At 39.9% G+C, this 72,089-nt stretch overlaps 2 protein-coding genes across 5 annotated transcripts; both read right to left on the reverse strand.

The window, feature by feature from the left end:
• Positions 1-22,682: 22,682 nt before the first annotated feature.
• On the reverse strand, positions 22,683-30,075 carry LOC130737988 (5-methyltetrahydropteroyltriglutamate--homocysteine methyltransferase 1). 4 transcript variants are annotated; one of them, XM_057589858.1, is made up of 13 exons: positions 29,572-30,075; positions 29,017-29,478; positions 27,723-28,076; positions 27,526-27,613; positions 27,193-27,332; positions 26,711-27,102; positions 26,465-26,628; positions 24,784-24,864; positions 24,507-24,673; positions 24,317-24,422; positions 23,852-24,102; positions 23,518-23,719; positions 22,683-23,375 (listed from the first exon to the last, which is right to left on the reverse strand). In XM_057589858.1, exons 3-13 carry the CDS (start codon positions 28,070-28,072, stop codon positions 23,007-23,009), a joined length of 2,310 nt encoding a protein of 769 aa, XP_057445841.1. In that variant the 5' UTR covers positions 28,073-28,076; positions 29,017-29,478; positions 29,572-30,075; the 3' UTR covers positions 22,683-23,006. The 4 variants fall into 4 exon arrangements, with proteins under 4 accessions (XP_057445841.1, XP_057445844.1, XP_057445842.1 ...); XM_057589861.1 differs by having other exon boundaries at positions 27,193-27,320; positions 29,572-30,074; XM_057589859.1 differs by lacking the exon at positions 29,017-29,478.
• A 7,582-nt stretch (positions 30,076-37,657) lies between these two features.
• On the reverse strand, positions 37,658-40,649 carry LOC130735379 (uncharacterized). Its single transcript, XM_057587400.1, has 10 exons — positions 40,488-40,649; positions 40,219-40,314; positions 40,019-40,150; positions 39,841-39,912; positions 39,626-39,766; positions 39,454-39,540; positions 39,163-39,354; positions 38,975-39,055; positions 38,403-38,841; positions 37,658-38,323 (listed from the first exon to the last, which is right to left on the reverse strand). The coding sequence occupies exons 2-10, from the start codon at positions 40,307-40,309 to the stop codon at positions 37,822-37,824; spliced, it is 1,737 nt and encodes a 578-aa protein (XP_057443383.1). The 5' UTR covers positions 40,310-40,314; positions 40,488-40,649; the 3' UTR covers positions 37,658-37,821.
• Positions 40,650-72,089: the final 31,440 nt, after the last annotated feature.

Genomic DNA, 72,089 nt, shown 5'->3' on the forward strand with positions numbered 1-72,089 from the left:
CAGCCTGTGGCAAATGAAGTTCGGGTCTATTCCTGGCATGTCCTTGTGACTCTAAGCAAAGAGATCCAAGTTCTCGCCCAATAGCTTTGATAATCTTTGTTCTTGGGCCTCAGTCAGTCGGGTCCCTATTTTGAGTATCTTCTCGCCAAATTTCAGTTCCTTGGTCTACTCGATCGGCGTGGGCCTGTTGACTCGCCCCTTGGATCTAGGTTCTCTTCCGGCGCATCGACCTCGTTGCATCGGTGTCCCACCGAGGCGTTCCTTTTCTCGTACTGATCAACCGCGTTAAAGTAGCACTCCCTCGCAGTTTTCTGGTCCACAGCCACTCTCCCAACTCGTCCATTTGGCAAAGGATATTTAACCGCCAAGTGTGCCGTTGAAATCACAGCGCACAATCGGTTCAAGGTGTTTCTGCCAATTATCATGTTGTAAGATCCCTCCGTTCCTAGGATTAAGTATTTCACCCTCAGCGTCTTAGCGTTCTCGCTCGCCGAATGTGGTATCAAGGTCTAGGACGCCTCTCACCCATACTTGCTCGCCCGCAAACCCCACCAGAGTCCCTGCATAAGGAGTGAGATCTGCCTCATTCAAACCGAGTCGATCAAATGCCCCGCCGTAAATGATGTCCGCTGAACTCCCTTGATCCAAAAGTACTCGTTGTACATTAAGTTGGTTGACGCGAAGGAGAATTACAATCGGATCGTCTAGGTGTGGCTTTACTCCAAAGAAGTCATCGGATGAAAAGGTAATGTCTGGGTGTGAAAAGCCGAAAGGAACCTCTGTTACTGTGTTCACTGCCCTAGCGTACCGCTTTCTAGCTGCACTGGTGATTCCTCCTCCTCCAAACCCTCCGGCGATCGTGTGTCCTCCTTTGGGTATCGGAGCACTACCGCCCTGTATTCTAGTAGGTTTTCCTGCCGCTATCAGTTTTCCAACCTCACGCTGCAACGTGCGGCATTCCTCTGTGATGTGGCCCATGGCCTGGTGATAAACGCAACACTCACCTCCCGGCTCGCCGCTTATTCGCGTCGCTAACAGTTCTCGGAGGATTTCCGATTTAGACAATTTTTCCAGGCACGCCAGCTTTCCTTTTGCCGATCTTGAGTTTCTCAATTCCTTCGAGGATTTCCAATAGCTTTCCCTTTGAAATGTCCGAGGCTCCGCCGTTGTATTTGCTCCCCGGGCCTCCGTGTCTTGCTGCTCCAAACCACTACTTATGTCGCGAATCAGCCACCTCCAATCTCTGAGAGTGTCCAACGACTGAGGTGACGACGGTTTTTCTTCTGAGGGTAAACAAGGAGACTGAAGATTCCGCCTCCTTCTTGCGTCGCCTTCTATACGCGTGACGCGGACCACGCGTGTGTTTCATCTTTCGTTCGCTTCGTCGACGTTGCGCTTCCATCAAGTTCCCCCAACAAATCAAGAATTTGACTAAGAAATCAAAAACCAAAGAGGCACGAAAAATCGAAAGCTAAACCACGATCCACGTAGTCCAGGAATCGAAATCTACCGTTCCCCACAGACGGCGCCAAATGTTCCATCATGAACATTGAGATGAGGTATAGTACCTAAGGTGTAAGGAACGTGATGTGAGATTCCTGGGGAGAATGAGAGCGTAACCGCCTATTTATAGTTGGGGGAGTTGGGCTTAGCGCCTCCAAGTCATCCTAATGGGCTAGTTGGGCATCCGGGAGGAAGGCCCAAGTCCCCGGTCTCCTCATCGCCCAAGCCAGCGCTCCTGGGCGAGGGACCCTAGGGCCTCGCCCAGTCCACTACATTTCAAAGGGCTGGCGTGATTTTGTGGTAAAAAATGAGTTGGTCAAGGGGGATTGTGTTTCATTTGGCAACGATAGGCGGAATCCTACCTTGATCCACGTTAGTGTGGTGAAAAGAATGGTTAAGCCACTGCGATCCCACCCTTAATTCAACTGGTCTAGCTTTAGGTTAATTGCATATACCAAGACAATTCTAATTTTTTGGGTTAGAATCCTTCCCAGCAGGTTTTTTAATATTTTTTGTTCTAAAATCAAGTGTGGAAAGATTTATCGCCTTAGATAGATTAGGCCTTAATCAACTCTGACAGAGTCTCTTAGTTTAGTGTCATTATCACCTGGGTTTGTGCAGTTTGATGTTGTGGGGTGGTGGGGGGGTGGAATGTTGTTTTATGTTGATAATTTTTGGACAATGGTCTTAAATTGGACTTGCTTATATTTTCTTTGTCTTTCACACCATTCATTTACATGCTTCTTGCTGATGGGGGGTGGGAGGTGTGGAGAAAGATTTGATTTCACCTGTATTTGCTCATAATTCCAGCATATCAGGGCATGTTTGATTGCAGTTTTTGTTTTCAGTTTTTTTTTTAAAAATCTCAGAAACCATTTTTAAAAATAGTTTTCAGTAAAAGAAAGCAGTTTGAATGACATGTTTTCCATCATTTAGAAAAGGCTAAAAAGCACTTTTGGCCCCTGATGTTTCAAGTTTGTGCAAATTCTGCCCCTACTCTATTTTTGTCGATGTTTCTACCCCTCATGTTTTCAAACAGTGCACCGTCTACCCCTCCGTCAGTCAGACGTTAAAAAACTAACATAATGAGCTGATTTGGCTTTTTTTTAAAATATTTTTTGGACCTCCACGTGGAAATTACAAGTGAAATTGGAAAAAGGAGGCATGGGAGATTCAAACTCAAGACCTGTATGTAGCAAAACATGCATTTAACCAGTTCAGTTACATACATAATTGATATATACATCAAGCAAATTTAATTTATATCATTTCCTTTATCATCATCAACTTCATATACGGAACCTCTCATGAGAAAGCTCGACTGACGGAGGGGTAGACGGTGCACTGTTTGAAAACATGAGGGGTAGAAACGTCGACAAATATAGAGTAGGGGCAGAATTTGCACAAACTTGAAACATCAGGGGCCAAAAAAGCTTTTTAGCCTTTAGAAAACTAATAACTGAAAACTAAAAACAGAAACTGAAAACATCTTTTAGCTGAAAACTATTTTGATTTTTTAAAAACATGTTTTCAGTTTTAATAAACCAAACAGGCCCTTATTATTTGGATTTATCTTGCATTTGATGAATATTTGCTCAAAACTGATGTTGAACTTCTATTTTCACTCGTGCATTGCCTTTTCCCCTAAACTGCATGTGTTGTATATTCTGTGAAATCTAAATTTGTGCACATCATTCATCCATTGCGTTCATCAGGTGTGTGTGGTAACCATTATATTCACATTTTAGATAGAAAACAACACGGAATTCAGGCGCTTTATTCTTCAACTTCATGGAGAATTATTGGTATGTTCCCATGATTTTAGCTTGCATTTGTAAAACATTCTAGCAAATTACAATAATCGCTGTTGAAAAACGACTTTAACTAATGGATTGCTTTTTCCCCTAATCTGTATGTGTTTTTTTATCTTGTGCACATATCATTCTTCAATTGTCACATGTCAAAACATAAAAATAATTTTATATTTAAAAAAACACACAATGCAGATGCTTTCTTATTCAATGTGCATATAATCATTTGCAGAAGTTGATTGATGAACTTGCAGTTATGTGTTTACTTGTTGGTTCTCATTTTTATGTTACATTCTATTTTCTCTTTAAAAAATTGACGTTTATATAATTTCTTTTCGATACCAATTGATTTATTAAATAAAATTTGGTTTATCAACTAAGATCTACTGAGATGTTAAATCCATATTTATTTTTGAAAACCTAATTTCTTAATTTATAATAGCTATATTTTTAATTAAAACAGCTATTTGATAATGCTATTTAAATGCTACTTAAATGATATTTCTGAAGAGTCATGATTGCCCCTATGCGTTAGCTTTGAAAGTTGTGCAAACTATGTAACTATACACGCTCTTGCTGCAATCTATGCATAGTCTTCTCTCAACCACAGAAGAACTGTTGAGAGAGGAGATAAGAAAGGTCTGTTCAGAGACTCGAGAGATGTAACACCCCGATTTCGGTGGCGTCACTTTAGTAACTCAAGGATAAAATAAAGCGGAAAAGCAGGTATTTTTTTTTTCGATATTGGTTAAATAGAAAGACTTGTCGAAATGAAGACTCAACCCAATCGCGATTAACAGCGATTAATATACAATATAAGTACAGCTCTCGCTGCAACTAAAAACATCGTCGCGAGTGTCCTCAAGTGACGGAATGTAACATCGAATAACTAAAGGTATTGCCCAACGGCAAACAAGTGCGACCCATAGATAGAGTCATAAGTTTTATAAATACAGTCCTCCGAAAAGTAAGTCAGCCCAAAACGGCTTCCAAAAAGACTTCCTACGTCCGACTACTCCATGCGATCCCCATCTATGGAGAACCACACCGAAAGCAACCTGTCGGAAACTACCCGGTCCCAAAAGTACAAATGACGAATCAGAGCTATGACAGCAACAACCAGCTCAAAAGACTCTAACCACCCATAACCCACACTACTATCATCGACCCTTCCTCGATCAGGCATGAAGTCCGGGTCCTCGTCGAAGGCTTCAGTAATAGTCATTTCGCTCCGGGTCTTTCCCGCACAACGAATCATCACGAACCGGCTGACGGACGCCTGGTAGCAGGCCGACCGCCCAAACACAAACATACAAACAAAGCCAAGGTGCGAGGGTCAACTCACAGGATATAATAGATAATACAAGTAACATGTGATGAATTAAGGGGTATATATATATAGGTTGTATACATACATATAAGTTATGTATCGTCTACCCTAAGGTATATACATAACATGTTATCCGATCTCTAGTAACAACACAATATTAAATATCTCAACAATTCAACAAATAACATGACAATGTTCACCATTATCAAATCATCAAAATCTCAACATATGAGGTTAGGTGATAAGGTTATTCAAACAATGTATCGCCCTCCCAACGCACAAGTGTCTAACTAAACAACTGTTCCCTGTCGTTTGCCCTATGGTAAACGACGATGAAATCTCACGCTTCCATGAAGTCTCACGCTTCAATGGAGTCTTACGCTTTCACGAAGTCTCACGCTTTAGTGAATTTTCACGCATCACGAAGTCTCACGCTTCAGTGAATTTTCGCGCATTCACGAAGTCTCACGCTTCAGTGAGTCTGCACGCCTCTGCAAAGTCTCCCGCTTCAGCGAAGGTTCCCGTCTCCACAAGGTCTCCCGCCTTAGTGAAGTTTTTGCTTTCACGAAGTCTCACGCTTCAGTGAATTTGCACCCTTTCACGAAGTCTCACGCCTCAGTGAAGTTCCATGCTTTCATGAAGTCTCACGCCTCAGTGACGATTCCCGGCTCATCCTTTGGTTGGCTAAATAAACTGCTCAAAGAGCGAAGGAGTACCAATGTACTTGGGAACTTATTGGTTTCCCCAAACCTTGGATTCGGCGTCACTTCTCATTTTCCAAAACTAACATCCAAGCCCTAAGCTTTCATCTGACATTGTTATCATTATTTAAAGGGTTCAGATGTTGTTTAATGTATTATGAATTTTCCTTGTAAAATAGTTTCCATTTAGTTTTATCTCTAATCTTATTAGTTTAAAAGCCCATCATCCCAAGTAACTCCCAGAGAAGGTCTCGATCCACTAAAATAATAAGGGTCCGAACCTCGATTCGTCCCATCAAACTTTTCCAAAATCTCATGATAAATTTGGCATAACTGCCCGTTATCCTCTCTGACGTACAACAGATATATGTGTAATTTCATAATCAAAGTAACACAATCCAACAGTCATGGCACATATATCAACACGTCCTAGATTAACCATTTAGCACATAGCATGTGAATCAATCTCAAAAACAATTCAAGCGATAAATGATTATCAATTGTCAGCCGTAGCCTCAGAAAACATTTTTCCTAGTCAAACACAATCAAGTGCATAACAATAAATCAAGTCGAATTCCTCGACGCCTAAAATACAAATAGCTAGTAAGTAAGTTGCCCTCACCTCGAGTTGTTCCAGTCTCGCGGTGTAGGTCTCACTCACAAGCTTGTTCAGTCAATCCCAAAGTTTCCACAATCGAACCTTTGAGCAACAAAGCAATAATGAATCAAACCAAGTCGATACAGTCGAAACAATCCTAACTAATGTTCGACAAAGCTCAAGAAGCTTCAGAGTACAACATTTAGGCACGAATGGAAGGGCTTTCCCCGAATGGATGAGTTTTGACTCGATTCAAGTTTTGTACAAAAACACTTTATTCGCTAAACCGTGCATAACTCGAGCTACAGAACTCGGAATAACACGAAACCGGAGCCAAAATTTCGACAATTGAAAGAGCTACGCAATGGCTTAGGTCATAGAGACCCAAAAATTATTTTTGGACACGGTACCCAAGCAAATAGGTTTCGGCCACTCTGGAAAATAGGCTTTTCGAACTTTTTCTTCGATCTAAATCAATTCCTAGGTATTCTTAGGCGATATCTAGGCCAGGGAAACTCTCAGAAAAATTATCGGGTCGAAAACTGTCGCAGGGGTATTTTGGTCAATATTTTTAGCTCGGAAACTCAAAATCAGAATTTCGAAAAACAAATTAGATGGGGTCGATCCTAACGACATTTATAACAACTAATCCTTCTAAAGCTAAGCTCAGTCGTGAATTTTCAGCTTAAAGAACGGAACTTTACCCAGAAATGGGTTTTCCAACAGAAATTGATCCCGGCGGCATTTCGGCGACATTCAGCAGAAAACAACCGGATATTCACGCTCTAGAACACGTAGGCAATAAGTTTAGACACCAAAATCAACTTATTTGGACAGTTTTACAAAAGCTCAAAACTTTGAGCACAGAAAGACATAGAGAAAAGCGACAGAATTGACGATCAGAAGTAGGAAAAAGCATCAGTACCTCGAGGTCTACGCGTAGCAACGAACGGAACGACGATCGGTCAAGAATTGGAAAAATCACTTTTCTCCTCCTTTCCTCCAAGAAGCTCTCGGCCGTGTGTGTGAGTTTGTGATTTTTTTGTTTTTTTTTTTCATTTTTCAAACTATATATAGGAAATGGAAAATGCGGAAAAATGAGAATTTCGCGATTCCGATTTTTCCTACTGATTCCAACGTATTTTTGACACGATAATCTTCCCACTGAATCTTCTAATTCTTCAAAGAAATATCAGTATGATTTTTGGTTTTCGAGGCTTGTTTTTAATGTGTACCGACTTAAAATGCACTTTATGCACTTTATGGTCTTGACTTCGGATGCAGAAACTTCCTTCTGAAGAAAGATTTGGAACGTCGATTAGAGTGGGCATGCACGGATGAAATCTTTATTTGAAGCTCCGAATAGAAAAAGTCTTCATCGTCCGTTGATTTTAGGGTTTCTAAACTATCAGGGTTTCGGTTTCGGCAAACTTCCGAGTATTGGAATTTGTCGTTCGTACATTCCAGAGTTTCGTATCGAAACGCTCGTTTATAGACGAATAAGAGAAATTCTAACATTTCTCTGAAGATTTTTGGAATTAGTTTCCATCGTACCTTAAAGAGTAAATTAGCTATTTACTAGCGTTCTTGACCTAGGTTTAAGCGAATACTAATCGTGTTATAACTTCTATCGACTTTGATACAATCCTTAGCTTTTTCCTGAACTTTCTCCTTCACAAATCTATCCCATTCAATAAACACTTGTTCAGGTTTTCCTCCACGTTACCTCGAATTAATCGTGAAAAAGGAATTTTATTCGGTTTATTCCAAACTTAAAAACTTGGGTCTCACAAGAGAGAAGGAGAACAGCATCACGTAGGGTTTTTTTCTCTCTTTCCCCATCCCCTTCTTGTTCGTGTGTTGCACAATCACCACCCCCCTCCGAGCAAGGACCAAGGTTCGTGTGTATAATATACCTTTATGAATATTGTATGTGTTTTCAAGCCTTGTTATCTTCGCCTTATACTTTCTTAGCCTTAAGGTCACTCTTAATTTCGATTTCATTTTCTTCACTATGCTTCATAAATCACCACACACGCAACTTCCATTTTTCAGCACTCTGTTTCACAAGTCGAAAATGCATCCCAAAGTATATTGGTTTTACCTGCATGCACAAAATTTTGGTTCCAATTCGTTGTCTGACTAATTGTGCCTGGTTATGAATGAAAAACAGCATGCAGTCCAAACAAAAAGCTCCAGCATCCCCTGATTTCACCCTTCGATTAGACTTGAGTCAGGTAGTTTTTCCTGTGCATCTGATATTTTTCATAGAATTTGGGCTGGAATTATGTGGTTGTAATGGCTGGCTGCATTGTATTTTCAACATGTGCAGGAACACATGGAAATGTCTTACGAAGTTTACTCCAGATTCAGAGCTGATATGGGTAATACAATAGAACTTAGAGATCCGGTAGGGGGTACTTGCGAGTTTAAGTTTTTCTTTGGGGGAAATACGTGTAGGATTTGGGAATCTAGTCGTGCACTTGCTGTTAAGTATAACTTGCATGAAAATCACTTGATTGAGTTCTACCACTTCCTGCGAAACAAGTTCAATGTGAAAGTAACAAATGAGTCGATGTATGAAATCGATTACGGTGTGGGAACTTCCCAGAGAAAACCTCAGAGAAATGAAAAGGATGCCCCAAGAAAGCATGGTGTCGCTGTCAATATTGGAGAAGATTTACAGACGGTTCACATTGAAGAAGACTGCGAAAATGAAGAAGATGACGATCTCATAGGTTCTTTGCCGCGTGCTCCCAATGCAGGCAACGATCATGGGGATCTTCCAGTTGTAGAATTTGATCTGGTGATGACTGCCTCAGCAATTTCTGAACGCCAGACAGTTGTGAGTACTCATTATGTATTTCTTTATGCAATGTTTGGTTACATTTCATTTCATTACATGGCGGTGAAGAATGCATTTATATTCTCAGTTAAAATGTGAGGAATGTGAATTGTAACTTGAGGCTTAATTCTGTTTACAGCACGTACCAGCGCGTTATGTTCGTAGACACTTGAGGAAAGAATGGGAGCACATCATTTTGGCTAATGAACATGGAAAGTGGTGGTTGTGAACTCAAGTGGAGGGATAGGAATGACCAAACAAGCGCCTGCAATCTTGGAGGTCGTTGGTATGATTTTGTGAAGGATCACAAATTAAAAGTCGGGACAGGATTCATTGCCAGCCATGTAGCACTGCCAATAATCTTGTCTACTGCACCTTTCACCGCCATCAAAAGAAAAAGAAGTAGCATAGTCCCTGTGACTATGGTGGTTTAGTATTTTAAACAACTGTGCGCTTGAAAGCTTGTTTGTTCAAGCAGCTTAAACAATCTTTCTCTGTTCGGTATAATTTTCAGACATTGTTACTCTGAGTATTATGTTGTGATGGGAATGCCATATTCTACTTTTTATTCAATTTGTATTTTTTTTTTGGTCAATTATTCAATTTGTATGAGTTATGTGGTTATGTGCAGAACTGATCCAAATTGGCCGGCCCAAACTTTAGAATGAGGTCTTTTTTATTTTTCAACTTAAATACTTAAATAATACATAAAATTAAACAAATGGAGATTTTTCATATATTAGATATTTGTTTCTCGAAAATATTGAGAAGCTAGAAATCACATACACTATATAGTAGAGAATCAAACGTTGGAATAGAAAGGTTGAACAGTTTAGTTTCTCACTTGAAACCATTATACATGCATAGTTCAATATTGGTGGTTTTTCCCGTAGACAAATATTTATTGGTGGTTTTTCCCGTAGACAAATATTTGCCATCCGATGGCTAGATCATCAAACTACATTTGCTTACATATCAGCCCGTTTTCTTCGCCGCTTCATGTTGAAATTGGCCATGGGTGCCTTGTCGTTGGCTATGAATAGGTTGACCGGCATGATTAGGTTGACCACCATGAATAGGTTGTCCAGCAATTAGATTCTGTGATTAATTAACTTATCAATAATGCCACAACCACAAGTGAATAAAATTTTACAAACATTGTAGAACTTATACAAAATGTGGCGTCCCCTTCCTTAAGTGACGAGTTCTCCCTAACTCCATCACTCAGGAGTGAGCACGCTACGTGAAATAGTGAACCTTTTTTTTTTCTACTTAGGGTGACCTCCTCATTAGGTCGGGATCGCAAGAGTAAAGAGTACTCGAGCGTCTCCCTTAACATCCCCAGGCATTTCGACCTCCTAACTTAAGACTACAGAGAATAACGATATAAACCACACAAATCATACATAGCATGCATAGTTGGTGGACGGATCCACCGCATAAGTCTACAGATAAGAAGACAACACATAAAGAGGATTCAGTGCCCTCAAACGCATAGTCTGGTACAGGTAATCAAAATACAGAAACAGAACATAAATCGTCATCATCATCAGAAACTCGGACCATATGGCTTCATCCCCTCGGATCTTCCTCCTCCGGATCCTCCTCACTGACTCCCCCGCTGGCTGCTGGCACTGACCCTGGCTTGCTGTCGGACCCTGCTCTGACTCCCTGACTCCGGACGCCTCGCCTCTCTGAAATCTGCGACGGTAAATCCTGGCATCTCGGGAAAATCTAGGGGATCTCACTCGCTTGCGGGTTGTGACCCGAAAGCAAGACAAGTTCCTCCGGGGTGGAGGAGATCCCATAGACTTCTGGGTCTGCGGAACTCTCTGATCTGGGGATCCCGGTGGGCTCACCACGGTGACCGGTACTGCTGGGATAGGCTCTCCGGTCTCCATAGGCTCCCCAGCCTGTGGATATGGCACCTGTGGACTGCCTGGACTCTGCGGACCTACGTGCTCAGCGTGGGTCGGCAGGAAGAATGAGAACACCATCGGGAGTGTCACTGGGAAACCGATGTGTCCTGCTCCTGGATCCCTGCACCACAAAATTATGAGTCCCTGATAAAAGCAGTATCAGGTAACTGGGTCAACATGCCAGCCAGCACGGGACGGGAAATCAGCGTGGATCGCGAGGACTGGAGGGAAGCTCATTGTCACACCTGTTATCTTCTTTTATAAAAATAAGCGCAAGGGTGAGTCATACGCGACTTGCACAATAATACACATCAGATAAGATAAGCGTTAAAACATAAGCCAACATATCATTAATCACACACATGTTAGCAAACACAAGTAATAATGCAATATGGCTAAATCAACCTTATTCCTCCGTCCTTCGAATTGACTTCTCTCACTACTTCGTAGGAAATGGTGAGTTCATCGCCAACCTTTTTATTATTTTATTTATCATGTGATGAGTATAATTTAAGGGCCCGAAGCTATTGCTTGTTTATCTTCGGAAAGTCGTCCCGGGAACATGGACACTCCTTACAGTCCACTCTTTACCGGACAATGATCGCTCAGAAGCTCACAGACAGAAGTACACAACGCAACTCTTTGCCTTAAACATCATGCCAATCCCGACCTCAGGGGTCTTGCCGAGACAGACATGAGAGGTGTACTGCCGTGTAAATCCCGGGTCAATTCATCTCTGAACATGACCACCTTTGGCGTCTCTGTATTCCCACTCTCTTAGTGGTAGTGACAGTACTTTCCTACTTCTTATTGCTCCTTAAGTGTATTTTCAAATATCAATCATCTCCCCCTTATACTTCCATTAAGTTTCTAATAAATTAGAAACAAGCATCTTCTGCCTTACTTAAAGTAATTAACATAGTAATTATAGAGGTGGGATCTTTGATAAGATCTTAGCTCTAGGAATACAAGCGGGAGTTCTAATCCGCCGTTAATGGTTATGTACTTTTAATTTCTTAGAGAAAAGGGCTCACTTACTTATTCTACTATTATTATTCATTTTATTATTCTACCTATCCTACGTTTAATCCTAAGGTGTTATAGGTGGTTTAATTTTCAAAAGCAAGTATCAATAACACATTAAATCGGGGATTATCTCTTCCATCGTCCCACTACCTCAGATGCTTAGCGTATCAGGAACAATCCTAATACCATGTCACTTATAATCCTAAGTACCACTATATCCCATAGTGTACTATCATCCCTTTCTACTGTGCATCACTTCAATCATGGATCACAGTCACAGCAATTCAGCACAATAATTCATCCAACATTCACTCTTCAAGCACAACATCCAATCATGCATCAAATAACATATAAGCAAGTAATAATATGCTATCTACCGTAATAACGTTCAACTTATTAGTTGTGTACCAAGACAAGGTCTTGTATAACCCCCCTTACCTTTAACCTTTACCAATAGAGGATCGTGGTCTGAGATAGCTCCCTCTTTATCATTGATTATGCTTGGGTCAAGATAAGCTAATCGAGGCATTAAATCGTTCGTTACTATTATTATTATTATTATTATTATTATTATTATTATTATTATTATTATTATTATTATTATTATTATTATTCCTTTTTGCTATCAAACTAGCGTCATTCTAACTTAGCCTTGATCTCAACTAACTAGGGTGTAACCTATATTTTGCATGTCCATTAATCTGACCTAATTAGTTTTAAGTCACTAAATCATCCACTTAGGTTAATTACTAATTTAAAAACAACAACTTAATCATCTAGTTATATTATGCAAACTAATTTCATTTTCTAATAGCTGATTCCTATAATTCTTTCCATGTTATCATTTCTGTCCTCATGTCCTATACGTCCTCATAATCTGATTTCATTATTTCTAAGTCATTAATCTAATAATCTAACTTAAGCTAAAATATTTCTACTTAATTATTTCTAATTACTTAAGCCATATTATGTAAATTAATTCTATGACTAAGTTACAATTCCTAAGTCCTTACCTGGTTATTATCCTACTGGTTTCAGGTTCTATTAAGCTCATTTTACTATTCTCAGTTTAAACTCAGGTTCAGAATCACTTATTTTAAGCACTTAATTCAAAGTCTACTTGCAAACTAAGAAATTTATAAACTGAGCCTAATGTTAACATCTAATAGTCTATTCCTATAGTTTTCTACCTTCTGAGTTCAATGGAATCATCAATTTCAACTTCTAGACACTCTAACAGTGCCAATTCGCGATTTCAGAGGCTGCCTACAAGGTGAAATTGGGGCTTTTCTCTTCAGGGCTCTAACACTACCATTAACTATCCTAAAAGCTCCTATGACGTTCCAGAAGCATAAACTAATCCAGTTTGCAGGCCAATTCACTCTCAGAAGCTCAACCCGATAGCTTCTTCGAGCTCCAAAGACCTTGGATCGGTTCTCATTGATTCTTAACGATTCATGGCTCTAAACTAGTCTAAAGCTTCCTATCTATGTCCTAACATGCTCAGGGGATCAATTTGGTTCGAAAACAAGCTAAAATTGGCGAGATTCAAAAGCTACCTCGCCGGAAGTTGCAGAACTCGCCGTAGAAGACGATCGGAGGATCCTAGATTGTCATCGCCGTGCTACTCCGGGCACTGGATCTTGATCTACAGGTCGTGGGGAGTTGAATGGTACTCGTGGGTGTGGCTGAAGTGCTCGGTGATGAGAGAAAAGGCGCGTTACAGGTTGAGGGGTCGCTGGAGCTTCGCCAGAGATGGTGAAAGCTTCGTTTCTCGACCAAAACTTGACCACGAATAGTCAATCCTCTTTCTCTCCTCTCCAGGAACACAATGGGACAAGAATCATGGTCTAACTCTCTCTGGTTTGAGAGATTCGAAGAGAAGAAGTTTCTGAACTTCCTCTCGGTTTTTCTCTTCTCTCAAGCTCTCTGGGCACTCTGTGAGGGTTTCAAGGGGCTTAGTGAGATGCTGTGGTCGCGTGGAGTCGAATGGTACTCCTTATATTGGCTGAAAAGTGATTAAATGGCAAATCCAAGCTTAAGCATTTTCAAGGTTGCACCAACAATAGGTTTTCATGCATGGTGATTAACCTAGGGCTTCTGGTTGCGTGGGATGAGTTTGGAAAGCTTCAGAAGCCATCAGAGGTGATGAAGGAAGGGTGTCATGGCTGATTGCATGCTTGAGTCAGCAGCACACAAATCCTAGGGTTCCGACTTGTCGATTTCTTTATTATTTTCCATGTCGGGACAAAACTGATGCATTATTATACTGGTTCAGGTTTGTTAGTGCTAAATTAGAGTGTATTTCCCCTCTCAAGGTTCAATATCATCTCCTTAGAGTGGTTAAAGTATCACTCTTTTAGCTTGGTTCGGGTTTCGATCACTCTGAGACAATGCATTTATCATTGTCAAGAGATGTGATCAGATCATCTATTTAGCCTATCCTACCTCTATCTCAAATTCATCCTCTTTTTGGGGTTATTGTGACCATGTCTTTGGTAGTTTCATTGCCGGGTCGATTTAAAGTCGATTGACCGATGTTTCGGTTTACGTGCAAACAAGCAATATAGTAAAATATTCACACATACATGCATACACACACACATATTATATATTATATAGTATAGTTAGATTGTTAGTGCGTATTTGCCTATTCCGACTTTCTAGGGTTTCGTATTTCCTATGAGGTCGTTACCTGGTTGGTGGGATGTTACACTCTCCCCTCCTTGCTCGGGTGGCCTAAAGTATGGCTTCCTCCTCTCTTCCTTCTTCTTCGGGGCCTTGTTAACGCCTTGTCCCCTCAAGTACTCCTTCCTAGACTTCTCGTTTTCCTCAAAAATCCTACACTTCTCTACCAGAGTAGCAAAGTTCCGAATCTGGTCATGTCCCACAGCAGTCCTGATGTCTGGCCTCAGTCCATATTCAAACATAACACACTTTGAGGTCTCATCAGCTGCTGCACTATAATGCGGGTGGAACCGACACAGTTCTTCAAACTTAGCTGCATACTCTCCTACTGACATCATACCTTGCTTTAACTCCAAGAATTCCATCTCTTTCCTCCCCTTTGCGTCCGTCGGGAAGTACTTTTCCAGAAATGCATTCCTAAAGATCTCCCAGGGCTTCTTCCGCTGGAGTTATCCTTCCTCTTACTCCAGTCCACCATGTCCTAGCTTCTCCTGAAAGTAAATAACTAGCAAAAGCAACCTTACGCGGGTCAGCACATACTAACGTCTCATAAATCCTATCTAATTCTCGGATCCACTCATACGCTCCGTCGGGATTGTAACCCCCTTCAAACTATGGCGGATCTTGCTTCAGAAACTTATCCAATCCGTGGTAGACGTCCTCTTCCGCTGGTTGGTGTCCACCTCCATTCCCATCTCTTTCCGCTTGCTCGGTCAAGAAAGCGGTAAGTTGTTCAATAGCTCTTGCCATTGCTGCCGTCATCCTTTTCTTGAAATTCACAGAGTGATTAGTTTCCTATGACCTCAACTACCTATCCTAGACTCCCTAGTAGGCTTCTAACCCTAGGCCGACGAATCACTGCTCTGATACCAATCCGTGTGGCGTCCCCTTCCTTAAGTGACGAGTTATCCCTAACTCCATCACTCAGGAGTGAGCACGCTACATGAAATAGTGAACCTTTTTTTTTCTACTTAGGGTCTCCTCATTAGGTCGGGATCGCAAGAGTAAAGAGTACTCGAGCGTCTCCCTTAACATCCCCAGGCATTTCGACCTCCTAACTTAAGACTATGGAGAATAACGATATAAACCACACAAATCATACATAGCATGCATAGTTGGTGGACGGATCCACCGCATAAGTCTACAGATAAGAAGACAACACATAAAGAGGACACAGTGCCCTCAAACGCATTGTCTGGTACAGGTAATCAAAATAAAGAAACAGAACATAAATCATCATCAGAAACTCGGACCATATGGCTTCATCCCCTCGGATCTTCCTCCTCCGGATCCTCCTCACTGACTCCCCCGCTGGCTGCTGGCACTGACCCTGGCTTGCTGTCGGACCCTGCTCTGACTCCTTGACTCCGGGCGCCTCGCCTCTCTGAAATCTGCGACGGTAAATCCTGGAAACTCGGGAGAATCTAGGGGATCTCACTCGCTTGCGGGCTGTGACCCGAAAGCAAGACAAGTTCCTCCGGGGTGGAGGAGATCCCATAGACTCTTGGGTCTGCGGAACTCTCTAATCTGGGGATCCCGGTGGGCTCACCACGATGACTGGTACTGCTAGGATAGGCTCTCCGGTCTCCATAGGCTCGCCTGCCTGTGGATATGGCACCTGTGGACAGCCTGGACTCTGCGGACCAACGTGCTCAGTGTGGGTCGGCAGGAAGAATGAGATCACCATCGGGAGTGTCACTGGGAAACAGATGTGTCCTGCTCCTGGATCCCTGCACCACAAAATTGTGAGTCCCTGATAAAAGCAGTATCCGGTAACTGGGTCAACATGCCAGCCAGCATGGGACGAGAAATCAGCGTGGATCGCGAGGACTGGAGGGAAGCTCATTGTCACACCTGTTATCTGCTTTTATAAAAATAAGCGCAAGGGTGAGTCATACGCGACTTGCACAATAATACACATCAGATAAGATAAGCGTTAAAACATAAGCCAAACATATCATTAATCACACACATATTAGTGCTACTCCGGGCACTGCAACTTGATCTACAGGTCGTGGGGAGTTGAATGGTACTCGTGGGTGTGGCTGAAGTGCTCGTGATGAGAGTAAAGGCGCGTTACAGGTTGAGGGGTCGCCGGAGCTTCGCCGGAGATGGTGAAAGCTTCGTTTCTCGACCAAAAATTGACCACGAATAGTCAATCCTCTTCCTCTCCTCTCCAGGAACACAATGGGACAAGAATCAGGGTCTAACTCTCTCTGGTTTGAGAGATTCGAAGAGAAGAAGTTTCTGAACTTCCTCTCGGATTTTCTCTTCTCTCAAGCTCTCTGGGCATTCTCTGAGGGTTTCAAGGGGCTTAGTGTGATGCTGTGGTCGCGTGGAGTCGAATGGTACTCCTATATAGGCTGAAAAGTGATTAAATGGCTAATCCTAGCTTAAGCATTTTCAAGGTTGCACCACGAATAGGTTTTCATGCATGGTGATTAACCTAGGGCTTCTGGTTGCGTGGGATGAGTTTGGAAAGCTTCAGAAGCCATCAGAGGTGATGAAGGAAGGGTGTCATGGCTGATTGCATGCTTGAGTCAGCGGCACACAAATCCTAGGGTTCCGACTGGTCGATTTCTTTATTATTTTCCATGTCGGGACAAAACTGATGCAATATTATACTGGTTCAGGTTTGTTAGTGCTAAATTAGAGTGTATTTCCCCTAACAAGGTTCAATATCATCTCCTTAGAGTGGTTAAAGTATCACTCTTTTAGCTTGGTTCGGGTTTCGATCACTGTGAGACAATGCATTTATCATTGTCAAGAGATGTGATCAGATCATCTATTTAGCCTATCCTACCTCTATCTCAAATTCATCCTCTTTTTGGGGTTATTGTGACCATGTCTTTGGTACTTTCATTGCCAGGTCGATTTAAAGTCGATTGACCGACGTCTCGGTTTACGTGCAAACAAGCAATATAGTAAAATATTCACACATACATGCATACACACACACATATATATTATATAGTATAGTTAGATTGTTACTGCGTATTTTCCTATTCCGACTTTCTAGGGTTTCATATTTCCTATGAGGTCGTTACCTGGTTGGTGGGATGTTACACAAAACCTAATAGTGTTTGGGCAATATTGGATCCAAGCCATAGTAGGGACGAACATTCATCTGTTGACCATAACAATATTGTATGTTGGGGTCTGAAATCCATGCACCATAACCATGTTGGAAGGAGATCTGGGCTGGCAAACCCGTCGTTAAGTTAGGTGGCCGTGTTCCGTACTGAGGGACTGTGTAAACAATTCCGGGATGACCTCTGCCGCAAGAAGCAGTTAGTTGGGATGGCTGTATCCAAAAAATGTAAGATCTTGCATTAAGTTTCAAGAATAAGAAGTACAAATTCAGCCTATCTGTGGATTGCATACATCTATAATCTAGAAAGCGATTCACTGTCAGGAACTCACCGGTGGCATTGTTGAATGTTGTGGGGATAAACCATGTGAGCCCATCTGACTTTCATCTTTAACAGATGCGGGGGTTGGGTTTTCCTGAATCCACAAGTAGAACAACACCATTTTTCACTTCACTGAAAGGATTATCCAAGTTCAAAAAAAGCATGAGGAACTAATCATGATTTATATAGACCAACCTTCTCATTAACTGAATCGAGTTGTGAGTCATTTGTCTTTTGTTTCTTGGCTTTACCTCGTCGGCGATCAACCTGTTCAACAACAACAATATCACAAGTAACAGCAAAAAAAAAACAAACAAAAAATGATATATGTACTACCGAATAGTTTACTACATTAGCATTGGAGCTACTAGGCTTTGTCTTGGCAACGGACGACTTTTCCGTGCTCTCGTCAATTCCATTGCCCTCATCCTACATCGTTGATCGTTCGTCCCCCTCCAAACCATTCTCCAATAATGGTAGAACAAGTCCTTGCGTTGTGCCCAATTTTATGACAATTTGGACACCTTACTGGTTTCTTACCCTTCTTAGGCTTCTTTGGCTTCGGGATTCCAAGATTGCGACCTTTACCCTGGATGACATTGGGATCACGAACGTCGTTGCTCCCGCTGACTTGACCGCCTTGTTTATGTAACTTATTCTTATACTTCACCGTCAGCTTCAAAATATCATTCATCAAATCAGTGAAGATCTCAGGATTCTCAGAACCTAAGACGGAAAGTCTGTTGCACGCAGCAGCTATAGCCCCAAAACGTGTTGTCTTCATTACACTACTGTCTACCTCATCGGACGTAGTGACCGACATGTGTTCACTTTTGGCATACCGTCTCCACCTGCAAAGTACAAGTGTGTTAGGAATGGTTTCCATGCCCTCATATTTCATACTGTTGAAAATATGTGAACATGGTATTCCACGGGATTCAAGTAGCCAGCATGGACAGAAAAACTAATTAATTTTCTTGTTGTAGACTACTTCAATGACTCTTTCTAGCCTCCTATAATGGAACATCTTGTACCTCACCTCATCTCCATCTGTTGTCATTCCACTATGATTCAATGGAGCCACACGCTCAATTTGATTTCGGACTTCTCTAAAAATTTCACGCGTGTACAGTTTTCCAGCTTCACTTTCAAATTTGTACAGAGAGGTAGACAAAACAGGTTATGTGTAAATACTATAGTAATCAGCTGGCAACTCATTAAATATGTACCCTCTTAAAGCATGCTCAATGGTTTGCATGAAGTCTATAAGACTATTTCTTTTCTTAACGTAGACCTTGATACGAGAATTGATAGCTTCACATACTGATGTTGTCCGTATTCCAGCAAAAAACTAATCACGGAGATAGGCGGGAGGCCCATGCTTCCTTCTTCTAATACACACTTAAAACCCACTTTTCTTGTTGAAGGTCGTGCTTAGCAAGCATGGTCTTCCATTGTTCCTCAAATTCATCAATAGTGAAGTGCCAATAAAGTGCTTTTCTAACGTCCTCCAGAAACCCCGTGTCCTTCATGTGATCGGCTGCGTTCTTGTGCAAATGTCAGGCACATAGTCGGTGTGTTGCGTCCGACAATACTTGTCTGATGGCCTCCCTCATAGAAGTATCTCCGTCGATGATAACCGACTTAGGTTGTTTGCCGCTCATTGCTTCCAAGAAAGTTTCCAACAACCACTTGTATGTATCAATAGTCTCATCAATCAATAGAGCGCATCCAAATATAATCGTCTAGGCATGATGGTTAGTTCCACAAAATACAACCAGTGGATGTTTATACTTTGTGGAGTCGTATGTAGAGTCAAAGGCAAGAACATCATCGAAGCATTGGTAATCTGCCCAACTAACACCATCTGCCCAAAAAATATTCTTCAATCTGTTGTCTTCTGAGGTGGTGTACTTTGAATAGAGCAAGGGATCTGCATCAGCCTTTGCTGTTAGGTAAGTTAGAGCAGCTTGAGCATCCCCACCTTTGATTCTCTCGTGTATCTAGCGACTGAAGTAGTTGTAAAGATCTTCTTTCAAGAACCCTAATTTAGAATATCCCCCTTTTTGTGTCGTCAAATAACCCATGATATGACAGGTTCTTACACCATATGCGTGAAGACTATCTTCCTGAGCTTTGTCTCCTTCACTAATTGTACGGTAAGCATTAATGAAAGGGACATACATCGACCGTGTGAGTTCGTGGTTGTGTTTCTCCTCAAATGACGCCACACGCCATTTGCATCGCTTGTGATTGTACCGTATCCAGTACTTTGCTCGACAGTTAGTGCGAGTTAGTCCTCTGGGTTCTCTTCGCTTGTGATCGTTGATCGAGGCCGTACCCGATACAAATAATTAATTTAGAAAACTGTAGTAACTAGGAAGTGACTCCTAGGTCGTTTCCCAAGGATTATCGTTTCAACAAAGACTCAATATTAAAAACGCACAAACGCACACACTCAAAGGGGGGTTTTGTGATTCAGTTTCAAGGACTAGCAGAAAGTAAAACAGATTAATAAAATCAAGTAAAGACGGACGAATCCCATTGTTCAGTATATCGCTGCTCAATCACGGGTATCTAAAGATCAATTCTTATTATTAGTTTCCTAGTTCGTGAGAATTAATTAACTAAGCGATAACTAATTCACCGATTCCTAAACTAAGCGATTAAGAATCGTTTACGCCCTAATATGAACTAAGCGAACATACATCATCTTCTATTTCTAATCATAAGGAATTAAGCAAACCTAAGCCAGAAGTAGAGATGAAGAAAACTAATCAGGCGAATTCTATTAAGCACTATACCTCAAGAGCGCGATATACTTTGCAAAGGAATTCGTTCGAAGGAAATTAGCCTTCCATGGATGGGGCGAATTCAGCAATTAATTTGGAGGAAGCAGGGAATAAAAGCATAAACCCTAGCAGAGCTCTAATAATTACTGAAAAACGAAATTATATTAAATAATAGCAGAAGGCAAAAGGTAAAAGGTGATTGTTTCTCTCAGCACAAACCCTTAAATAAGAGCTGAGATCACAAATCCTAATCAAAATCAAATCCTAAAAGATAACAATAAATCCAAACAAATCCTAAAGATAGAGTTTTAAAATAACAACCTAAATAAGTTTGAATCCTAAAGATATCAAACTTAATTTATTCCGAAATTAAATCCTAATATTTCCTAAAATACAATCTTCACTACAGCGCAATTAAATCTTCATTCCGCAAATATCCAAAATGCCCTTGATGTCAAATAAGACCTGAAAATAAGAATAAACGTAATTAGACCAAATAATAGAAATCACTGTCAAGCAAGGTCAATTAATTACGAATAATCATTAATAATGGTAAATTAAGGCTATGTAAAATGGGTAAAATATTGCTCATCACCGTATCCGGAACATTGCATACAAATTTTCGCATTACAATCTTTCCATTACAATCTCGTTCACATGCATCTTTCCTCACCGCAAATCCCTTTCCATTCGCATAGACACAGTAAAATGTGTATGCATTATGCTCACAACAAAACTTTAAAGCTCGTATGTCATCAGCTGATAAGCTAAGCACATTCTTGAACTCACCATCTGAACTATCTGAATCTGCATCATCATCACTGCATCCCGATTCACTGTGTTCCTCTTGGTCTTCCTCTTCCTCTTCCTCTTCCACGAAAATTGGCACATGCGCCACTTTTGTTTCATCCCAATCAGACTCTGAACCAGCCATATGATAGCCTTAAAGGACAGTATACAATCGCCCAAATGAAATTGGCACTCGATTTAGTGACAATCCTACATCGCACACACAAACAAAATAATCACAGCTTTATTCAGACGAATTGACAAACCCATTGTGGTGACGCAAACCTTAAAAAAACTACAATACATAACTATCAACGAAATAATCACCAGATAGCCAACAAACATCTAAAAATTGTTCAGTGCATTTGGCAAACTCTGCGTGTACAAACCAACTCGACCAAGTTTCAAATAAAAAATTACTCACTGCCCTGCTTGAAACGGTGGTCTTAGGGTTTCAACGATTTTTGAACTTTGGTCATGCTCTGAATCTCCGAATCTCAATAACAACTAGGGCTCACTTACCTTTTGGGGTTGTGTGAGGTGCTTGAGTAAACCTAAAATCAGCAGAAAGACCTGCTTGCAGACAATCAAATAGGGCTCAACGCATGTTCGAGTGTTTCCACTGTAGATGAAGAAGGGGAATGAATGACTTGCTTTAGTATGATACGTTCTGTGTGAATCAGCGAAGGTTGATGGTTGATGGCTTAGCGAGGAAGAAAGGAAGCACGGTAGCCTGTCAAGCTTCAACGGTGAAACAGAGTTAGGGTGAACTGGAGAAGGTAAAGGATGAACATAAAGGTTGAAAGATGGAGGGAGAAGACAATAGAAAAATTATTTGATTTATAAGTGTTTTTACAATTGTTGTAATATATGATTTGTTTTTCTGTAAATACATACTTCCCGTTATATAAATACATGAAATATTAGGGACTGAAATTGGGATTTTATAAAACTTGTTAGGGACTGAAATTGGGATACTCGGAAACTTGTTGGTTTGACTCATGGCACACGCTTAAACGGATTTCTACTGGGCCACGTACGTGTGGCATCACTGCCTCATATTTTGCGGTGGCTCCTTAGAATTCGCCAAAATGTTCAGGATCTCACATTTGGCATTGTAGAAAAGTTACAGAGTAGCCTACGCGTACAACTTTGATGATGATTTTAGCCAATTCTGTAGTTGAAGGACTAAACTACTCATCCTAAATCTCTGGGTCAGAGTGATTATTGACTGTAATATAAGCTGGATAATAGTACAGTAGACAAATGGCTCAAGAGTACGAAGGGAGAAATTTATGTTGATGCATGGAGCGATTGCACGATTAATACACTGCTGGTTAACTCCACATAACCAATAATTGCGTATGGATATGAATATATGATTGAGGCAATGCCACAAAAATATAGAATATTTAAAAAAAAATAAAAATAAAAACTGGTGTGGGGAGGGAACAATTGCTCACAAGAGCATACTAAACACCTAAATATTCAACAGTCAGTTATTTCCAACAACCAAAATAGAAAATTTTCCTTTCTCTGTAACTTAACCAGAACCATGGTGACTACTGACATTCTCCTTTCTTAATATCCTTCACTTGCCACTTGCAAGCTGGTTGCGGATCAGCTTTGTGGCAGCAACCATGTTTGTGAGGGCTGGATTCACCTCCGTGTACTTGCGAGTCTTGAGCCCACAATCAGGGTTTACCCACAAAATGTTTGTCTCAAGCACTGCAAGCATCTTGTTGATCCTGTCTGCGATTTCTTCAGTTGGTGGTATTCTGGGGGAGTGAATATCATAGACTCCAGGGCCAATTCCAGCTCCGTACTTAACTCCTTCACGGAACACCGACAGAAGCTTCTCATCCGAACGTGAGTTCTCAATGGTGATCACATCAGCATCCATATCGATGATAGAGTGGATGATGTCATTGAAGTTAGAGTAGCACATGTGGGTGTGGATCTGGCAATTGTTATTAACACAAAATACATAAGCTAATTATGTGTAGATAAAATTTTGATGACTTTTATCATGAGTTTCATTTTATTATACAATAGAAGGGAAACAAATTATTCTAACCCAATGGTTTGTAATTCAAAAGTACCTGAGTAGTATCCTGCACTCCAATATTGGTAATTCTGAAGGCATGGACAGCCCAGTCCAAGTAGTGAGCTTGCTCTGACTTCCTCAATGGAAGCCCCTCTCTCAAAGCAGCCTCGTCGATTTGGATAACACCAATACCACCTTTTTCAAGATCTTCTACTTCATCCTTGATAGCCAAAGCAATCTGGTAGGTAGTCTCAGATCTGCAAAATCGGCCTCACACCATCTTAGAAATAACAATATGGTGATTGCTGAATACTAGTTTATTTCTCTTCTAAGCTCACTTTAACTTTTATTCATTTCCTTTCAAATTACAATGGGTCTTTAGATTTTACCTAGGTTGATCATTTCTAACAAAGGACCAGTTGAGAATGGTTACTGGGCCGGTAAGCATTCCTTTCATTGGGCGTTTCGTCATACTCTGAGCCATAGATGACCAGAATACTGTCATTGGTTTTGGGCGACTCACATCACCATAGATGATTGGTGGCTTCACACAACGAGATCCGTAAGATTGCACCCACCCATTGACAGTAAAGGCAAAACCAGATAACTGCTCACCAAAGTACTCAACCATATCATTTCTCTGCAATAAAACACCAAAACAATTAGAGGGAAACGGAATTGGGAGTTCACAACATCACAATGAGAAGAAAATCTGGTAGGAAATTTTTATTTTTCAGATCAGTAAGAAAGAAGTGAAGATATATGATCTATCAAAATAACAGGGTAACAGCACTCTCTTATTCTCTGCTACAGCATATTAATCTTTTAGTTCTTATGTGAAGATGAAAGCTGACCTCAGGCTCGCCATGTACCAGGACATCAATATCAAGCTGTTCTTGGAGTTCAACAACTTTGCGGATCTCCTCTTTAATAGAAGTAACATACTCTTCCTCCGTGATCCTGAAAACAACAAGATCAGAATCAATAAAAAAAAAGCAAATGTTCATGAAAACAAGCCTGTTATCAGCTCTCAGAATATCTTACTTGTTAGCCTTGTATTCACGGCGCACCCTCCTCAGTTCAACAGTCTGAGGGAAGGATCCAATTGTGGTCGTTGGGAGAACTGGAAGGTTGAGCTTCTTTTGCTGAGCATCCAGTCTGGCGCCGACATTTGTTGCACGGCGATGATCAGAGCCCTTCAGTGCAGCAGCCTGTAAGGGTAAGAAAAGATGTCATAAGTAATAAGAGAATCAATTTCACAACAAATTCAGTTCAAAAAAAACGAACAGCGGATCAGACACCACAAAAATAAGAAACTCACAGCCTTCTGAACAGCCTCATTGGTCACTCTAGGAGAGGACTTTCTTGAAGCCTGAGCTGCAGCATTGGAAGAGAAGAACGCCTGGAAATGAAATCACAAAAAAATTATTCAGTGAATTATGTAACAACATAAACACACACAAAAAAGACTGCATATATTGCCAGCCACTGCTAAATTGCTAACAAAATAGCCTGCTAGTTTTATCATACTGGTTATTAATATTATGACATTATACTTTTCCTTAATTATTTCAATTTTAATTTAGTGATTGACATTTTTTTCTCTTTATTCACTTTATCATTGTTTTGATCTTTTTATTCTACAATTTCTCTTTCAATTCTTATCATAAATATTTAAAAAACATGATGGTTCCATAGATTACATATATATTTATAAAAAAAATATCTATTTCAAAAAAAAAATTAAAACTTCTTACTATAACAGTATAGTAAGAAGCTCAACAATTAAAATATATCTATGTCAAAAAACAATTAAGTCTTCTTACTATTTCAAAAAACAATTAAAAATATCAAGTTACAAACATCATCTATATAACTCGAGACTTGAGATAAACAAAAAGGAATGGGTCTTACTGATAGGTACACATGGTTTAGATAGTTAAGTGAGGGAGTTATCATATAATTAGATAGTTAGTTAAGAGGGTTAGTAAGGCTTGTTGCCTATAAATAGGAGGGGCTTAGAGAACATTAATCATCTAGTTAATCATTTGGTTTTGGGTTCTAGAGGGAGAGTGGTCTCTTTCTGGGTTTGAAGGGTGTTTGGTATCCCTTCTCTCTTGTATCCCCTTAGTTCCCAATATGGGGATTACGGCTTATCAATAATACACAGAGTTCGGGTTTGGTTTCTATCATTGGTATCAGAGCACCGATCTAGTGCCTGAACTACAAATTCCTTGCTGCGTTATGGAAGAGACAAGGAGCATGGCGAGAATGGAGTCGCTTGAAGCCATGAAAGCGAAGAACGAGTTATTTCTTGCAGCAGTTGCGAGGAAATTGGGGGTGCTATTCGTTGCAAACCCTGAACTTGAGAAAGAAATCTCAAGATTAGAAAATCGGTTGTGAGAACTTGAAGAAGTGAGACAGAAGAGAGAACAAGAAAGAAGGGCAGTGGAAGCGTTGCAGAGGGTATCGGAAATTGCAGCAGAGGCAAAGCAAGCAGTGGCAGAGGAGTGGCGGGAGAATTCGGAGGCTAAGTCGGAGATAGATTTAGCGGCGGCGACGACAATTCGAAAACCCAATCTTGGAGCAAAGGGTGAAACGGAGACGACGGCGGAGGAAGAGCGAGTAGAAGCGGAGGCGTTGCGAAAGCCCAATCTTGAAGCGGAAGAGGAAGAACGAGTTGACGCAGAGGCAGTGAGGATGACGGAGGGGAGTATTGATAGGTAAACATGGTTTAGTTAGTTAAGTGAGGGAGTTATCATATAATTAGATAGTTAGTTAAGAGGGTTGTTAGTAAGGCTTTTTGCCTATAATAAGATGGGGTGAGAGAACATTAATCATCTGGTTAATCATTTGGTTTTGGGTTCTAGAGAGAGTGGTCTCTTTCTGGGTTTGAAGGGTGTTTGGTATCCCTTCTCTCTTGTATCTTCCCTTAGTTCCCAATTTGGGGATTAGGGTTTATCATTAATACACATAGGTCTGGTTTGGTTTCTATCACTTACCTCATCCTTTTGACCAGACAATGCTTTGGCCAATGCATTTACTTCAACAATTTTTTGGGCAGCAAAAGCCAGCCATGATTTTATCTCATTGTCCAACTTGGTTTCATTAACAAGATCAACAGCAGTGTGAAGAAGTGAGCAGGAGGTGGACACAACAAGGTTATCTGCAAACAATTTAGTGAATAGATATATCAAATGACTATATTAACTGCAGAGTCTAACAGGTAATGCATGTTTGACAAATACCTTTGCCCACAATGCCCTCAAGACTAGTTAATGTACTGAGAGAAGCAGCAAGATCATTAGCCCAAATGTTCCTTCCATCAACCACTCCAGCAAACAGATGCTTTCCACTGGGAAATCCTCCCTTGATCAAATCAAGAGTCTTAGCTCCACGGACTAAATCAAATCCAAACGCTGTGATGCCATTCAGAGTAGTGAGGGTCTTGTATGCCTCAGCAGGAACATCAGCAAAGTAGGTCTCAATAAGAACATTTAGACCAGATAAAGTAGATTCAAGTTCTGAGTATGTTGCAGTAAATGCTTGCAATGTGTGAGGGTCAAGGTCCAAGACAAGGGTAGGTTCATCAAACTGAATCCATGTAGCACCAGCTGCCTTAAGATCAGCCACAACTTCTCTGAGTTAATAATAGTTACAAGCAGGTTAGAGAAGTAACACAAATATTAAGCACGAATAATTTAGAGATGTTCATTACTTAAATTCTTACTTGTAGACAGCAATGACTTTTGGGAGGAGGGAAAGAAGAGAGAAGGATTTATCAGCGCCCTTGGCAGGTTTGGAGAGCACCAAGTATGATACAGGGCCAATGAGGACTGGGATTGTATCTACTCCAAGCTGGAAGAGAAACTAAACATTCAATGACAATGTAAATATAGATAAACACGAGAAAATATCATAATGACCCACACAAATTACAACAACCAGAACAATCTAATGCTTCTCACAGTCACACCTTAAGTCGACTCAGCTCGCAGCCTAATGTAATGTGTGCAAAATTCTATGGAATAAGCAGTTAATGTAAATGGTTATAAATGCTTACCGCCTTGGCCTCCTTGTACTCATCCACTGCCTTGTGGGATGCATAAGTGAAATTCACATCAGGTCCCAGTTCAGGGACAATAAAGTGGCTGGATAAGTGCACACATACAGCAGTTTCAATAATCAGATCATTAGGACTTTTATTAAAAACAAACAAGTAACAACCAATACAACAAAACATTAGCCATCATCACTTACTAGTTGGTATCAAACCACTTGGTCATCTCCATTGCAGGCACAGAGGCATTACCCCTAGCCATGGAGAAGTAAGTATCAAATCCAATCTCCCCGCCAGTCCACCCGTATCGGGGTGGAACAGCGCCGAGCATTGCGGTGGCATCAAGCACCTGATCGTAGTAGGAGAATGTGTTGCTGGGGATGTACTTGATCCCGGCATCAGCCATCTGCTTCCAGATGGATGCCCTGAGACCAGCTGCCACCTTCTTCAAATCCTCAGCACTGCTCTTCCCATCCCAGAATGACTCCAGGGCGAACTTGAGCTCTCTCTTAGGGCCCATACGAGGGTATCCAACAATATGGGATGCCATTATTCTGCCACATCAGATCAAATTGCAAACAAAGCTCAATTCAATATGTTTGAAACCATTTTTAATCATTCCTACACAGATTACACACGTCCCATACACCATGACTCCCGATATGTCAAAGAAACAGGTATCAATTATCCATTGTAACTAATGGTTTACTTATTATAATGTATTAACTGCGCAATACCCTTTCGGAGTTAAGAATGACAATGAACAGGTCCACCTCTTTTATCTTAAAATACAAATTTTTCCATAAACAAAAATTAAGACAATACTGAACTCTAAACAACAGGATCACATGCTCGGATTTATGTCGGAAATCAACTATTTTTAAATGAGCACAGTGCACACATATTAACAAAATGAGCACATAAAAGGGTAAGAAGAAAAACACAATTTTAAATTCACAATGGAACAAAGCTGGTAAAATGTCATTAAGATCTACTGTTCTGTCTTTTTAAAATTAACCCCGCAACAAAGCTCTGGGAAAGTGTTGTGATTAGCTTCTGTTCTATGTTTCATGAAATATTGCAATTCCATATTCAATCACGGGAAATGAACACGATAATTGAATTTCCGTTTACTATATCACCAAAAGAATGCTACGAGATCCAAGTATGAAAATTCACATCAAATTTAAAGAGCAGAATCCAGTTCTAGATCTACACGTTACAACAATAGATCTGAAAAGCCAGGAAAATCTAGTTACGAAAAAAAGTAATGAAAGCATGCGGGGCATGCAATATAAGTAAGCGTTCACATTTACCAGGAGATTTGAATGGGAATAGTTATAATGATGATGATGAGAAAAGTGAATTTAGAGAAAATTGAGCAAGTTGTGCAAGGAAGTGATGATGATTAAGCTTAATAAGAGAAGAGAATGTGAGAAAAGGGGGAAATGAACGAAGGAGAGTGAGAAGAGGAGAAGAGGGTCACGTACGTACCTTTATTTTCGAGTGGTTATAGAGAAGAGAGACTAGTTCTTTGTTTCAAGCAGAGAGAAGAGAAGAGCGCGACTAAAATGGAGTGCTCCTCGGAGTATTTATAGGCTTATAGCCATTCCGGGATCCAACTACTTCACCAACACCCCCCGACCCAACAATCTCTGATTCTAACAAATTTTTTTTTTTGGTGAAGATGAAAAAAAAAATGAAATGCTCTCCCCAACCCAAACCATTCCACCAACTTCCATCTTAGTAAGGGAAGACAGTGATATGTGATATGATGAGTGATTTGATAAAAATATGAGATATAAAAAGAAAAAATGGTTAAAATGATGGTGCCCACTAGGGTGCAAGGGTTATAATCTAGTCTATCGATGGATCAGAAGGTAACTTTGTCCTTTCCCCTTCCCTTTACCCTTTTCTTCTTCCCTTTACCTTTCTCTTAGCAAATTCCAGCAAAGGCTGCATCTTGCACAATCAAAAAGCTCCACTACTCAACGAGAATTGATGAAGTGCCAAACAATACTTAGCAGAAAGATGAAGAGTCAACAATACCTAGCAAGAGTGACCCTTGTTGTTGTATTAGCTGAAGGGTGAAGAAGCTTCTGGAACAAATCAGGTCAATCTGGTAACCGGGTCGATACGAAGCGACGGCAAACAATGAAGTTGTTTCTCGTTGCTATCAAGAATAATAAAAGCCAAGAGGGCAAAGCCATTGTAGAGAGTAGTGCTGCTTTGAAGAAAAAGCTATGCGCTAAACATTTTCTTTGCATCTCATTCTACTAATATTTTGGGTTCTTATATCCAGTTGACTACGAGCCACCCAATCCACCTTAATCCCACCACATCCCCCACCTTTTCACCCTTACCACCAAAATTTCACCCATTACGTTGCGGAACCATAGTACCCAGAATCAAATCATACCACCACACCCATCAAAACCCGTCAAATTCTTCACCATACCCACACATCAACCAATTCAGTATTTTTGAATGAGGGAAGTAATAGTAATCGCATGAGAAAAAGAAGAAGCAAACAACATTTTGTCAATGGAAGAAGAAGAAGAAGGACAAACCTGTTGGTTATGGAAGTTGGTGGTTGAAACTGGAATGGGGATTTGTTGGGAAGGAGGGAGTGGGAGGGGAAAAGGGGTTTGACACTTTACAATTTTACCCTTTTAGCTTTTACTAAGTCCTAGTCTTTGCCACATGTCACCACCATATCATCCTAATAAAATATATACAAATTTTGTTTTTCACGATTAAATCTGCAACTATTAGATCTGTACATACTAGTTGAATAACCCGTGCAATGCACGGGTGACCGTTATTATATACCCTAATATCTAAAATTTATGTTTGTAATTTTTTATAATTTTTTGTTTGTTCGTTCAAAAAAGCTTTTTATAATTTTTCATTGCACAAAAATATAAATGTTTGTTAGAAAAAAAAATTTATGTTAAATTATTCTCGCAATTCCGACCAGGGTGTGATGAAGGTCAAAGGTCTACCTAAATATTGTTTATATATTTTTTTTAATAAATATAGAATTTGTTTTAAATCAGATTTAGTATTTTTTTTTATCTTTCCAAGAAAATAGGGTAGTTAAATTTAAAATTTGAACAATTTATTATGAATTTCTTATTAAATTGTTGATAAGATGTTGATGGAAGGGGCGACTTATTGCTTTGATTACTTTGTCAGGGATGCAAAATTGACTATTCTAAGGATGTGGTATTCTTTGAAGGTCATATTTGTAATTGTAATAAGACTTCAATTTGAAAACATGCAATCTTAGTTGCTTTTCCATTAAAACAGTTCTAAATTATAGCATCACATAATTTCAACATATATTCACAACAACATCAAATCATTCCAACATCAATCCACACTACTGGTACTGTCGTGACTGCCTAGTGTCATACCTCTTGGAGGTCTCCGTCACAGGGTTATCATCTCCACCTGAAGCCAATATCATATTCAAGTCTACCTCATGGCAGTCTGTGTGTGACTGTTGGATCCCTCGCCAAAACCAGCAAATAGATTGGAGCCACCAACCATAGCCCAGTCATGATAAGAATCCAACCCGCCACCTTGACGAACAAGTGTCCTAATGGTCGTCTGCATCTGGCCTATAGGCAAATTCGGCGTGTAAAACATGCCCTGACCAAAGGTCTGTTGTGAGGGCTCCGTCAGCTGCTGATGTAAGACAAAATCTTCCATCTCGAAGATGGACGCAGTCGACTGCACACCATAGTCTTGCAACCCTATGGGATCAGCCTGATGAGTGCTAGTGAGCTGCACAAAGTCCTAGGTGCTAGTCGCTTGTACAAAGTCCTGGTACCCCGACGTACCAGACGATTGTCCGAATGGAATATCATATGAGGTATATCCAGCACCAAGGTGTTGTGGAGGAACATGGTACCGACCCGGTGGTGGATCCCCAACTCGCTCAACCGTAAGGACTTTAGCAGTCAACGACTTCCGACCACGATGAATACCTTTCCTTCTTTCGTTCCAACATCTGCGAACTCATCCCTATTTAACTGCGACAACACCATCGTCGGAGGAGGAGCAACATGTGAAGGTACCAAAATATTGATGATGATTCAAAACTTATTTTTATTATATTGATGATGATTCGAAGCTTCTTTTTATTATATTGATGATGAGTTATTTATTAATATTTTTTGAAATATAGTTCTTTATTAAATTAATTCTAAATTTAATTTTTTTTATTAAATTTTGGAGGGGTAAAATTTTATAATTAATGCTTATGTTTGAAATTTGAAGGTTTTTTTTTTGAAAAGAAAAATAGTATTATTAAAGAACCAAAACATGAGATAAAACTCTCATGAAAAGCACCGTACAAATTGTATCCTCAAGGTCTCCAAAGAAAACTACGCAAAAGTGGCAAAACAGAACCTAAAAGAGTGTCTCACTAAAAACCTTGCTAGGAAAACTCAGTGGGAAAAAACCAAGCAAGGAAAAAGAGTACACAACTCAAAGGAAACCACTTCTGCAAACCTAAAGAAAATAAAGCTGTTGTAAACAATACAAATCAGACCCAAAACACTGATATATCATCAAGCAACTCATTCAAACCCCACGTTATGGGACATAGCTCTTCTCCACACCACGTCCAAAACTAAATTTTAATTTAGTCCATCAAATATAAATGACATTCTAAAGGTTTATTATATTCGAGTCTTTTTTTAAAATTTCCAAATATAAATTTCTCAAATTTTATACTTTTTTCATTATTAATTACTAATTATTTAATAAATCCAAAAAAATTATTTAATCTAGAATCAACGTATCAATATGCATGATTTCCAAAAAAAGTCCATGATTTCATAAAAAGTAGATTATTTTTAGGGAAAATGCTGTGGGGCACAATGTGGGGTCTCGTGCACCAAGCACGAGGCAGTTTCTGGCGGTTTCAAACTGCCAGAAATGTGTAGCGTATACGGTTATTAAAGCACCGCATTTTAGTGGCGGTTTTAAACCGCTAGAAATGCATTAAATTTGAATTTTTCCTGGCACCGCAAGTTAGTGGCGGTTTAAAACCGCCACTAATTGCTCCTCGTGCACTCTCGTGCCTTAGAACTTCATACCAAATAGCACTGCTCTATTTTTAGAGTGAATTGAAAGACAATCTCTTACAAGTAATTGTGCATTTATTTTGATTTTTAAATTTTGGAAGTCAATTATCCAATGCTACCATAATTTGGAGTATAAATTTTGGAGCAATATAATTTCTTGTTTTAAATTGCAAATTTAACTATCTCAAATTTATTTAATTGCAAAATAAATTTATAATTTTATAGATATAGAATTGATAGTAATAAATAAAATTAACTATTTGAATATTTTTTCTCAAAAAAACTATATGAATGTTAATGTGGACGTAATTTTTGTTAATTATATTATAAAAAAATATCATGACTCATTTAAATGATTCATTTTATTTTTGGGGTTTTTCTTCAATATTAACTGTGAATTTTTTCCTATTTAGTAACAATGATGAGATGATGAGAAATTGATTGTGCTTAATGATATTAACACTGCAGAACCAGAAGACCACAATATCTGGGTCGATTCTTTTTGGTTTTAGTTATTGCCCATAGGAGCAGGAGTGAGAATTTTCAATAAAAATAAATGTTGGAGAAAATTTGTAAGATCATTGCATTGATTAAAGATTATTGACGGATTGAAATAATGTTAAAAAAAAAGCACAATCAAATTGGTAGTTCAAATTTGATAAAACAATGTTATGTTAATTTAGATTAATCATAAGAAATAAATATATATATATTTTTTATAAAATAATGTTATCTTAATTTTTACTTTTTTATTGATTCCAACCGAGATGGATTTTGTTAAAGATTAAACAAATATTCTAAAAGTTACCTTTTTTAAATAGTTATAGATATGACATGAATTTTCATGTTATCTACATCCAAGATCTCAAGTAGATGATTTTTGAACGTATCAAATTGGTTGTTCAAATTTGATAAAATAATATTATTTTTATTAAAATTAATCATAAAAGAGAAACAAAAAATTTAATATTTTTGAAATTAGAAAGATATAAATTTAGAGTGAATTAAAAGACAAACTCTTAAATCGTAATTTTTAACTTACATAAATTAATTTTTAAGAATTAAATTTATGTATATGAGTGTTAATGTGTTGCTTGAGTTTGCAGCCATTCGGCATGAGGACATCATTGTATTGTTGGATGTAGCACCCCTTGTGCTTCTAGTTAATGTTAGTTTTTTTTTGGCTTTTTTATAAAAAAATGTAGTATAATATAAAATTTTCTTTATAATTTAAAATTTATATTGCATAGTTTAACCCCACATCATCCCAATAAAAAATATACAAATTTTGTTTTTCAATATTAAATCTACATGTTTTTCAATATTAAATCTGCATTAAGAAAACAAATATTTTTACTTATATTAAATCTGCATGTTTTTCAATATTAAATCTGCATTAAGAAAACAAATATTTTTACTTATAATACGTAATAACAAATAATTTGTAAATATTTAACTAAACAAATAAATAAAGATTGTTTTAAAAAAAAAGACATCCACGTTGAAATTTGATTGTTTTAAAAAAAAAGACAACCACGTTGAAATTTTAAAAGGAAGTCTGATCACATATGGTTTATATGTTTTCCATTGCGTTCAAATTTTTTAAAGCAAAAACAAATCTAATTTTATATTAAAAAAAACTTAACAAATAAATAAAGATTGTTTAAAGAAAAAGACATCCACGTTCAAATTTTTAAAAGCAAATCTGATCATATATAGTTTTGGTCCGTTATTATGTTCAAATTTATAAAAGCAAAAACAAATCTAATTTTATATTAAAAAAACTGAACAAAGTTTAAAAAAAAAAGACATCCACGTTCAATTTTTGTAATGGACAAACAAATCTAATATATTACATTTGTTTTTAAAAAGATTGTTATTAACTCTACATATCAATCACTATTATTTATACTGCGTTTCTCAGACTAAAATATCATATTTCCCATTCACATTGTTAGAGATTCCATAACTTACACAACATGAATTCTAAGGTTGAATCTATCTCTAGAATCAAGGTCACCTGTAACGGAAATATACTAAAGGAAGGTTTTTTTCTAGAAGGTTTTGCCACGTGTCACCCCCATATCATCACAATAAAAAATATACAAATTTTGTTTTTCAATATTAAATCTGCATAAACAAAAAATAGATTTTGTTAAAAACAAATAATCTGTATGTTTTTCAATATTAAATCTGCATTATATTGAAAAAACAAATATTTTTTCTTAACTTTTTTTTTCAATATTAAATCTGCATGTTTTTCAATATTAAATCTGCATAAACAAAATAAAGATTTTGGTAAAAACAAATAGTCTACATGTTTTTCAATATTAAATTTGTATTAAAAAAACAAATAAAGATTTTTTTTACAAATTCATTCAATATATTAAATCTACATTGAAAAAACAAATATTTTTTCTTGACTTTGAATAGATAACAAATATTAAATCTGAAAATATTTGTACATATTAAAACAAATATTAAAGAAAAAAAATTAAATCTACAAAATTATATACGAACCCAAAAAAATATACAAATTTTGTTTTTCAAATACATAATTTTGTTTTTCTTGACTTTGAAATACATATTTGTTTTAAAAAAAACAAATCTGTGCAAAAAAGAAAATGATATATAAAAAAACATATATTGAGTCAACTATCAAGTATTAAATCTGATTTCTTTTTCTTTATTGTGTGATTAATATTATATTGGTTTTCAAGTGCGTATAATGAGAAAATAAATATTTGTATATCAAATAAATATATTTTTTCAATTTTCATGATCACTATTTTTTTAATTTTTTAATTTTCGAAATTTTTAATAAAAATAATCATAATTATTTAGATTAAACATGAAATATTAGACTTTTTTTTACAACTTTATTTTTTTTTCTAAAATACATTTGATTTCTTTTTCTTTATTGTGTGATTAATATTATATTGGTTTTCAAGTGCGTATAATGAGCTAATGAATATTTTCATATCAAATAAATATATTTTTTCAATCATGTATATTTATATTTACTCTCTTTTTATCTTTAAAAATATGTTTATTTATCAAGTTTTGTTTCTTGAACCTCTTCCATGTCGTCGGTTTCAAAGGCTCACCCAATTTCATCTCTATCTTCTCCTTGTGAGATATATTGTAAGAGTAAGTTGATCAATTATTATAATCTCTTCTTTACTGAATCAGTAGTATTAAAAAATAATTTAACCCTCATTAGCAAAAACGATCATGGAGGAATTTGGACTACATAATTTATTGGGGATTCAGTGAAGAAATATAATAAATAGATATGTCAAAGAAAGCGATATAAGCGCAAGTACAAACCTGGTCAAAATCATTGCAGACAAAAAGATAAGCATAGCTCCACACATTGAAGAAACAAAAAATAAGTTCAATGGGAGGAGAAAAGTAAATGTACATGATGAGATGTGATGAAAACCTCACCTGCAAAAGTCAAAGCAAAAAAAGAAAAAGAATCTGTTAGAGAAAAAATTATGTATGTAGGGATAATTACATGGGGTGATTTGGTGTTTATAAACCAAAAAAACCCAGAAAAACCCTTTGTTGCCGTGAGTTGGGAGCTGCGAATATGTGGTGGTGTTAAGTGAATTCTTGCCTCTTATTTATAGATTGAACTTTAGGGTTTTATTTTTTTGAAAAACTTAGTTGGCTTATTTTTAAAAATTTTGTTCGATTTTTATGTATCACTTTTTTTTATTTAATAGATCTTATATTGAGACATGATCACATGAGGATTATTTGTTTACTTTCTTTTCTTTTTTTATTTTACTTGAAAAACATATAGAATCTATATTTTCAAAATGTTTTTTTAATGCAGATTAATATTGAAAAACATGAAGATTTAATATTAAAAAACAAAATTTGTATAGTTTTTATTGGGATGATGTGGGGGTGACACGCGGCAAAACCTTCTAGAAAAAAATCTTTCTTTAGTATATTATATAGATTTGTTTTTTTAATGCAGATTTAATATTGAACAAAATCTTTATCTCTTTTTTAATGCAAATTTAATATTGAAAAACATACAAAATCTTTATTTGTTTTTTAATGCAAATTTAATATTGAAAAACATGCAGATTTAATATTGAAAAATAAAATTTTGTATATTTTTTATTGGGATGATATGGGGGCGACACATGGCAAAACCTTCTAGAAAAAAACCTTCCTTTAGTATATTACTAGTGTAGTGGCCCGTGCCATGCACGGGGAGATTTTTCACAAAAAATTTAAAATTATTTATGAACTAATTATGATATATTTATAATGTCTACTTAGCTTCTACCTAGGACATAGCTAATCAATATATATTTAACCATTTATTTTCGAACCTCATTCAAATATTACAGTTGCGAACAAAATATATTTCAGATCAGAACTTAGGTTATAACAAAATATCTTGAATACAGCATATGGCAACCATCTCATATCTTAGAGTACTAACATCTAAACAAAAGTTTTATCATGTCAATTATATTCCAAAAATTAAATAGCTATCTGTTTCATCAGCCACCATTCAAATCACATTTGCAAAAAAATCAACAATTATATCACATCTTTTTGAAGAATGTTGCCAGCATATAAACACATCCCAATTCCAAGCCGTGAGCAACCATGTCCTAAACACAAAAATAACAGTATAATCAACACTCTAAATGATCAATAATATAATAGCTTTGTAGTTTAAAAATATAGACTACTACCCAACTTGATGCTTATTACATTCCTTCAAAATGATGAGAGGTCCTTGTGTGTAACAGGCTTTGTATTAGCTAGGAAATTGTGGCCTTCGTTAGCTTCCTTTTCCATGGTACTTTTTGCATCTGATAGGAACTCCTATACCGGGTCTCTAACCATTCTATTCTATATTTGAATTTTCAAAAAATAAAAATAAAATAATGCATTATAATATAAAGAACAAATTAAAATTTCCAAGAATATAATATAATCAAGTTCATGAATATAATTTTTTTATGAAATTAAAGAATATTTAGAAATATAGAAATTGGTGTTTACATGATTAATCAATTATAGAGTATCAAAAACCTCATTGTACACGACATTTTTTGTCAATTTAGACATCTTTCCTTCTTCATCTAAGCTTAAAATCTTCAAACCCTTCTTTGTTTTTACTCTAGACACAGCCACATATAGTTGGCCATGTGTAAAAACTGGTTTAGGAAGAAAGAGACCAACATTCGATAAACCGCTGAAACAACCTTCTGGCACGCACAATATTTCCATATTCAGTTATTTGTTCCTGTAATCTGAAACAAATGAACTCTAGCATGCTTATTTTAAACCTTTTTCTGTCTGCATCGTTACTAAAGGCCTCACTCACAGGTATTTCATCTTGAAGGGGCAAAAATGATACATGATATTCAGGAATTCTAACCAGCTCACCAGATTGTTTTTTCACAATGATATCCCTTCCAGCCTCCAAATTCTCTATGTCTCCTACAATTAACCCTGCCACTTCATCAGACGTGAGCAAATTATATACCCTTGGATCCTTGTTTCTTCTACGAAACAACCTCAGATAAAAGTTTGAACCCTCATTATGGTTGGCAAAGTCTCTAACTCTTCTAAACAATTTTGCTACCGGATTATGAATATCAATCATCTCTGTTAAGTCTTTAACCAGTGAAGGATCCAACACATTTCTGCGTTCATCAGACCTGTTAAAAAATATAAGTAAGATGGTGTTCGCTAAGAATAATAGAAGAATTGAAATACAGAAAAATAACTAAAAATTACCGAAAGTGCCGCATCCTATTGTCAGTTTCATTCTGAGTGTCATATATGTAAAGCTGGGCAAACTTCGGAGGGGCTCCTTCAGGAGGAATCAAACTTCCCATTCTATGGTAGTTCTGCCCATTAAGAATGAAATTTGGAGGACCATTGCCATCATTCAACCCAGTCTGAATTTTGCCCCCTAGTGAAGTGAAAGAGAACAAAGAATTGTATGCCCTGATATTTTCTTTGAAGTTCTTAGATCGTGGGTCAACACCACTTATTAAATTCAGAAGCAATGTAGGAGGCTTAAGCAATATTGGCAAATCAACCTTCCCTCTCATGCAACATATAGAAAATTCCGGATTCAATGGCTGTCTTGATTTCTCTGATCTCTCTTCATACCACATAATAGAGTTGCAGTAACCACATGTATAAGTGGCATCACCAAAGTCCAACAATTCTGCTAAATAGAAAACACATCAATTTTATAATTTAAATATGGTAAGAAATTAACTAAACAATTAATGTATTTAAGCATACATGTTTCATTTCGTAAGTCATCATGAATTAGTCCTAAATAATACACATTATACCTTCAACTTCTGCCGATGCATACATTTGTGACACAAATGGTGAAAGATTATGTGATGAGCCTCTTCCATCTGCATGGTTAACTAACCAAGTAGAATCCAAGAAAAATTACATCAAATATAAAAACTATATAAAATGTTACATATTTAAACGAACTATGATAATATAAGTATCCTCTGAAGTCCTTTACCTTCAAACTCCACAGATTCTTCATTTGTATGATGCTGGCCTCCTCTATCACTATCAAAATCAGGTTGATGCCTGAATATGGATTCAAGCACAGATAATGGTTGTGATATATTCTTCCCTCTACGACACTTATTCACTGTCCGCTTGCCACTTGATGTAGATGTCTTTCCAAATGTACCATCAGATAATTGACCTTCAATTATTCATGCAATATATTAATTACCTTAATATTAAATTCGTATATCAATATAATAAAACATCATTACATTATAAATAGTACATGTAACAGTACCTATCATAGAATAGCTAGGCTCAATAGCTCCAATATGATGTGTGGTTGCAGAAAGTTGAGTAACCTTTGAAGATGGCGTGTTATACTCTGTAAAAAAAAAGGAATGTGATATTAGATCATTAATTCAACAACACATCTTATTTCAAAACTTTGAAGTGAATTGCTTCAATACCTGGATTCAGGGGATATAATGGAATCTGATTAGAACTTTGATGAGCAATCTTTCTGCCACTTAGATGCAACTCAAGTGCAGGGTTAAATGCAGTTTTTAATTTAGCCTTCCCTTTCATTTTCTGTTGGCCAGATTTGACATCTATAAAATTAAGAAAAAATAAATTAAAGTCTACTTAAAAAATTGTTGGCAAGTTATTTTTATAAAAGACATACCATGACAACTTATGCTGTTGAGCCTTCGAGTTTCTCTTCTAGCTTCAAGTCTACTCATGCGTGCTTGTTTAGCTAATAATATGTAATGAGACAACAAAATTGAGAGTTAACAAATCTTTTACTTTAAAATATGAGAATATAAAACTCCTATATACAACAAAATGAAATTACATGTTACCTTCTGGTAATGGTATAGATAAAATTGTTGAAGGAGTATCAGTAATGGTATTATTATATTTGCTTTGGGTAACAACTTCTGGTTGACATGATAATTGTGCACTACCCATCACATTAGGGATCATTTGATTTTCTGTATAAAATAGTAATTCTATTAATAATGTCCAATACACAAAAAAATAGAAATTCATTATTAAATACCCTTATCTTGGTTACTAATCGACTTCTTTCCTTTAAGATCTTTCATTCTTCTCTGTCTGTTATCCCCATATGAGTTAGATGATTGTCCCATAATTCCTAGGACATATAAACAGTAGTAAAAAATATTTAATCAGAGAAGAATGAACATGCATAGCTACTACAACTAAAAGAGAGAATTTACTCATTCTAAGTTAGAAAAAAGAAGGCGAGAAATATTCAACGCAATCTAAAATAAAAAGTTTCAAACCACTTAATCCATTGTTACTCACTTCATATAGTTTGTTCCCAAGTGGTTGGCTTTAATATAATGTCAATTTTCTCTATTTTTGCTCTCTGGTAATTGGATGAAGTGGGCGGTTTCGGTAAAGACTTACACGGTTGCACCTGCAAATGAATGGTGAACCAGCAAAATTTGAAACATAGCATTCTGATAGGCAGTTTGGGGCGGTTAGAGAGAAAGTAGGCATGATAACCTATATCTAGGTTTATTTTTTAATTATTTTTTAAATAAAGCCTGGAACAGATAACTAAAAAATAATTAACCCATGTGGACACCGAGCCTGGAAGCACATTCAGATTCAATGACCTGCTGAAGATTAACCCATGTGCAACGTGTTAAAATTCAAACCTTGCCAAAAATAGTATTACGGATTTCATTTAGAATTTTTTTTAAAGTTTCTGCTTACGTGGCGCAAGATGGGGTGGTTCCTATAATGACATGTGGCAAATTATTTTTTAAATAAAGCCTGGAACAGATAACTAAAAAATAATTAACCCATGTGGACACCGAGCCTGGAAGCACATTCAGATTCAATGACCTGCTGAAGATTAACCCATGTGCAACGTGTTAAAATTCAAACCTTGCCAAAAATAGTATTACGGATTTCATTTAGAATTTTTTTTAAAGTTTCTGCTTACGTGGCGCAAGATGGGGTGGTTCCTATAATGACATGTGGCAAACTTTCCTTCTAATGGTTTCTCCTTTTATTTATATTTATATTTATATTTATATTATATTTATATTTATATATTGAGATATTGAGATATTGAGATATTGAGATATTGAGATATTGAGATGAGATATAGATATAGATTTTTAATACATATTTTAAATTTGTACATATTTTAGAATATATAAAATATATATATATATCTACCGGATCCATCGATAAATATTTTATTTTTTCTTAACTTTGAATACATATTCAATTTCAACCAAAATCAAAGATCATGTCTCAATATAAGATCATATTTTGATTCTTTTTTTATTTGATTTTGAAGATGTGATTTTCATAACATCCATTTATGCATGTTTACTTTTCTTCTTCTATTTAATTTTAAATAATTTTTAATTTTATTTTTTACTTTTCTTCTTCCATATTTTTTATTCAATCCAGGAAAATTTGAAATTGAATAGTAAAAAAATAATATATAAAAAAACGAAATATATGATAGATATATGTATTTTAAAACGAAATATATGTTATTAAATAAAAAACCCTATATATAAAAACAAACTTAAAAATAATTAAATTAGGTAGCAAATAATAATCTAATATATTGATTACACTTTTTTTACTTATATTTTCACGAAATAATATAAATTCTATTTTTAAAGAAAATCAAAATAGGAAATATATACCCATTATTTAATAAAAAACTCTGTAAAGAAAACATAATTCTTAAAAATAATTAAATCAGACAAAAAATAATAATCTAATTAATTGATTACACTTACTAAAGAAAAGTTTCTTTCTAGAAACTTATGCCACAGGGCATCCCTATATCATTCAATTTTCCTCCAAAACAAAACTCTAATATCTCTTCTTTTTTTGACATCACATCACATCTACTTTTTATTTTTATTAATTAGTCTTACAACTTTTCTAACACATTTTTTCCAATCCCGTTAACTAATCAATAGGTTTTATGTTCACAAAATTATTTACATCTTTTTATAACAAAAAAAATATTTTTAACGAAATATTGTTGTGAAATAAAATGAAATATTTTTTAGAAAAATATTATTTTTAACCAGCCCATGATTTAAATTTTAAATAACTATTTATTTGACTTCCTATTCCTTCAGATCTAATTTTAACTCCAAAAGATTTTGAGGGGGTTCTGAGGTGCTAAATAAGGAGAGAAGGGTGGTTTTATAGGCTTTGTGGAGGACATATCGAGAGGAGGAAAGAATATGGTTACAAAAGTCAAGGGTGCGGTGGTTAAAGGAGGGGGATAGAAACACAAAGTATTTCCACCGGGTGTGTAAGGCACGTACAATATAAAAGACCATCACACAGCTTAGGTATGGTGGAAGATTGCTAACTACACCAGATGAGATAAAAGAAGCTATCCGAGCCCATTTCATTAATTTTTTCCGCAAAGAGGGTGGTCCTAGGCCGTGGTTCTCCAACATAAAATTAAACAAGGTGTTAGTTGCGGAGAAGCACTTTTTGGAAGCAGATTTCACACTAGAGGAAATATGGGATGTGGTGAAATTTTTTGATGGAAATAGAGCTTCGGGACCTGATGGTTTTTGGACCGCTCCGTGATTTGGACCGGATGAGACACCATTATTAGGCTGGACAGACCATTTCATGGGGACACATTCGGGTCGTCTCAAGGCTGGGCCGCGCGGACATAACATTGACACCGAGCCGATATTGTTACTCCAAGAGGCCCATCCATCCAAAAATACCGTAGGGCAACACGGGCATGATGCTTTGACCAGACCAAAGACTCACTCAACCGCGAATGATGACATAGTCAATGCTACAGTCAGGTCCCCCTCAATTACGGATGACTCATAACCTCAATTACGGATGACTCATCACCTGAACTTCGGATGACTCACAACCTCAATTACGGATGACTCATAACCTGAACTACGGATGACTCACAACCTCGATTACGGATGACTCACAACCTCGATTACGGATGACTCACAATCACATTACGGAAGACTCACAATCACAGCACGGAAGACTCGCAATCACAACATGACCGACGAGAAAGTCAAGAAGCCCACCCTGATTAGTGCGACCCATTCGTTTTAGTCAATGGATTATGTAATAGGAATGAGAGCTAGGGTTAGAGACTCACCCACTATAAAAGGGGGTCTTCTGTATGTATCAAGATCATCTTTTTCTCACTTGAGCAATATACTAAGTCTTTTTCACCGGTCTACTGACCGAAAGTTCATTCAAGAACAGTTTTAGTATGGATTTTTTCAAAAAATAATGTGTTGTTACATTGTTGTCTTGCATTTTGTCAAAAACAACCTGATGTCGAAGCAGATGCCTTAACATCTGATTTCGTGAAGCTAGGACATCAGTCCTTTGCTTGGAACGTGATTGTGAGCCCTTGAAGATCTTATGAAGATATATTTTTTAAGGTTACTTGAGGTTCAAGTAGCTGTACCTGAAAGGTTTTAATTGTGGGTTGTTATTTGTTGAAACAATCTTTGATAAAAGATTTGTTTATATCTTTGATTGGGAAAAACGCAACAAGATCTTTGGAGATTCAGTTTTGATTTGATGGTTGTTGCAATTTGTTACTTCAGCCCATGCTAACCCTAGTGCCTATGGTTCTGCTGCTGAAGTATATAAAATGATGAAGACCTAAAACATGAAGACCATCGAAGCTAATTGAGAGAGATCAAGGGCTTTAGGGTTGTTCATTGTTCTTTGTCCTTATTATTTTTGATCATACTTTGCTCCCTGATTCTATAAAGCAAAGTAGTGATTTGTGTTGTTTGATTCTAAAACCGAACCAAGAATTACTCAAAAACTCCGAAAAACCGAAGAAAATTGAACGGAAAATCGAACTTCTCTCAACCAAATCACAATCCACGTAGTCCGGGAATCGAAGTCTACCGATCCCCACAAACGGCGCCAAATGTTCTATCCAGGAACATAGAGATGAGTTACGGTACACATGGTGAGAGGATCGTGAAGTGAGAATCTAGAGAGATTGAGAGCGTAACCGTTTAGAGAGAGAATGTAACTGAATTTCAAGTTGTTATTTCTCAAATGAGCTAAGAGTCCCTTACAATTGGTAACCGTTCCCTATTTATAGATTCAAGGATTGGGCTTGGCGCCCTTAACTTCCTCTAATGGGCCAGTTGGGCCTTGGCCCAACTCCCTGGCTCGCGCGTCACCCCAGGCTGGCGCGCCTGGGCGAGGGACCCTAGGGTCTCGCCCAGTCCACAAGTCCACAAGACACCGAGCTCGAAGCATGAGAGCTGAGTGTGTCTTTTAAAGAAAAATTAAATACAAGGCTACAATTACGAGTAAGTTACCTAAAGTCAAAATCTACCGACTTTAAATAATTGCCAACATGGCTTGATAACTAGAGCCTAAGACTAATTCTTTGACTTTCCCGGCGAATTCCTTTGATCCCAGGAGACCACAAGTTGGCTTGTGGCGACAGCGCTTGGATACCTCGCCCCTGTCCAGCAATGATCGCCTTCGAATCACAATAAAGCCTACCAATTTGAATTTAAACCAATGAACTTCAACGGTTGCAATTTTTCACTTATTATGCCGTTCTTATTCCCCCAAAAACCGCGTCACGTTCTCCTAGTGTAATCATTCCACCTTACCATGATGGGACACAATTTCCCAACTGCTACCCACTTTAGCTTTTAAATCCTCCCTTGCTCCATTATTCACCACTTATTGTCAATTGTTCTCATCCTTGCTTCTGGCTTTCGCACCGGCTTCCCTCGACGATTCTGCAGACCCCGGCCTTTCTTGCTCCCCCTCACACAGCCTTCCTCCGGTTAGTTTTTCGTTCCCTCTCTCGTCATTTTATCATGCCCCTACCAGGAACCCTCCCCTCCATAGAGGAGATCAAAGCTCATCGCTTGGAGACCTTCGCTAGTCTTCCTCCCCTCGTCCAGGATGCTCCTACCCAGGAAATTCTTGTCCAGCCATCAGAGCTTTCCACCAGCGATTCTATTTCCGACCTTGCTTGCAGGTCTGGCGGTCTTTGTAGCACCCCATTGTTGGATAACCTCCTTCGTACTTCCGGGTGCCGAGATCAAGACCGCCCCTGGCAACACCGTGCGCCTAATAACCCCCAGTTTTCCCACTTCTTTTTTGTATATGAATATTTGTTCCTCGATCTCGGCGTTAAACTCTCCTTCTCCCCGTTTCTCACCCAAGTGCTGCGCGATGTCAACGTTTCCCCTTGTCAACTTCACCCCCACGCCTGGGCCTATATGAGGTGTTTCGAAATCCTCTGCAGTAGTGTTGATGTAGCACCTTCCCTTCCCCTTTTTTCCTTTTTCTTTGAAGTTGATTCTCGATCCCAGGGGTCCTACGGTTGGGTTGCTCTGGCGCCCCGGCCGGGTCGAAAACAATTTGTTCCATTCCAAGTTGATTCCAACTCCTACTTGGCCCATCGGTACTTCCGGGTCATTGTTCACCCCTCATACCCCTCGGCATTTACGCAGAAAGGAGGGAAAGCCCTCTTTCCACTTTACTGGACCCAATGTCCAAAGTCCATGGCTGATCCCCCTAAGGCATTCCCTCTTCCGGAGAAAATTTTTCCTTTGGGGTCCTGTCTCAGCTTCCCTCAGTTGCGCTGAATTGCTCAGCGCCACTCCAGGCTCCAAACTATTCCCTCGATTAGGTTTCCCCTCTAAACATCACCTTTGAGCTTCCCTCTTAGTATTTTTGTCACTAACGACTTTTCCCTTTACTCTGCAGGAATCATGAAGTTTTCTACCGCCGATCTGCTGAAGGCCTTCACTTCAGGGAACGTTAAGGCGCCCTCTCCGGTCCAAGTCGGAGGAAAAAAACAGAGTTCACCAGTGAGCGCCCGCTCACCCAAGAGGAGTAAAGTGGGCGAATCAAACTCCCAAACCACTCTTTTAACCGGCACAAGCGGAGGGTTCGTCACGCTTGATTCTGTTGTCGCGGACAGCGCTTGCGACCCCTCACATCTTGGCGAGGTTAATGCTTCCTAGACGCCAGATGCTCCTTGCCCCGTAACTGTGGCGGAAGACCAGCGATCTCCTTCTTCCACCCGTCCGCCGATTCCTTCGCCTGTCAAGGTGACCCTTGGCCCCTAATTCTCCCGGGGTTGGTGGCGAGGGGGAGAATCTCTCAACAGCCCAGCCCGCGGGTCCTTCCAGCAGCTCTCCCCCAGATCCTTTCTCTTTTCTCCTATCCCACCCTTATCTTGAAAAATTAAGGGGGGCCTCCAGCCAGAACCCGCAAGACGTTGCCCAGGAAGCTGTGTCCAATCTTCTCCGCGCTGGCTGCCTATTCGCCCAAGTGGCCTGGCAGGAGCGGCCTCTTACTGGAATTGCCGGGCTCCACCAAGAGGTAGAGAAGCTGCGCTCTAACAACCTTCGGGCCAATGACACTTGCTCTAAGATGTCCAACCAGTTGGCGGCGGAGGAGAGTAAGATAGAGAAAATGCGGCAGAAGCTCAAGGATGCAAAGCTTGAGATGATAAAGGCGAACGAGAAGGAAGAAAACTTGAGGCCCAGGTCGAAGAGCTCCAGCGGGAACTTGATGCAAAGGAGATCGCTGCTACCTCTGAGGAAAAAATCCTCGCCGCCAAAGATAAGGAGATTGCTGATTTGCGTGAGGAATTGGCGGGCCAAAATGAGGCGCTTGTTGTGGCCCAATCGAATCTAGAATCCAAGTGTAAACTTTTGGCTGACCACGAGGCCAAAGCCGCCACCCTGGAAGAGAAGATAAGGTGTGAAGCCACCCATGCGGCCGCCAAGGAGCATGTTCGTGGCTTCCTGATCGCCAAAGCTCAAGTCAAGCACCTCCATCCTACTATCAATCTCGACTCCCTGGGTGTTTTTAAAAGGGTTACTCCTGCTGGACTGGGCGAGACCCCAGGGTCCCTCGCCCAGGAGCGCTGGCCTCAGGCGGGGAGTGCACCAGAGACTTGGGCCTCCCTCCCCGAGGCCCAATTGGCCCATTAAGGTACACAGAGGCGCCAAGCCCAACTCCTCACCAATAAATAGCGGACGGTTACCAATTGTGAGGGACTCTTAGCTCATTTGTGAAATAACAAGATTGAAACTCAGTTTCTCTTTCTCTCTCTAGCGGTTAGAATTTCACTCTCTAAGCATTCATTTCACTTTACTCACACTTTGGGTACTATCCCCCTATTCTATGTTCTTAGATAGAACATTTGGCGCCATCTGTGGGGATCGGTAGATTTCGATTCCCGAACTACGTGGATCGTGATTCAATTGAGTGGAGCTCGATTTTCTATGCGATTTTTCTTCAGTTCTCAAGATTATCCGTTTGCATTCTTCAATTCGCTAGCGAAGCTCGATGGAAACGCGTCGTAGACGACGTAATGAGGATCAAGAGTTGCGGCACGTTTCACCACCGTGTCGCGTGAGAGGTAGGTTGTAAGACCTGGATTTACAGAGCAAGTTTAGTTTCCGACTCACGCATAGAATCAGTGTAAGCGTGACAGGACTTTGCTGTTTGAGAAAGATTAATGAAGAAGAAAGTTCAGGAATTGCTTGAGGAATGTTGCGTAGTCGTTTTAGGAATTAGTGCGAGTCGTCTGCACACCTGCCTTATGGCGAGAGTGTCCAGAATAGGCTAATTTCGCTTTTAGAGCAACGTATTAAGTGAGATTTCAAATCCTTGGAAAATTTAAAGGTTCTCTTTATTTTTCCTTCGACCAGCATTTCATTTCGGAACCCTAGACTGTACGCACGATAGTATTCACTTTTCGGAAGTCCGACGACGCTAATTTCTTTGCTTCGAAACCCTAAATTCAATCACTGGATGAAGACTTTTTCTATTCGGGACTTTAACGAAGTTTCTGTCCGTGTTGCCAGATTTGTTTCGACGTTTCCAATCTTTCTCCAGAATAAAGTTTTGTCGTCTGACCATCACAGCAAAAAGTAGTTTTTCGGGACAGATTAACTTACACCGCTTTTGGGATTTTAGATATCTTTTTCCCAAATGTTAGAAATTTGTTTTGAGTTATGGAATTCTGTCGCCAGAATCTCTCTTAGAATTCATCGGTGAACGTGCTGCAAAAATCGGAATCGCGAAATTTTCATTTTCCCGCGATTTCACCTGCCTATAAATAGCTCAAAAATTCAAAATATCTCTTCATTCTCACCCATCAAGGCCGCGAGTTAGGGAGAAGAGAGGGAGAGGATTTTTTCGCCGAAACTCGACCGATCTTCGTGCAATTCGTTCCTACTTCAAGGTATCGAGGTAACTAGCTTGATTCTTACCTCTGATCACTATTTCTACTGCGTTTCTTTAGTCGTTTCTGCGCTCAAAGTTTCGAGCTTTTCGTAAAATTGTCCGTTTTCTTGATTTTTCGCTTGGGGTATGTTCTCTACGTGCCCAAGAGCCTAAAACCTCCGTCAGTATTCGCCGATTGTGATCTAGTTGGTCAAGGATCTGAAAAACTGTTTCAAAACCCTTTTTGTCGCACCTTTCGAAACTTTACTGTCGAAAAGTTGTAATCTGACTTCGTGCCTTTAGGATTAGTTGTCACGGATGTCGTTAGGATCATTGCTGTCAAATCTGTTTTCCGAACTGATAACTTTGAGGTTTTGAGCTTTTATTTGGACCAAAACGCCCCTGAACAGCCGTATTTTGATCCGATCGTCCGAAAAGTGTTCCGACAGTTTCTTTGCCTTAGTTTTACCCTAAAACTACCTTGTAAACAGATTTGATCGAAGAAAAAGAGTCGGAGCTCTTTTTCCTTTTTGGCCGAGAGCTATATCAAGGGGGGGGGGGGAGTTTTTCGTTTTCAAAAACTTGTCTTTTCGTACTCGATTGTTGTATTCTGAAGCTTTAATGCTTTGTCTATCGTTTATGAGTTGTAATGCGATCGAACTAATCGATTTTGTTTGGATTCTGCTTTGTTTTTCTCCGAGGTTCAGTTGAAGGAACTTTGGGAGTTTCAGAGCATTTGTGTGAAGGAGATTTAGATCACGAGGCTGGAGCAGCTCGAGGTTAGGGCAACTTACTAATAGCTATGACTGCATGATAGGCGTCGATAAATTCGACTTATGCTTTATTTGATATTGATTATGATGGTGAACTGATGTTATGATGTTTTCCATAGCTTATGATGTTGAGATGTTATTGAATTGTGCGTTTTGACGCGACTTCGGAGTGGGGATTCATTGATCTGGTGTTATTTGATATTTCGGGTTGGATGAACAACCCTAGGCAAGTTCAAACGTGGGGTTTGAGACTTAGCCATTCGTTGGTATTCGTTGGAATTCTTAGACTTTCCCCGGGAAATTTCTTTTGGTGGGTTTTTGGAAAACTTAGAATGAATAGAATTTCGAAAACTAAAGACCTTAGAGAACTTAGTTTCAAAGAATTAAACTCATAACCTGACTAATTCAATTTAAAATGTTTTCATTATTGAATGAACCATAGGGAACCTAAAGGGGAAAATGATTGCGAAAGACGGGGAAAAGTCGACTTTTGTGGTGGGTTTTGGAGAATTGCTGGACACCAAAGGGGGAGGTGAGCCACGGTGATGATTGAAAGTCACCGAGTACTTTAGTACTTTTGTTGCTCGAGTTGTGTTGTATTGACCGATGTAACACCCCAATTTCTAGGTGTCACTTTAGTAACCAAAAATAAACTTTACGCGGAAAACAGGTAATTTTTTTTCGTTTTCTTTCCTTTAAATCAAAGCGATAAAGAAAATAAAGACAACACCCAACAACTAAACTAACCGATATACAATATATACATCTGTACAGCCTCAGCTGCACTCCACGTCACGCGAACCCGCAGTGACTCCAAAGTAGTACACCCGTAGGCAAATATATACAGACCCAGAAGTTTAAGTGTGAAAGTTTATAATTACAACCCACTAGGAGAAAGTCGGCCTCAAAATGGCCTCAGCAAAGACCCCTATGGTCCGACTGACTCACTGTGATCCCTCAGTAAGAGAACCACACAAAAGCCATGCGTCGGGAACCTACCCTGTCCCAAAAGCAAAACGAATCAGAGCTCTACACAAATATGACGCCTGCCTAACTCTACCAACCCATAACTGCTCACATAACCGAGTCCTCGGCGAACTGAAGACGGCAAGTTGAAGCTCAGCTCCATGCGTTGTAAAACTCCTTTCGTCAGGTGTCCACGCTCGTCAGTCCGGTCCTCCATGACCCTTCCCCGGTACGTCGCTCGATGACCCACAACATCGATCACCTAAGCGGTGGGGGCAGCACGGTCCACAAGCTCATACCTGATCCCCCCCGAGGGAGAGACCATCGAAAACCAGTCGGCCATCGACATCTGGCAGCAGGCCGACCGCCCAAACACAAACATACAAACAAAGCCAAGGCGCTAGGGTCAACTCACGGAAATAAGTAGATATACACTCAACATGTGATAGGGGGTATAGATATATGTTGATATATACATATATAAACAATCCTAGCATGTTATGGCTCTAACAATGCTTCAATAAACAAACAGCACAACAACTCAAGTCAGAATGAATGTATGCGTGAAATGCACAATATGATCCGGATTTGTGACGCGTTCCCGTTCGCCACAAGTGAAGCATTCCCGTTCTTCACTATGGATGAACCATTCCCGTTATTCATCCTGGATGAACCATTCCCGTTATTCATCCTTGGTGAACCATTCCCGTTATTCACCATATGATGAACCATTCCCGTTATTCATCATTTATGCAAGGTGAACCATTCCCGTTATTCACCATGATATGCACAGGTGAACCATTCCCGTTATTCACCCGATTGATGCAATATGGTTAGCCAAACAACGAATCGTCCTTACCACGAAAGTGTTTAGCTCACAACCTAATCTCAACAACCCGAGAGTTAGTGTCGGTCAATACAACACAACTCGGAGTAAGTGTCGGTCAATACAACACAACTCCACCAACAAGAATACACAAGGGTCTAGTGTCGGTCAATACAACACAGCCCAAACAACAAGAGCACTAAGTGTCGGTCAATACAACACGGCTCCAACAACAAGATAACCTAAGGGATTAGTGTCGGTCAATACAACACAACTCCAACAACAAAACCCACAACCAAGCCCAGTGTCTGTGCCGGTCAATACAGCACGACTCGAACAACACTCCCAAGAGTACTAGAGTACTCGGTGACTTTCAATCATCACCATAGCTCACCTTAGTGGCTTTCCCAATTCCAATAACTCTCCAAACCCACAACAAAGTCGACTTTTCCCCGTCTTTCGTAAATATTTTCCCCTTCAGTTCTCCTATCCTTAAACGTTAATAAAAATTGTTTCGATCCGAATTAGTCAAGTTATGAGTTTATTTCTCAAAGTCTAAGCTTCCCAAAGTCTCTAGTTTTCGAAATTCTAATCATTCTAAGTTTTCCAAAAAAACCCTCCAAAAGAAGTTTCCCGGGGAAAGTCTAAGTATTCAAACGAATCCCAACAAATGGCTAAGTCTCAAACCCCACATCTGAACTTGCCTGGGGTTGTTCATCCAACCCGAAATATCAAAGATCACCAGATCAATGAATCTCCACTCCGAAATTGCGTCAAAACGCCCAATCCAACAAAAGCACAACATCACAAGTTATGGAAAAGCATCATAACATCAACTCATCATCATAAACAACATCAGATAAAGCATAAGTCGAATTTATCAACGCCTATCATGCAATCATAGCTAATATAGTAAGTTGCCCTAACCTCGAGCTGATCCAGCTTCGAAATCACAAGCTCCTTCACTCAAGTGCTCTGAACCTTCCAAAGTTCCTTCAACTGAACCTCGGAGAAAACAAAGCAGAATCCACACAAAATCGATTAGTTCGATCGCAAAACAACACATAAACGATAGACAAAGCATTAAAGCTTCAGAATACGACCATCGGGTACGAAAAGACAAGTTTTCGAAAACGAAAAACTCCCCCCTAAAGGAATAGCCCACGACCCTTAAGGTTCAGCTCTTTTTCTTCGATCAAATCTGTTTACAAGGTAGTTTTAGGGTAAAACTAAGGCAAAGAAACTGTCAGAACAATTTTCGGACAATCGGGTCGAAATACGACTATCCAGGGGCATTTTGGTCCAAAATAAAGGCTCAAAACTTCAAAGTTATCAGTTCTGAAAACAAATTTGACAGCAATGATCCTCATGACATCCGTGACAACAAATCCTAAAGGCACGAAGTCAGATTACAGCTTTTCAACAATAAAGTTTTGAAATGTGAGACAAAAAGGGTTTTGAAACAATTTTTCAGATCCTGGACAACTGGATCACAATCAGCGATTACTGACAGAGGTTTTAGACTCATGGGAACGTAAGGAACATAACCCAACCAAGAAATCAGAGAAATCGGACAATTTTACAAAAACCTCAAAACTGTGAGCACAGAAACGACTTCAGAAACGCAACAGAAACAGTAATCAAAGGTAGGAATCATGCAAGTTACCTCAATACCTAGAAGTAGGGACGAACTGCACGAAGATTGGTCAAGTTTTCGCGAAAAACTTTTCTCCCTCACCGTCCTTCAAACTCGCGGCCAAGGATGGAGCAAATGAGGATATTTTTGCTTTTTCGCCTATTTATAGGCTGGTGAAATCGCGGGAAAATGAAAATTTCGCGAATCCGATTTTTGCAACACGTTCACCGAGGAATTCTAAGAGAGATTCTGGCGTCAGAATTCCCGAACTCAAAACAAATATCTATGATTTGGGAAAAACGATATCTAAAATCCCAAAGGCGGTGTAAGTTAATCTGTCCCGAAAAACTACTTTTTGCTGTGATGCTCAAACGACAAAACTTTGTACTGGAGAAAGATTGTAAATGTCGAAAAAAATCTGGCATCGCGGACGGAATCTTCGTTAGAAGTCCCGAATAGAAAAAGTCTTCATCCATCGCTCGAATCTAGGGTTTCGGAGCAAAGAAATAAGCGTCGTCGGACTTCCGAAAAGTGAAACCTATCGTGCGTACAGTCCAGAGTTCCGAAATGAAACGCTGGTCGAAGGAAAAATAAAGAGAATCTTTAAATTTTCCAAGAGTTCGAAATCTCACTTAAAACGTTGCTCTAAAAGCGATATAGCCTATACTGGACACGCTCGCCATAAGGCAGGTGTGCAGACGACTCGCACTAACTCCGAAAATGACTACGCAACATTCCTCAAGCAATTCCTGGACTTTCTTCTTCATTAATCTTTCTCAAATATCAAACTCCTGTCACGCTTACACTGATTCTACGCGTGAGTCGGAAATTAGCTTGTTCTGAAAATCCAGGTCTTACAATACTCCCCTCCAAAAAGAAAGTTTCGTCCTCGAAACTCAGAGTTCTGCGAAAAGTACGGGATACAGTTCCTTGATCTTATCTTCCAATTCCCATGTAGCATTGCCCGTGTCATTGTTCCTCATAACCTTTACTTAAGCAAGCTGTTTTCCCCTTAACTGTTTCACTCTTCTATCCCCACTGCTAACTGTCGGTGTCTCAAAAGACAAACCATCATTCAACTTCATGTCGTCTGGCTCGATCACTTGCGTCGGATCTCTGCTTGAAATGATACCGGTTGGCATTCCGTGCAGTCGCACAATCTTAGCCACTTACTTCTTTACTTTCGGTCGTCCGAAATTCTTCTTAAACTCGGTGCCTCTCTGTCATCTCCAAGTAAATACTCAACTCGTCCTCGTGATCTTCATCTACAGTCCAAAACTCCACTTGTCTGTTCCGTTCGATAACTCCTAGACGAAATGTTGCGTTGGAATCTAATAGTCCATTAATGTCACACCCAACTCCGTAACTATCATCACTCGCACCATGAAATCAAACTTCTACTTAGTCACCATTCGAATTAAACCTCGACTTATGTCCTTATTTCTTGTCCTTCACTAATGTTATCCCCTTCAACATCAATTTATCAACAACTTATAAGATAATCCTCCTCTTAATATCTAACAATCCATTATTATCGTCTTCTTCCTCAAAACTTCCCTCACTCAAACCTATTTACACTTACCGAAATCCCTAACACTTCGCACAAATCGAGACTTATCCTCTAGAAGATTAAATCATAACTATTCCTCAAGGGACTTAACTAGCCATCTTATCATCCGATCCTTCAACATTCTGAGATTTAACTCTTATCGTAACCGCTAACACCACCAAATCTCTTATGTGTACAGGAATCTCAGCTCACTAGGTCAACCTTAGCCCTAGGATTCTCATTCAACTTTAGTAAAATTCACTTGTTACCCGTAATATGCACCATCAAAATCCATAACAAAGTTTCATTCACTCTTAGGCTCTAAGAAACTTGTCAAAATATAACAACCTCAGGTATTCATCTTAATACTAACACCTTCCTTTTTGTGACTCAATCACCATCTCATCAATCAACTTCTTAATCTCTCAATCAAATTCTGACAAACTTCGAGTCTTACACACCTTAGACAGACATTCATAGATTTAAAACCTAAACCTTCACCAAGTTTGGTCCTCTAATGACCTTTAATCCTTCAATACTTCTTAAATGAATATCCGTTCCTTAAAACTATAACTCCTTCACTTACCCAAACGACCTGATAAGTGTCGTCATGCTTCCACACTCACCACTTGATCCTGCTATCCATAATCATAACTTATTAGGCTAACATCATTCAAATCTTATCACATGGTCAATATGTCCGCAACCTCATAATCAACATCAATCGATCACCAACTTATAACCAACCTTAACACCCTACACCACCCAAAGTTCATTTACTTCAAGATCACTCTTAGATTATACCTCAATGGATTTAACCCGAAACTCATCTTCAGATCTCCAATCTTCTAAGATTCAACTGAAGGTATGAAAAACGGTAGAAAGGGGGGGTTTGAATAACGTTTTCAGTATAAAACTTCCACCTTAAAGATTTTGACAAATCTTTCGAGAACTTAAGTGCTAAAGATAAGAGATAGAAAAGCAGACAAGGATTTTATCCTGGTTCACTTGATAAATCACTCAAGCTACTCCAGTCCACCCGTTAAGGTGATTTCTTCCTTCTTAGAATGAAGGCAATCCACTAATCAGGTAAGAGTTACAACTGCACTTGAAACCTACAAGTGACTAACAATTACACTGACTTAGCTCACACTAAGATTCACTCTCTTAGTCTTCTCTAGGATCCGATCAACCTTGATCTCCTAAAGGAACTAAACAAACTGTTTATCAAAGAATTGTTTACAAGAGATTTGCTTCTAAAAAGCTAATAGTAAACTCAATGAATTTCAGATGAAAGAAAACTTAGAAGATTTTGAATATGTCTTGTGTATGTGAATGCTTCTTCTCGCCGTTTCTTTCAGTCTTCAGCCTCTTTATATACTCCAAGGATTAGGGTTGAGCGATGCATGGGAAATGCTACCGTTGGAGGGCAGTTCTGGAAAATCCAGCTTCTGCTGTGGCTGAGAACGTTAGGTAGGTCGTCAGGAAGGTACAGTTGCTTTTGTACTTGGATAGCGACGCGACCTTTAAACCTAGGAGACTTCTGATCAGGGGAATGCTTCATATTGGAACTTGTGAAGCCGGTTGATCAGAGTCAGAGGGAAAGCACAGATCCTCTGACTATTGTATCTTCTGATTCTGAACTCAGAGGGAAGAACATGGCCTTTAGAGTTTCTTGCTTCTGGACTTCAGAGTTTCCACTATTCAGCTTCTGTATCTTCAGAGTCTTCTACACCATCAGAACATCTGAGCCTTCAGTGTTTCTTGGTTATCAGACTTTCTGGATCTTCAGAGCTTCTAGTGACTGAGTCCACATCAGAGTTTGTATAACTTCAGAACTTCTGAAGCTTTTCCACTGTTCATACTGAACATGGTGAATGCGAAAGCGTTGCTTGGGTTGCTCTTTATACACAGTGCTTCTGATTTGTGTGAGATTGAGTTGAGGTCAGAGCCTGTAAATAGCACACTCAGAAAAACACGTTAGAGTACCACAATTGTTCATATCAAAAGGTTAACTTGTAATCATCAAAACATAGAGTTGTACTACTAGATCAAAACTTGATCTTACAATCTCCCCCTTTTTGATGATGACAAAACTAAGATTTTTGATGAACAATTCTTAAACATTAAACTGAATTCACTCAGAGTTTAGAGATATAGAATAATACTTATCCTGATGTGAATAGTTTATCTTGCTCATTCTGAATTCAAGTCACTGCTTGATTCTGAGCTTAGCTCCCCCTGAATCTAATACTTGATGAAAACGTTAGTAAAGTCTAGATTCTGAGCTAAATGATATAAGAGTTCAGAGTGAAAAACTTATGACATAGATGAAAATCGAGTAATCAGAGCGCATAAGTAATCAGAGTCTTGGGTATCAGTCAACTTAGAATCACTTCAGAAGAAGTGAAATGTATTCCTTGTATTTGCCCAGTGACACATCTATGGTCATGAAGGTGGAACTCTTAAATTCTCCAAAAGAAAAATAAATCACACTAACACATCTTACACATCAAAAACTGGGTTTACTCCCCCTTTTTGTCATAAGCAAAAAGCTTGGGGTGTGAAAAACTTAGCTTGAAGTACAAGGTACTCCCCCTTAGAGAAGGTCTAAGTTTAAAGAAAGTGAAAACGATGCAAGAATCAGAGTTAGGCGAAATAAATAGAAGAGTTAATGCAAGAGAAGAACGTTTACCACCGGTCAAGGGAGTAAAGAGAAGGGTCAGTTACCAAGAACTTAACCTCGAGAAACTGTAGGAGCATTAACTTTCAGAGAGAAAGTGAAGCCTATATAAAGCGTTGGAGAGAAAGGTAAGCTTCACACCTCGAACAATTTTCAGTAAAAAAATGGCATCATACATCGTAGCACTAGAAGAGCTGAGGAAAAAGGCCTTTGAGGAGGACTTGTTCCTGAACATCAGGCATCCAGAGGGTACAACGATCATCTCGGAGCTAACACGGACACTGCTGGAAGAGGACCTGCGTCCAGAGTTGGAGAGAGACCTGAGGGAATTTCTTGCCTTCGTTGAGGAGGTGCAAGAACTCAGCCGGCTTGAACTCAAGCTGCTGGAAGAAAAAGAGAGGTTGGAAGAGAAGCTCAAGACTTCAGAGGAGATTCTAGAGAGGGATGAGCTAAAGAACAGGCTCAGCAGCATCCGGCATGTACTGGAGCGTCTGGAGAAGGATAGGTCAGAGCAGCGCCAGGAGTGCAGAAGAATGAGGAGGGATCCTCCATTCTAGATTTTAGGGAAAGAATGTATGATGTAAACATAAAAATATGATGAATAAAAAGATTTTTGCAAACATATGTGACACAAATATATATATAGATATGCAGGGATAATCACAAACGAACAAGGTAGAATAAGTAAATAAAAAGAAACAGAGTTTAACTAAAAATAAAACAACGTTAAAGAAAAAGAAAAAACGAAGAGATCCTAAAAACTAAGGTTTATCAGTTCGTCGCAGAAGTTCCATCATCATGTGCTTCATCTCAATCAGCATGGATTCATGAATGTCAAGACGCTGTTCCATGATGTCGAGTCTGGATGAGCTGAACTGAGTAGAACCGGAAGGAACATTCTGAGCAGCTTGAGGATCTGGAATGGAAGCAGAAGCATCAGGAGTAAACACTACTGGTGCAAGTGCTTGGCATCTAAGAGCTTCAGCCTCAGCTTCAAGTCGTTCTGCCTCTAATCTGGCTTGTTCAGCTTGAGCTGCTGCTTGACGTGCAGCTTCTTCTGCTTGAGCCTTCTTTCTCTTGGCTTCTTCAATAGCTTCAAGAAGCTTATTTCTCTGTTCTTGTTCATGAAGAGCCACCCTTCGAGCAAACCTTTGCTTGGCAGCCTCAATCCTCTGACTTCCCTCTGCATGCAGGAGCTGCATCATAATTGGAACTTGAGCCACCAGCCAAGTGCCCAGATTGTTCCACTCAGCAGCCACACGTTCAGCATTCTCACTGAGGTTAGTGTGACCGTGCACATTGCGGAGCCTCAAAGAGGCTTCATGATAGAAAATATTGATGCACTCAGAGAGAGATGTGGGTTGGAGGTGAGTATAGGGAATTATGGAGAGGTTAGTTTCAGGAGAGGCTGGGTGATTGCTGCTATGAGCTTCAGAGGCACCTTGTGGAGAACCAATGTTAATCATTTGAGCATTGGGTTCAGAGGTTCCAAGGTGAGGGTCTGAAATTTCAACCAGAGGATGGGGTGATCTAACCGAGGATTGGTTAGACACTGATTGTTCGGGTTCAGGTTCTGGTTGAATAGGCTCTTGTTGGTCAGGGACAGGGTGAGCTTGTTGAGCCAAAGGGTCTGCCTCTTGTAAAGGATTGACCAAGATAGGTTCATCTGGGTCAACTAGACGTTCAGGTCTAGGGCCAGGATATCTCCTAGGGCTTGGACAAGTGAGGTAATACTCTTCTAAGGTAGACACCTTTTCTTTTCTGACCTCCATGAATTTTCTAATGGATTCAGAGTTATTGGAGGGAGAAGAATCAGCAACATTGGTTGGGAAGGATACGGGTGTATAGGCTGTGGAAGAGTCTATATCCGTGGGTTTGAGAGCCAGACGTTCTGATGCTCTTGGGACAGAGTGATCAGAGGTTCTGGGTCCAGGTTGTGTGTGGGGAGGCTCTGGATGTTCAAGTGGGTTGTATGGAATGGTGATGGGAGAGGTAGGTTCTTCTGACCTAGAGGGTTGGTTCTTAAGCAAATTCCAGAGAGATGCTTCAGTAGGAGAAGGTTGAAAAAATGAAGATCTTGGGGAATGTGGTGGAGAGGTGGTTTGGGCAGCTGGTTGGGATTCAGGAATAGGAGTGAGGGGATTTGAGGAGTGTTTGAGCATGGCAGATATAGGGAGTGCATCAAATAAATTCAAATCATCATCAGAAGCAAGTGCAGGCTTACTTGAATGTGCTGATGATCTAGTCACTCTGGCAGGAGGTTCAGTCCTTCTGACCACTTCAGCAGCTGGTTCCACCCGAGTAGGCTTCACCACGATTCTGACCTGCTTCTTCTTCTTCTTCTTCGGAGGACCATCCTCATTATCACTATCATCACCATCATCAGGCTTTCTCTTCTTCGTTTTGACTAGAGGGACATCTGATTCCTCAGAAGATTCGTCCAGTATCATCTTCCTCTGAGCTTTCTTCTTGGGAGGAGAAGGAAACTCTGGAGCTGGCGGAAGTCTGCTGACGAAATCATCAAGATCAATTTCGAATCCTTGAGCCCTTAGGTCATCAACATAGCACCTAATGGCGTCAGGATTGTCTGCCTGAGTCCACAGAGGGTAGTCATTCAGAGGCATCCTTCTGCTTCTGATTTCAGAAGATGTGTCTTCACGAGCAGGAGCAATCTTCTTCTGGACCAAACCCATCTTCTTCAGAGAATTTGCAGTGAAGACATCACTGACAATGGTGCTCAGATCCTCTACACATCCAGCATTGACCAGATCTTGCACCAGGTTGCTTTCAATGAGAAAGTCTGAGAGCAGTCTCCCAAAGGGGATATATTTGATTGCTGACTTGATGGAGGCAGTGGTGCGAGACTTCCGGATGCATTCCTTCAAGTAGGAGAACAGGAAGTAGGGAAGGCAGATCTTCTTCTGGTCTTGGATGAAGAACAACATCACCTTCTGGTTGAAGTTGATGTAGTCTGGAGAACTGCCCTTCGGTCTCTGGTTTATGCAGTGTAGCAAAATTTTGTGCCAGATCCTGAGCTTGGGATGAAGGTCCATCACCTTGTAATTCGTCTTGCCCGGTTTGTAAGTGGTGTACAGGGCCTGGTTGATTGTATCCTTGGTGCTGGGTTTCAGTTTCGATTCCGTGAGTTGGAAACGATACCCATAAGCAGTGTCTGCACCCAGCAAATTCACGAAAGACTTCTCTGTGATGATGATCTTTCTTCCGAGAATGTGAGATACCACCTGAGTATCATCGCAGTCGGCGTGCTTCCAGAATTCCTTGACTAATCTATCATACACCGGTCCTCGAAGTCTGTTGAAGTAATTTCCCCAACCTTGAGCTTGGACTTCAGGACGAAGATCATACCCATTTGTGGCCAGGTTGTCGAGGTCGAATCTCCATTCTGCCAGGACTTGGAGTTCCTCAGGAGCATATACACAGTGAACGGCACAGCCCCGTTCTGCAATTGGAACACTCTGGTCTTGAGCTTGACCTTGATCTTGTGTCGGATTCTCAGGGCCCCTTTGACCCGTTGCTAGACCAACTACCATGTGAGGGAACTGGGGTGCATCTGCAGTAGATCTTCTGGTTTGTCTCACCATTTTTGAAGCTCTGATACCAATTGAAGGTATGAAAAACGGTAGAAAGGGGGGGTTTGAATAACGTTTTCAGTATAAAACTTCCACCTTAAAGATTTTGACAAATCTTTCGAGAACTTAAGTGCTAAAGATAAGAGATAGAAAAGCACACAAGGATTTTATCCTGGTTCACTTGATAAATCACTCAAGCTACTCCAGTCCACCCGTTAAGGTGATTTCTTCCTTCTTAGAATGAAGGCAATCCACTAATCAGGTAAGAGTTACAACTGCACTTGAAACCTACAAGTGACTAACAATTACACTGACTTAGCTCACACTAAGATTCACTCTCTTAGTCTTCTCTAGGATCCGATCAACCTTGATCTCCTAAAGGAACTAAACAAACTGTTTATCAAAGAATTGTTTACAAGAGATTTGCTTCTAAAAAGCTAATAGTAAACTCAATGAATTTCAGATGAAAGAAAACTTAGAAGATTTTGAATATGTCTTGTGTATGTTAATGCTTCTTCTCGCCGTTTCTTTCAGTCTTCAGCCTCTTTATATACTCCAAGGATTAGGGTTGAGCGATGCATGGGAAATGCTACCGTTGGAGGGCAGTTCTGGAAAATCCAGCTTCTGCTGTGGCTGAGAACGTTAGGTAGGTCGTCAGGAAGGTACAGTTGCTTTTGTACTTGGATAGCGACGCGACCTTTGAACCTAGGAGACTTCTGATCAGGGGAATGCTTCATATTGGAACTTGTGAAGCCGGTTGATCAGAGTCAGAGGGAAAGCACAGATCCTCTGACCATTGTATCTTCTGATTCTGAACTCAGAGGGAAGAACATGGCCTTCAGAGTTTCTTGCTTCTGGACTTCAGAGTTTCCACTATTCAGCTTCTGTATCTTCAGAGTCTTCTACACCATCAGAACATCTGAGCCTTCAGTGTTTCTTGGTTATCAGACTTTCTGGATCTTCAGAGCTTCTAGTGACTGAGTCCACATCAGAGTTTGTATAACTTCAGAACTTCTGAAGCTTTTCCACTGTTCATACTGAACATGGTGAATGCGAAAGCGTTGCTTGGGTTGCTCTTTATACACAGTGCTTCTGATTTGTGTGAGATTGAGTTGAGGTCAGAGCCTGTAAATAGCACACTCAGAAAAACACGTTAGAGTACCACAATTGTTCATATCAAAAGGTTAACTTGTAATCATCAAAACATAGAGTTGTACTACTAGATCAAAACTTGATCTTACATCAACTCCTATTGTCACACCTACAACCATAAGATCTCCTACTCGTACGCGATTCTCGACTCTCAAGATAAATCTTAACCCTTAGATTTCAATCCAACTTAGTAAATCTCACTTAGTAATCTTAGCATTTTTCCTTGGAATCCATATCAACAACCTCAAGCATTCAACTTATGCTAAAACTTTCTTTCTCCAACTTAATCATTAATTCAACACTTTTCAAATAAAAATTCATCTCTTAAGACTATAATGTCTCCACATATTAATCAAACGCTTAGCAAAACTTATTCCTCGAACTCGACTATAACAATCTAGTTCAGAGTTAATTCTTCTCACTCTTGCTACCATCAAGCTATCATCTAAAACCTGATTAAATCCAACTTATTTAGTCTCTAACAATTCCCCTCAGCAATCACATAACCTATGACTTCATAACTTCCGAGAAACTACTTAATACTTTTCCAGCCTTAAATCTCTTGACTTGGTCTACCTCTACTTGGAGTAATAACACGAACTAACCAATTAATGTCTATACGACACTCATCGACTTCCACAGATTTAAATCTTAATATTTTACAATCAAATGCTTAACACGAACTTTCCTCCCAAATCCGACTAATCCTCAATCAATTCAAATTCATCTTACACATCCTTCTATCAAGGTCTATTACCAGCTGTGATTCAGAATATCACCCCCTCAATATTAGGTTGATCAGGCCTAATACATCGAAGGTGGAAATTTAGAAAAACCCACTGGAACAGTCAATGAGTTCCTATCCTCCAGTAGTCATAAATATCCTGATACTAAATCCTTTAATGATCCCGCTACGGAACTACACACCCTCAACATATCGCGTATACTACCCATACGGAATGTCCCTAAGATTCGTTCTTCATCAGCTACTAGCTTCCTCATAATGGCATCGGTGGAAGACTACTTTCCAGACTTAGTGTGCTATTCCCAACCTCGTGTAACTTCTATAGTTAAAACACGAGCAACTTCGAATAAGGTCCTACTAGGGATAATAATCATAAGATCATAGTCTAAGTAGTAAATACAAGTTAGGCGCGTCACACTCGCTTCGAAGAGAAAAGAGTAAGTTATTCTAGAATAAGAGAACAGTTAAAATATTACCATCGTTCCCACGTTCTTCCTCGTTCGACTCCTCAACTCTTGCTCCTTCCTTGATATGAATCCTTTCCTCTGTAGCAAGTCGTTTTCCTTTCCCAACATTCCCTGATGATTCGCCCTTGGGTGCCTTACAATCTCTGGAGAAATGTCCCGGTTGGTCGCAATTGAAGCATAGTTTTCCCTTGATCTTGCACTTACTGGCATAGTGCCCTACTTCCCTGCACTTGTAACACGTCACTGTTCTTCCCGAAGTCTTGTTTCCTGTCCCTCCGGTAGCATCACTCCCTTTCATCTTACTGTCAGACGTCCCCCCTTGAAGTGTCTTGCAGTTCACAGCTAGATGCCCCTCTCGGTTACACTTGAAGCATCTCCGTCCAATCACTGAGCACTTGTTAGCAAAATGCCCAAACTTTCCGCATCGAAAACATGTCACACCTTTGTCACCAACTGGCTTCCTTCTAGTATCAGCAGTCGTTGGTTCGTACGCTCTTGAGATAAGGTCTCTTCTCTCGGGACGCTGATACGGTCCCCACTGATAGTAACTCCCGCTTCTGTTGTAGCCTTGGGAACCTGACCTCATTAGTCCCCCAGCTCCTGTTCGGTTCATTCCTCTTTGTTGATACATCGCCGTCGCCATCAGTCATTGGTGATGCTCACGTGCAGCCTCTTCAGCGCACATATAAGCGTCTTCCGCAGCCTGGTTCATCATTGCCTCGATCAGTGTAGCTATTGCCTCCGCCATCCGGTTAAGGTCCACCATCCTATATCTCATCAAACGTTCGATTAGTACTAACCATACGGTAGCACTAGACAAACCACTCAATCCGATTAAGTAGTAACGCAAACAATTAGAGCGAAAATCGCTTTGCAGACAATCAATTTTCACTCTTTGCAGAGTCACACAACCTAGCACAGAAGACCTATTCCCCAAAGACTCCCGAAAGACTCGACTAAGCTCTGATACCACAATGTAACACCCCGATTTCCAGGTGTCACTTTAGTAACCAAAAATAAACTTTACGTGGAAAACAGGTAATTTTTTTTTGTTTTCTTTCCTTTAAATCAAAGCGATAAAGAAAATAAAGACAACACCCAACAACTAAACTAAACGATATACAATATATACATCTGTACAGCCTCAGCTGCACTCCACGTCATGCGAACCCGCAGTGACTCCAAAGTAGTACGCCCGTAGGCAAATATATACATACCCAGAAGTTTAAGTGTGAAAGTTTATAATTACAACCCACTAGGAGAAAGTCGGCCTCAAAATGGCCTCAGCAAAGACCCCTATGGTCCGACTGACTCACTGTGATCCCTCAGTAAGAGAACCACACAAAAGCCATGCGTCGGGAACCTACCCTGTCCCAAAAGCAAAACGAATCAGAGCTCTACACAAATATGACACCTGCCTAACTCTACCAACCCATAACTGCTCACATAACCGAGTCCTCGGCGAACTGAAGACGGCAAGTTGAAGCTCAGCTCCATGCGTTGTAAAACTCCTTTCGTCAGGTGTCCACGCTCGTCAGTCTGATCCTCCATGACCCTTCCCCGGTACGTCGCTCGATGACCCACAACATCGATCACCCAAGCGGTGGGGGCAGCACGGTCCACAAGCTCATACCTAATCCCCCCCGAGGGAGAGACCATCGAAAACCAGTCGGCCATCGACATCTGGCAGCAGGCCGACCGCCCAAACACAAACATACAAACAAAGCCAAGGCGCTAGGGTCAACTCACGGAAATAAGTAGATATACACTCAACATGTGATAGGGGGTATAGATATATGTTGATATATACATATATAAACAATCCTAGCATGTTATGGCTCTAACAATGCTTCAATAAACAAACAGCACAACAACTCAAGTCAGAATGAATGTATGCGTGAAATGCACAATATGATCCGGATTTGTGACGCGTTCCCGTTCGCCACAAGTGAAGCATTCCCGTTCTTCACTATGGATGAACCATTCCCGTTATTCATCCTGGATGAACCATTCCCGTTATTCATCCTTGGTGAACCATTCCCGTTATTCACCATATGATGAACCATTCCCGTTATTCATCATTTATGCAAGGTGAACCATTCCCGTTATTCACCATGATATGCACAGGTGAACCATTCCCGTTATTCACCCGATTGATGCAATATGGTTAGCCAAACAACGAATCGTCCTTACCACGAAAGTGTTTAGCTCACAACCCAATCTCAACAACCCGAGAGTTAGTGTCGGTCAATACAACACAACTCGGAGTAAGTGTCGGTCAATACAACACAACTCCACCAACAAGAATACACAAGGGTCTAGTGTCGGTCAATACAACACAGCCCAAACAACAAGAGCACTAAGTGTCGGTCAATACAACACGGCTCCAACAACAAGATAACCTAAGGGATTAGTGTCGGTCAATACAACACAACTCCAACAACAAAACTCACAACCAAGCCCAGAGTCTGTGCCAGTCAATACAGCACGACTCGAACAACACTCCCAAGAGTACTAGAGTACTCGGTGACTTTCAATCATCACCATAGCTCACCTTAGTGGCTTTCCCAATTCCAATAACTCTCCAAACCCACAACAAAATCGACTTTTCCCCGTCTTTCGTAAACATTTTCCCCTTCAGTTCTCCTATCCTTAAACGTTAATAAAAATTGTTTCGATCCGAATTAGTCAAGTTATGAGTTTATTTCTCAAAGTCTAAGTTTCCCAAAGTCTCTAGTTTTCGAAATTCTAATCATTCTAAGTTTTCCAAAAAAACCCTCCAAAAGATGTTTCCCGGGGAAAGTCTAAGTATTCAAACGAATCCCAACAAATGACTAAGTCTCAAACCCCACATCTGAACTTGCCTGGGGTTGTTCATCCAACCTGAAATATCAAAGATCACCAGATCCATGAATCTCCACTCCGAAATTGCGTCAAAACGCCCAATCCAACAAAAGCACAACATCACAAGTTATGGAAAAGCATCATAACATCAACTCATCATCATAAACAACATCAGATAAAGCATAAGTCGAATTTATCGACGCCTATCATGCAATCATAGCTAATATAGTAAGTTGCCCTAACCTCGAGCTGATCCAGCTTCGAAATCACAAGCTCCTTCACTCAAGTGCTCTGAACCTTCCAAAGTTCCTTCAACTGAACCTCGGAGAAAACAAAGCAGAATCCACACAAAATCGATTAGTTCGATCGTAAAACAACACATAAACGATAGAAAAAGCATTAAAGCTTCAGAATACGACCATCGGGTAAAAAAAAACAAGTTTTCGAAAACGAAAAACTCCCCCCCTAAAGGAATAGCCCACGTCCCTTAAGGAAAAAGAGCTTTGGCTCTTTTTCTTCGATCAAATCTGTTTACAAGGTAGTTTTAGGGTGTTTACAAGGTAGTTTTAGGGTAAAACTAAGGCAAAGAAACTGTCAGAACAATTTTCGGACAATCGGGTCGAAATACGGCTATCCAGGGGCATTTTGGTCCAAAATAAAGGCTTAAAACTTCAAAGTTATCAGTTCTGAAAACAAATTTGACAGCAATGATCCTCATGACATCCGTGACAACAAATCCTAAAGGCACGAAGTCAGATTACATCTTTTCAACAATAAAGTTTCGAAATGTGAGACAAAAAGGGTTTTGAAACAGCTTTTCAGATCCTGGACAACTGGATCACAATCAGCGATTACTGACAGAGGTTTTAGACTCATGGGAACGTAAGGAACATAACCCAACCAAGAAATCAGAGAAATCGGACAATTTTACAAAAAGCTCAAAACTGTGAGCACAGAAACGACTTCAGAAAGCAACAGAAACAGTAATCAGAGGTAGGAATCATGCTAGTTACCTCCATACCTAGAAGTAGGGACGAACTGCACGAAGATTGGTCAAGTTTTCGCGAAAAACTTTTCTCCCTCACCCTCCTTCAAACTCGCGGCCAAGGATGGAACAAATGAGGATATTTTTGCTTTTTCACCTATTTATAGGCGGGTGAAATCGCGGGAAAATGAAAATTTCGCGATTCCGATTTTTGCAGCACGTTCATCGAGGAATTCTAAGAGAGATTCTGGCGTTAGAATTCCCGAACTCAAAACAAATATCTATGATTCGGGAAAAACGATATCTAAAATCCCAAAGGCGGTGTAAGTTAATCTGTCCCGAAAAACTACTTTTTGCTGTGATTCTCAAACGACAAAACTTTGTACTGGAGAAAGATTGTAAATGTCTAAACAAATCTGGCAACGCGGACGGAATCTTCGTTAGAATTCCCGAATAGAAAAAGTCTTCATCCATCGCTCGAATCTAGGGTTTCGGAGCAAAGAAATAAGCGTCGTCGGACTTCCGAAAAGTGAAACCTATCGTGCGTACAGTCCAGAGTTCCGAAATAAAACGCTGGTCGAAGGAAAAATAAAGAGAATCTATAAATTTTCCAAGAGTTCGAAATGTCACTTAAAACGTTGCTCTAAAAGCGATATAGCCTATACTGGACACGCTCGCCATAAGGCAGGTGTGCAGACGACTCGCACTAACTCCGAAAATGACTACGCAACATTCCTCAAGCATTTCCTGGATTTCTTCTTCATTAATCTTTCTCAAATATCAAACTCTTGTCACGCTTACACTGATTCTACGCGTGAGTCGGAAATTAGCTTGTTCTGAAAATCCAGGTCTTACAACCGACACTAACTATGGGTTTGGACTTTGGGTTTTGTTATTGGAGTTGTGTTGTATTGACCGACACTAAGTCTGAGTTGTGTTGTATTGAGCGACACTAACTCTTGGGTTTTTGAGATTGGGTTTTAAGCTAAACGCTTGTGTTGTGAGGACGATTCGATGTTTGGCTAACCATATTGCATCATGCATCATTTGGTGAATAACGGGAATGGTTCACCAATGCATCATTTGGTGAATAACGGGAATGGTTCACCAATGTATCTTTTGATGAAGAACGGGAATGCTTCATCATGCGGTGAATAACGGGAATGGTTCACCAAGAGTGAAGAACGGGAATGCTTCACTAGTGAAGAAGGGGAATGCTTCACAATCCGGATCATTTTGATTGCATTTCAGGCATACATTCACTGTGACTGGAATTGTGTGCTATTTGATTTATTGAAGCATTGTTAGAACCGATAACATGCTAGGATTGCTTATATATATATATATCAACATATATATATATCTATACCCCTGTCACATGTTGAGTGTATATCTACTTATTTCCGTGAGTTGACCCTAGCGCTTTGGCTTTGGTTTCATGTTTGTGTTTGGGCGGTCGGCCTGCTGCCAGATGTCGATGGCCGACTGGTTTTTGATGGTCTCTCCCTCGGGGGGGATCAGATATGAGTTGGTGGATCGTGATGCCCCCACCGCTTGGGTGATCGATGTTGCGGGTCACCGAGCGACGTACCGGGGAAGGGTCATGGAGGACCGGACGGATGAGCGAGGACGTCTGACGAGAGGAGTGCTACGACGTATGGAGCTGAGTTTTGACTTGCCGCCCTCAGTTCACTGTGGACCAGGTACTGGTCGAGGACCACCCGCACCACCTCCTGCTTCATCTTCTGATGACGAGGACCCAGCGAAGATCGAGCCTGTTGTTGTTGCACCTGTTGCGCCACCTCCTGCTACTGCTATCGATCCTACCGACGTGGCGTCGTCCTCTAGGCTTGTGCGGCCGAAGAGGGAGTCTGTTGTCCCCTCTGCTTCACGTCTCTTTTCCTTCTCTTCACCGCACGGCTACCGTGTGGACCGCCTTGGTTAGGGTGGTGGAGGAGGATGTTCTTACAGGAGAGGTGGATGTTGAGACCGGCTCGACTAGGACTTTGCGCAAGACAGTTAGGAGGGAGGTCGTGGACTTGGACACCGAGATGATCACGGTGGATTCCGACTCTGACTCCGAGAGCAGTGGGGAGAGCTACTCGCCGAGCAGCGACGAGGAGGAGCTATGAGCTAGACTGGGAGGGTAGGTTAGGCTAGCATCATTTTTTGTGTAGAGCTCTGATTTGTCTTACTTTTGGGACAGGGTAGGTTCCCGATGTGTGGCATTTTGGGTGGTTATTTTGATGAGGAATCACAAATAGTCTGTCAGAGTATAGGGGTCTTTTGTTCAGGCCATTTTGGGTGCCGACTTTCTCTTGGATGACTGTATATTTGATACTTTTACTTACAGTTCTGGTTCTGTATATATTTGCCTGCGGGCACACTACTTTGGAGTCACTGCGAGTGCGCGTGACATGGGAGTGCAGCTGAGGCTGTACATGTGTATATATTTGTACATCGGTTAGTTTAGTTTCTGGGTTATGTCTTTACATTCTATCGCTTATCAAACGAAAAAAAAAATTACCTGTTTTCCGCGTAAAGTTTATTTTTGGTTACTAAAGTGACACCTGGACATCGGGGTGTTACATTGTGGTATCAGAGCTTAGTCGAGTCTTTTGGGAGTCTTTGGGGAATAGGTCTTCCGTGCTAGGTTGTGTGACTCTGCAAAGAGTGAAAATTGATTGTCTGCAGAACGATTTTTCGTTCTAATTGATTGCTTTGTTACTTAATCATATGGAATAGTTTTGGTGCTATCATACAATTAGGACTAACAGTTTTCTTGGGGGTAACAGACGATGGTGAACACGAATCAACTAGCAGAGATGATGGCCACTATGGCTCAGGCGATGATTAACCAAGCGAATGACAATGCTTTGAGGCGTGCTGCAGAGGAAGCGCGTGATCAACACCAGCGTCAGAGGGAGGCGACTCTGGATCAGAACAAAGGGTTGAATGATTTCAGGAGACAGGATCCACCTAAGTTTTCGGGAAGTACTGACCCGGACAAAGCGGATCTCTGGATTGAAGAAATTGAGAAGATCTTTGGTGTGTTACAGACTGCTGAGGGAGCCAAGGTGGGGATGGCAACCTTTCTGTTGTTGGGTGATGTTGAATACTGGTGGAGAGGCGCCAGAGGGATAATGGAAGCAAATCATGTCGAGGTGAACTGGAATTCTTTTCGAACTGCTTTTCTCGAGAAGTATTTTCCTGACATTGCTCGTGACGAGCGTGAATCACAGTTTCTGACTCTTAAACAAGGGAGCATGACCATTCCGGAATATGCTGCTAAGTTGGAGTCTCTGGCCAAACACTTTCGATTTTTCCGTGACCAAGTTGATGAGCCTTACATGTGCAAGCGCTTTGTGAGGGGAATGAGAGCTGATATAGAGGACTCAGTGAGACCGTTGGGGATCACGAGGTTCCATGCATTGGTTGAGAAAGCAACAGAGGTGGAGTTGATGAAGAATAGAAGATTGAACAGGGTTGGAACAGGAGGACCAGTGAGGTCGACACCACAGAATTTTCAGGGAAGGGGAAGATTCCAGGCGAGGAAGCCGTATCAACGTCCTGCGGGGAGAGGGTTTACCCCGGGATCTTACAAGCCGATGGCTGCTGCTGCTACTTCTGGAGGGTCGGGAAGCCGTACCCCGAACCGTGAGGTGACTTGTTTCCGATGTGGAGGGGTCGGACACTATGCAAACAATTGCACGATGCCACCAAGATGCTACAACTGCAATAAATCTGGGCATCTGGCTATGGATTGCAAGGCACCGAAGGCTGAACCGTCTGTGAATGCTGTCAGTGGGAAGCGCCTAGTGGCGAAGGGTAGAGTGTATACAATGGATGGTGAAGAGGCTGAAGGAGCGGATGGATTGATCAGAGGAGAATGTGAAATCGACGGTAATCTTCTAACTGTACTCTTTGATTCTGGTGCAACTCATTCTTTTGTCTCTAAGGATTGCGTATCAAGACTGCATCTGCCTATTACTACTTTGAGCTTTGATCTTATGGTAACTACACCTGCTAGGACCCTTATTGCTAATGCCGCATGCATGCACTGTTCAGTAGTATATAGAGATAGAACTTTCCATGCCAATCTAGTATGTCTACCCCTTAAAAACCTAGATGTAATCCTAGGGATGGATTGGTTATCCCACTACAATTTTCTTTTGGACTGTAGTCGAAAGAAAGTGGTGTTCCCAGACTCGGATCTTTTCGAGTATCTTTCTATTAACCACATTAGTGCATCGTTGAGCGAGGGCACTCAGAAGTACTTTTCATTGCTAAGTCTGGAGGGGAAGAAGGAATCGGATATTCATGGTATTCCGGTGGTTCGAGATTTTGCGGATGTTTTTCCTGGAGATGTACCTGGACTACCGCCTGTACGCGATGTAGAGTTTGTGATCGACATTGTACCCGGAACCGGACCGATTTCGATTGCACCTTACCGTATGGCACCTGCGGAGTTAGTAGAGTTGAAATCTCAGTTGGAGGATCTTTCGGCAAAAGGATTCATTCGACCAAGTGTTTCACCGTGGGGAGCGCCAGTGCTTTTAGTTAAGAAGAAAGACGGAAGGTCGAGATTGTGTGTGGATTATCGACAACTAAACAAGGCGACGATCAAGAACCGATACCCGTTGCCGAGGCTAGATGATTTGATGGATCAATTACGAGGGGCTGCCGTATTTTCCAAGATAGATTTGAAGTCAGGCTATCATCAGATCAGAGTGAAGACTGAGGATATACCGAAGACTGCTTTCAGAACACGCTACGGACACTACGAGTACCTAGTGACGCCGTTTGGAGTGACAAATGCACCTGCTGTTTTCATGGATTACATGAACCGCATCTTCCATGAATTCTTAGATCGGTTTGTGGTGGTGTTTATTGATGACATACTGATAAATTTGAAGGACGCGAAGGAACATGAAGGACATTTGAGCCAAGTTTTACAAGTGTTGCGAGAGAAAAAGCTGTATGCGAACCCTTCCAAGTGTGAATTCTGGCTGGAGGAAGTCAATTTCTTAGACCATGTTATCTCAAAGGAGGGCATAGCTGTGGATCCAGCGAAAGTGGAGACTGTTTTGGCTTGGGAGCAACTGAAGACAGTGACAGAGATCAGGAGTTTTGTGGGTTTGGCTGAATACTATAGACGCTTCATTGAGGGATTTGCCAAGATTGTTGGACCTTTGACTCAATTGACGAGGAAGGATCAACCTTTTGCATGGACTGAGGCGTGTGAATCAAGTTTTCAGACTCTGAAGGAACGTTTAACGACGTCACCTGTGCTTATTTTGCCACAACCGGAGGAACCTTATGAGGTCTACTGTGATGCTTCGTATCAAGGCTTAGGATGTGTACTGATGCAACATCGAAAAGTGGTGCCTTATGCTTCGAGACAGTTGAAGACTCACGAGAGGAACTACCCGACTCACGATTTGGAGTTAGCTGCCATTG

Source organism: Lotus japonicus, chromosome 2, assembly GCF_012489685.1.
Source record: "Lotus japonicus ecotype B-129 chromosome 2, LjGifu_v1.2".
Taxonomy (NCBI): domain Eukaryota; kingdom Viridiplantae; phylum Streptophyta; class Magnoliopsida; order Fabales; family Fabaceae; genus Lotus; species Lotus japonicus.

What these genes read in the sequence shown, in the direction of transcription:
- LOC130737988 (XM_057589859.1), bottom strand. Translation starts at nt 28,072, where the DNA reads ATGGCATCCCATATTGTTGGATACCCTCGTATGGGCCCTAAGAGAGAG. An exon ending in CGTGAATACAAGGCTAACAA is followed by an intron (nt 24,423 to 24,506) that starts GTAAGATATTCT and finishes TGTTGTTTTCAG; the next exon opens with GATCACGGAGGAAGAGTATG. An exon ending in GAGTGCAGGATACTACTCAG is followed by an intron (nt 23,376 to 23,517) that starts GTACTTTTGAAT and finishes AACAATTGCCAG; the next exon opens with ATCCACACCCACATGTGCTA.
- LOC130735379 (XM_057587400.1), bottom strand. Translation starts at nt 40,309, where the DNA reads ATGGGACAATCATCTAACTCATATGGGGATAACAGACAGAGAAGAATG. An exon ending in GCCTAGCTATTCTATGATAG is followed by an intron (nt 39,355 to 39,453) that starts GTACTGTTACAT and finishes GAATAATTGAAG; the next exon opens with GTCAATTATCTGATGGTACA. An exon ending in AATAGGATGCGGCACTTTCG is followed by an intron (nt 38,324 to 38,402) that starts GTAATTTTTAGT and finishes ATTTTTTAACAG; the next exon opens with GTCTGATGAACGCAGAAATG.